The sequence below is a fragment of the Solanum stenotomum genome, chromosome 1 (genome assembly GCF_019186545.1).
Source record: "Solanum stenotomum isolate F172 chromosome 1, ASM1918654v1, whole genome shotgun sequence".
In the NCBI taxonomy this organism is placed as follows: domain Eukaryota; kingdom Viridiplantae; phylum Streptophyta; class Magnoliopsida; order Solanales; family Solanaceae; genus Solanum; species Solanum stenotomum.
The window spans coordinates 23,572,467-23,638,897 of NC_064282.1; the positions used below are offsets into that span (position 1 = coordinate 23,572,467).

Genomic DNA, 66,431 nt, shown 5'->3' on the forward strand with positions numbered 1-66,431 from the left:
TCATATCACATTTGATTTCTAATGTTAATGTTAGATTGTTAATAGTTTTTAAAAAAATATTATTATGTTTAAAAAATTAAAAATACCACAAATAAAAATTATGAATTTCAAATAGTGGTGATTGGGCTCGTGCAGAGCACGGACTTCTCTTTTTTTAGTATAAATACCAAAATATTTAAAATACATACTCTCTCTCTCTCCGTTCCTTTTTATATGTGGTTCTTATTATAAATAGATTGTCTTTAATACTTGTCATTTATAAAATCAATGCATAAATTACAATATTCTTCATATTATTACCCTTGATAGTTAATTTGTCTTGAAATAGATATTTGACCAACCTAGAAAAACTCACAGTGATTAATGTTCATTATAATACTCCATACATTGATTAATTACTCTGAGCATAAATCTTCTTCTAACGCAGCTTGCAGCCCTTCAAATGGTACTGTATAAATGAATTACGTATAAATATAAAAATATAAATAAAACAATGCAAGTACGAACCAAAATTTAAAAGAAACAACGAACCAATATTTGTATTTGGCTATTCTTCGATTTGCGGCTCGGTGTTTAAATAAAAAATCAAATGATTTGTTGAAATAGAACTAAAATTCATGTCGACAATCATATCTGCAACTATATTAAGATCAAGAATTTGTCGTCTAATTTCATTAATAGCATCAGATTCAACAGGAATATTTAGATCAATTTGAAGTTGTAACACCCCAAAAAAATTTTAAGTTAAGACTCGAACCAATTTTCATTTGTAAATAAGATTGTACCGAGTGATTCTTAATTGTTCGTATGTGTAAAGTTCAATTCTTTAGAGTGGAATGATTTTGGATATGAATTAAGGTCACTAGAAGTCCTAGCAAAAACTTGAGTTAAAAATTTCCTTAACGATTAAGTTTTGATATAAGATTTTACTTGGGTCAACTTAAAATGATCATATCTCTTAGAATATAAAGAGTTACGTGGCTCATAACCTATCAAATTAAAGGTATTTCAATCTTCTTTCCAACGCCACCAATTTTGCGTCAATATGAGTTCCAAGTAGAAAGTTATGACCATTTTAGTAACCTGATACAATGCAGTGACGAATTTGCCAACGTGAAAACACTAAGAAGGGTCGTTTTTATCTTTTTACCTCAAAGAGCATCCTAAACGAAATTTTTGACTAATTAAAGACACAAAACAATCAGATTTTCATCTCTTAATCCATCATTCTCTTCTATCTCAAACACTAAGGCAAAACCCTAAGGAAAAAAATCAAAGTAGAAGACTCCATTCAAGATTCTTTCAATCTTTTTTCAAGATTCTTCTTCAAGGTAAGTCCTTCTCCAAGAATTTCATTCTTTCTAGCTCAATTTTCTTTATACAATTATGAATCATTTATGAGAATCTTAATTCTTGGTCATAGAGTTTCAAGAAATCTGAAGAAAGGTTTTCTTGATTTTTCTTCTTCAAGCTAGGATTTCAAGGCTTCTAATCAAGTTCTTCTTCAAGATTCTTCAAGAACCTTGTTCTGGAGTTCTTCCAGGTATGTAAGACTATCATAGTGTTGAACTAGTTTGTCCTCACGCCCTACATCTACTTTCAATTTAGTAAAAGAGTAATCTAGGTTTCTATCCCTAGATTTGAGTATTCTTGAGATGAGTTGATTTTGAGTTCCTGATTCTATTTTTGAAATTCTATTCCTAATTATTGAATTGTTATATGTTATGCATTAAGATTCTTGGGTAGATTCGTTCATGTCTATATTTCAACATGAACCATATGAATTGAGTATTTTTGAGATGAGAAGTATCGTTGAGTTCTTGAGTCCTTGAGTTTTGAGTATTGTGCTTCTATATTGTTATTGAAATCCTTGAGTTGATTTGTTCATGTCTATAATTCAACATGAATCCTATTTTGAGTTATAAATCTTGAGAAGCTTTTTAAAGCCAACACTTGAGTTTTAAACTGAGTTTTTGAGGAAGTAAAGATGAGTTTTGAGAAAGAGTTTTTAAAACATGATTAGTATGACAGTCGAGTATGACATTAATGTTTAAGCAGTATGGTATCTAGATATGCCATCAATGTTTATGCAGTATGACTTCCCGAGTCATTAATATATTTTGAGAAAGAGTTTTCAAATATGAATTGAGTAAGAGTATAAGGGAATTAAGTATTCCCAAAGGTATCTGTTTTTACATTGAGAAAAGAAAATTTTTGATTTCTAGATGAGCTAATGAGTTCAGAGATACCTCTTTTAAGAGGATAGGTTGAGCAATTATCTCAAACCAAAGGAAGTATATTTTTTTAAACATTGAGCATGAGTATATATTATTAGGAGCAGTATTGAGCACCGATATGGGGATGAGTTCAGACAACTCACATTCCTCATAAACCATGTATGCCAACATGGATACAAGATCATATTTTTTAGATGAATCCTAAGTGTTTTCAGGCAAAGCTTAGTGAATCCACTTAGTTGAGGTGTTCTATACCCCGGCAAGGTATAGGACAGTTCTGGCAGTGTGGGCGATACGTTGTATCATCACGTAGCTCATAGTGATGGTTATCGGTTAGAGAATCTCCCAAATATAGTTAAAAGTATATTTTTATTATATCACTTAATATGTTGAGTTCAGAGATGAGCAAGTATTTTTGTAAAGTTTTAATGATTTCACTGATTTATTTCTTTACATTCATTTGAGTTTATACCTATATCTATTGCAGTCCTTTTATTCAACTATTTGTTATTCAACTATATTACATACTTGTACATTCAATGTACTGATGTCATTTGACTTGCATCTTTTAATGATGCAGATACAGGTTCTTAGGATCCTCAACAAAAGTCTGTTGAGATCACTTCATCCACTCATCAGCTTTCGAGTGAGGTCTCCTTGCTTCTGGAGGACTCCAATTTTATAAGTTGTTAGTAATAATTCCCTTAAGGAGTCATGGGTCTTGTCCCAACACTCATCTTTGTATAGTAGAGGCTTTATAGATAGACAGTTTTGGAGAGTCTTTCAATTTTCAAATGTTTCATTTAAACTTATGTTTCATACTCAGTATATTCAACGAAGTTTTGTGATTCAGTAAACTGTTTTTTTTTTAAACATTCATTTCAATTTGATGCTTATGTATGCTTGAGTTAGTCTTCCTCTTGTAGTCAGCCAAGATGAGGGTTCGATTGGGGGCCAGCAATGGCTCTCGAGTGTCAATCACGTCCAGGATGTAGGCTCGGGTCGTGACAGAAGTAATGGAATTTGAATATTTTGTGATGTTATCATGTTTGCTTTAAGATTTTATTTAAAAATCATTTTTACGCAAAATATATAGGAAAGTTGAGGTGGAAAAAATTTCATTTTTTCAAAGTTTAGATCAATTCGTATTGAAAAATTTTGGTTCCAAGAACAAACTCAAAATTTAAATAGTCATTCAAATGCATTTTAGATTTTGAAATCTAGCATTTTATCATTTATTGAAAAATTGACTTAAAAAAACATTTAAAATGGTAGAATTGTAAATTTACTTAGCTTCTTAATGCAAGTAAAATCTAAAAAAATGACATATATATAAAAAGGAATAGAGGGAGTCTTTTTACAAACACACTCTAATGTATGGGGTGTGTCTTCTCCACCCTCCAACACACTTCATCAGTTCATCTTTACACGCATAGCCTTCATCCCCACCATCCAACACTTCTACCTCCCCACCCCACCTCTCATAATTTTTATTTACCTACCAAACACAAGAAAATAAGTGAATTTCACTTTCTAATAAAAAAAAACTATAAAAATTACATAAATATGATGGTGTTAAGAGCTTATTACATTCTATTATTTTTCAAATTACAAAAAATCCCTTAAAATTATAGAATCTCGGATAAATAAAAAAACCTACGGATACATAGCTCACGAATGTATACAAGAGGGGGGGGGGGGGATTTATTCGAAAGAGAACATGGATGTATCCGAGAGGAAATTTTTGTATTTTTTTAAATGGTAGGAAATTTTAGAGATTATGTGTGAATTTAGACCATTTTTCCAAAATAATTTCCTTAAATGCACTAGTCTTGTCTTTGATAATGTTTTTCCAAATGTGACATCTAACTTTTTTTTATTCTGTTTCACCTGCCTGCCCATAATTCCTTTGTAGAATCTATCAATTTCTTCAGGAACAACTAAATGATGGCAAGCATTGGGCAAATAAAAAAAAAAAAAGTGACCAAAAGAATGAATTATTTAAAGTTGAATGTGACATCCTTAATACACAATTTTAAAAAATTCCAAAAACATACATGTATATTGTAATAATCTAGTGAGTACGTGAAAGCTTAAAAGAGAAAATACAAAGCCTCTATTGCTTCATTAGTAAACTGTTCAACACTACGATAGCATATTGCCAAGTGCAAAAAATTATGTTGCTAAAATAATATAACAAAAAAAAGGAGAGAAAAGATTAACGATTTTTCTGCTCCCCTCTCTCCATTCTGTTTGCTCCCGCGGAACTATAGCTCAAGGATATTCACAAGAAGACCACGAAGAAACATCGATATCCAAAATATGTTTCATGCAACTTTCTCCCTTCACCAAGGTTTTCATGATACTCTGAAGTGTTTTGATAACTCCTGATAGTATTGTATTTGCTGCATCCGCCCCAAAAAGAAAAGAAAAAAAAAAACAGAAACAGTATAATAAGACCAAATAGGATTTAGCATACAATCATAAATGCCTTAACTTGTAGTCTATAGAAGATTTCAGGTCACAGAATCAGATGTACCTCATTGGAGACAGATGGAGAAACTTTTTCCAAAGCGCGTTTGAAATGTGACTCCTTAATAATCGATGATGTGTCACCACAACCTGTAGCCATGGCTGTCAATTTATCTTCAAGTGCAACCATTGCAGCTTCATTCATCTAGCACATTTAAGCAATTACTAAAAGTCAATAAAGGAAACACACCTTTGATAAAAGTATCAACCATGAAAAAAAGTTATGAGACAAGTTCCATTCGCTTCATTCTATTTTATAACCTTTTTTTGGGGGGGTGGGTAGTAAAGGCAGGTAAAACAAGCATGTTAAAAGATGAACAAACCAGTGCTGCTAGGTCTGCTCCACTAAAATTTTTACAGGCATCATCTCTTCCAATGGTCATCAAGTCGACACTAGAATCTATAGGCTTCTTCCGGGCAAGAGCTTTTAAAATTAGTACACGCTCATCTGGACTAGGTAGAGGGACATATAGGAGTCTCCCTAACCTTCCAGGTCGAAGAATAGCTTGGTCCATGACTTCAGGCCTGCAAAAATGATAACAAGAATAAGCACCAAAATAAGATGTGAAAAACCAAAGGCACAATTACCCAGAAGAACGAAAAATACCTATTTGTGGCACCAATCACATAAACACCTTTTCTCTGATCAGCACCGTCTAGTTCTATTAGTAGCTGCAATTATTAGAGAAGTTTCACACTTGCAAAGGTTAAGAAGAATATAATGTCAATTTTTGTCAAGAACATACGCCCAATCATACAAACCTGATTCAAAAGCCTTTCAACGACCCAACCTCCTTCTTTACCACGCTTAGTTGTCAATGCATCCATCTGTAAAAATATGAAAGGATAAAAACAGATGTAACAGACAAGGAAAAAAGGTTGACAATCATGTGTTTTTCACAAAAGTTTTCTATTTTTCCGTTTTCTATTATTACTACCTCCGTCCACTTTACTTCTCTACTATACTAAAAATAGATGTCCACTTTTACTTTTCCGGTTTGGAAAACCAAGAGACAATTTACCCTTACTATTAAGTACGGATCATTTCCAATTCATTTCCCAATGACTGAGATGAGTTATAATAAGGGGTGATATAGTAAAAGTAACATTTTATTTATTGCGTCTTAAGGGGCGTGACAAGTCAAACATGGACACAAGTAGTTTTTTTTTGTGCAATTAAGCCATCACGACAAAACTTCGCACTCATATTTGAACACTGTACTAGTGTACTATGTATTAGATTTTGTGGCAAGCATCTTACAAGCGCACTAGAATTTTGAAAGTTTCTATTTTTGTATATTCTATTATTAATTTGGGTACTGAAGCAACACTGTAGAACATTCTCTCATATCTGAACACATTGTACTATGTGTTAAGACTTAATAGCAAGCATCTTACAGATGCATGTAGAATTTTGTAAAAAATAAAAATGAGTGAACACTTCTGCAGTACTTTTGAAGGTGGACGGACTCATAAAATGAGAAGATGACAGAACTAAGTGTGTTTAAGTTGGAAAGAGTGATAAGCACCTCATCGAAGAATAGAATGCATGGAGCACATGTCCTTGCACGGGTAAATAATGTCCGAATAGTTAGCTCACTTTCACCAACATACTTGTTCAAAATTTCAGGTCCCTGGTCGGAGGAGATAAGTAAATGAGAAAACATGACATGCCTCAGTCGTGCAAAACATTAGAAAAAGCAGTCATTTAAGAAAATAGAAATTTGCAAGAACCTTAATGTGTATAAAATTTGCTCCAGCTTCATTAGCAACAGCCTTGGCAATTAATGTTTTACCGCATCCCGGGGGACCATAAAGCAAGAATCCTGTTTCCAAGTCCACTCCAAAACCCTGAAATATGAAACAACTTTTAGAAGTTTTATACTAGGTGTACTCATAAGAAAAATTAACAAACAATTTGAGGTTAAGGCACTAAAAACCAGCACATAACTGGTCCTAACTTGGATTTTTGCAATCATCAACTGATAGCTCACTAAACTTGTAACACAGAGGATGCTTACTAAAGGAAATGCATGAATTTTACAACTAAAGGGCAAGCATTTATTTGTTAGTGAATCCTCCCAACCAGTGGCGAATCCAGGATTTTCATACAGGGTTTGAAAAATAAAAGTATAAACGTGTGAATAAGCCAACAAAACACAATTCCAAGAAGTAGTAGTATATAGTTTATAGGTACAAAAAGTTAATTCCGTTACATGAAACCTTTTAGACTGTTTGGATTTTTTTTCACGTTTGGATTTTTTTGGGTTTAAATCTACTCTTTTAGCACGTTTTATTTTTTAAAAAGAAAACGTTAAAGATTGGTCCTAAAATCAAATGAAGAGAAGCTAAAAAAAAGAAAATGTTCACAATGGGATTCAAACCCTAGACGCGAGGGTCAATTTAAAAAGAGATCTACCACTACACTACAGCTTGCTTCTTGTTCATGAGGGGGTTCAAAATTAATATATCTACATAAATACAGAAAATTCACTTTACATACAGTGTAATATTTTGCCGAGGGGGTTCGGGTGAACCCCCTCGAACTCATGTGGGTCCACCCCTGCTCCCAACGACTTTTGCAATCATCAACTGATAGCTTACTAAACTTAAAACACATAGGATGCTTGCTAAGGGAAATGCAAGAATTTTACGAAGTCCCATCCAAAGGGAAAGCATTTATTTGTTAGTGAACTCCCAACCTAGTAGCAGTGTTCCCGATGAACATAAGTCCCATCGGACATTTGCAACTACAGTTGTGACAAAGCTGGACGCATTGGTAGGACCAAGGACACAATCATATAGTTAAGAGAGAGTACAAGTGATCACACCAAAAAGAACACATGGTCCAGCACATTATGCTCAGGGGTGTCGAGAAGATGATGGAAGGCTCTTCACTACTTAAAAAAGATATGTAACAGTACAACTCTGGTATTCCATGCTGCAGAGAAGTTCTATAAGGATGGCAACTAAACTCCATGTTAACATTGATAATTTAAAGATCCTCTGCAATGGAATAGGCAGCCAGCTTAAACTTGGCCAAAGAAAAGGATAAATGCCCAAAGAAAGAAGATGGACAAAATAAACAAGTAAATAAATGCACCCAACATGAGATAAAGGGAAAGGAAAAAAGCATCACATAAGGAGGTCTTAAATGAAAATTATCAAGCCAATCAGCTGACAAACCAGTGCAGTATTTATATCTGAATGTTCAACATAATTTAAGAGAATTACTGACCATGTAATCTTTAGGATTCTTTATACGCCTGACAATGTAACGGTCAAAGTCATGTCTCAATGAATCAAGGCCTCCAACATCTTCCCACTTAACATTTGGGATTGCGGAGAAACCTTCTCTTCTAGATGAAGGTTGAATCAATTTAGCTGCTTCCTGCATATTATCAAATGAGTTTTAGCAGGCTACATGAAATAGCTTGTTTCAGATTTTACATAGAAGGTAATCCCATACCCAGAAAGAGAGTATCAGATACTAGGTTACTAAACAACTAAATATATATTAAGCATGCCAAACTTAATCCCCTTTTTTGATAAGGGTAGTGTTCGAGCCAGCTTCATGCACCTGATTAGTTCACTGGTTACCTGCTACTTCCACAAGAAAAGTTCTGGGGTACCTCCATACACAAAAGACTTCAAAAAATGGGAAGAAATCAACCAACTTTTTTGTGCCTTTGTTGAAACTTGAACCCTGGTCATGCGTGCTAGGTTTTATCCTTGATCGCCTTACCCATATACGTATCGTTAAATTCTCTTAACACACATAAGTTTCATATGATAATGCTCTTAAAGGATGATGTGGCCCCCTTTCTAGACTGCCAAACTTGATCTTGAATTTCTCAGTCTAAAAGGAGGATGCATCATCCTTTAAGAGCATTACCATGTGAAGATTATAAATATTAAGTGAATTAAAAACATGGGTAAAGCAATTTATTATCATATATTAAACTGTGAAAGTTGAAACCAACCACTACAATTATGAGACAGTAGAAAAGGTGGTTTTTGAAGATGCATGTAAATGAAAAACCATGGTGTTTATATGTAGTTTCAGTGACAGGATATAAAATGTCAAATGGCAATTACCTACAGCAATTTAGGATCACAAGTCACAACCTAAAAATATTTCTCATAAAGATAAATCAAGATTCTCTGCATCATACCTCAAAATCAGCCATAAAAATGCTCAGCTTTTCCATCTCTTCAGGTGACCATGGCTTTCTCCACCATTCTTCGGCATCTTCACCATCTGACAATTCTCTTGAAAGCTCAACCTTCCTCTCGTCTATTATCCTCTTCATTGCCAAGTTACCTGCCTTGTTAGTTAGAGCAGCCAAGTCTGCTCCGACAAATCCTGGGGTTGATCTAGCTATCTTAGTGAGATCAAATGCACCTTCAACTCTTAGGTTACGTGTAAGCACAGACAAAATTTGCACCCTTGCATTTTCATCTGGAATACCCAAGACGATTTCACGGTCGAATCGTCCAGGCCTCCTCAATGCTGGGTCAATAGCATCAGGTCTATTTGTCGCCCCAATTACTAGGACATAACCAGGTCCACCATTAGATCCGTCTGATTTTGCTTCATTATTTCTTTTATCAGTGGCTAGAGCAGTTCCCTTTGCATCATCAGGTTTTACAAGTCTATGTGACTCATCCATGCACGTCATTAGCTGTGTTACAATGCGCCGCTCCATTTCTCTCTGTAAATTTTCTCTTTTGGCAGCAATTGCATCAATCTCATCAATAAACACAATAGAAGGTGCTGTCCGGTATGCTTTTGAGAACAGTTCCCTTATGTTCTCTTCTGATGCACCTGAAATGGAGAACTACCCAATTAAAATGCCCTTAAATTGAAAGTAATAAGAAAACACACACCCACTCCTTAGAGCACTCAAGACTGTCATAATACTGAATGATGCCCCATAATTAATGCTAAAATAGCAGGCTTACGGATTTCCAAGAATATTCTCGCATATTCATTTTCTAAGGGGGAACACACCTCAAATATTACTAGCAACTCTATGCTACAAAATTGCTGCTAATAGAAAATTAGTAACGCAAAACGAAATCAAACATCAAACAGTTAGCTTCACCTGTAATTCCAGAAACCAATTATGTGATAAATTATGCTTGCAAAGATAGAATCATGACATGATCGAATAAGAAAGATCAAGAATCAGTCTCACCTGAAACTCCAGAGACCAACTCAGTAGCAGATAGTTTGTAGAATGGAACTCGAGTCTCATTGGCAATAGCATGAGCTAGTTTTGTTTTACCACAGCCTGGTGGCCCGTGTAAGAGTATCCCTGACATAGGCCTAACTCCAAGATGCTTAGTCAGCTGAGGATGGTACAATGGAACAATCACCTCCATTTTCAATTCCTCCAACACTCCATCCATTCCTCCTAAATCCTTAAACTTTGGCCCATCAACATTCCCTTCACTATCCCCAAACCTTTCCCCCTCTACTCCTCCTCCTCCTAAATCCTTCGTGGCTCCGTTTCTTCGTTGTCCTCCTCCTTTAGACATAACAAGTTTCTTCCTTTTTTCATCATTATTGTCATGAATGACCTCGTATTCAATTTTTTTGGACTTGGGAGTACCATTAACCTGTTGATTGTACGTATGTCGAAGCATAGACTTCATTAAATCAGGCTTTTCTTCCAATTTCTCTCCATAAATAGCATCGGAAGACGAAGAAGAGTAAGAATCATCACTATCGGAGGTACTTGCTAGAGTCGTCGAAGACGAACCGTCCCCTTCCTGCTTCTTTTTTTGACTACTCATTATATGCTTCTTCTCAAGGAGCTGCAATCGCTGCTCGCTGCCGTCTCTTTTTGGCTTCTTTTTCGGAGGCGTTACTTCTTCAGTTGAGTTAGGGTTTGAAGTCTGGAGCTGCAGAACATCTTGCACCCGTTTTGTAAACGGCTGTAACTTTTCGCGGGAATACTTGTGATAAGATGAACGGAGGTGGTCGACGAGATCTTCAACGGAGAGGTAATTGTTCTTACAGGACTCAATGTGGCCGCGAAGCTCTCGATCGAACGACGACGAAAGTGACCTCCGTCCACCGCCACGCCCTCCCCTTCCCATCTCTTCTGTGCCGGCGGCCGATGCTTAGTACTAAGGTTTAACAATTTTCTGTTTTCCTTAGCACTTCGACCAGAATTTATCACTTTTTCGAAAAATTAATTTACTTTATTTGAAAAAGAGAACACGGTCATGAAAATTTTAAACACTATAACTGAAAATTTTATACACAATTTAAAGTCAAAATCCTATTTTCACTTTTGCTAATATTACTCTCTTTTTTTTTCAAATGCTATCCCAAAACATATAATTTTATAAAAATAACTACACTTAAATTGTATTTCATGTGTTTTTTAGGAAAAATACATTTAAATATTCAAATACTATTTACAAAAAGTATAACGAAACCTAACTTCAACTTTAAAATTACAAATAAAGTGAAAAGAAAATATTTACAATAGTATATAATATTTCATTTATGAGATTAAATCTTGAAAGGGTATAAGAAATGTTTCCTATATTACCAAAAAATCGATTGAAACTAGTATTTGACACTATGTGACTAGTTATTTGAGATATTACTTTTCTAAAACAAATTTGATGTCTTTTAGTAAATTAAAGTATTTTTTCTAGTTTTTTAAAAATGAGGGTATAAATCATATTTTTTAAAAGTACATTCAAATTTTAAATATTTTCTTACAAAAAGTATTGTCAAATACAATTCAAAATAAAGAACTTGCTTTATTTACTTTTACTTGTTCACTTTTTCAACAACAATATACTAATTGAAATCCCGAGGCTTAGGGAGATAAAGTGTACGCAGACTTACCTCTAACTTGTGGAAGTAGAAAAACTCTTTTCGAAAGACCTTCACCCCAAGTGCATCAAGCCAAAGTAAAAAAAGATGAAAATAATGAAGAAAGACATCAATAAATAATAAAAGCATTGTAAAGTCTACAAGAAAGAAACAAGGCGAAATGGTCTGATGGACTCTTATACTTGTATAAATTTGTATTCTAGACCTTTCTACTTAATCTTTTGCCAACTGAACCCTTAAACTCAACTAAAATGAGTTTTTCAAACCCTCTGTCCACTGACCAAGCTTACGTGACATCTATTTTGATGACTCAATTATAGTGTGTGGTATCACAGTTAAAAAGGCGAGTGAGAGCAATGAATTTGCTATAAAAATAATTAAATAATAAAAAGATAAAAAAGGGAAAAACAAATTAAAGTTCCCAACCCCTCCCTTTTCTTCTCCCTTGGCCGGCGTTCTTAGAAAACAGTACAGATCTCGGCGTCCATTACGACGTCTTTTTCGTCTGCATCTTCGCTCATTCCATCCATTGAACCTCTGTTAATGATTAGGCGTTTTGGTGAGTTTTAGCGGTGTCAATGAAAGTTTCAGATGTTGAACAAGAAGGCTAATTTTGCTACGGTGGCTATGGGTCTTCCATGGTGGTTATGTGATGTGATTTTGCTTTGGTGGAGATTTTCTCCGATGGCTTGCTCCGCCCATTCTATCCATAGATTTCTTTTTTCTGGGTTTGATTGTGCATGGTCTTCTTCTTCGAGCCTAAAAAATCTACCATAAAATTCAACATTAAGAAAACGTTGTCCATTTAATTAGTTTTGAGATCTGAGTTTAACTTGTGGCTTTCTAAGCTTCATAGACATTTTTCAAAGAAGAAAAGAACTAGAGAAGGGATAATTTTTTGTTAGTTTATATAGTAAGTGTTAAGTAAGCTTATAGAAGTGGAATCCGTCAAATTTGTCTAGCTTAAGCATGTTAGGCTGAAACTATCATTGAAAAAAAATCTTGTTTTTTATGTTGTTTTTACTCTGCTGTAGGATAAATTTTTAGCTTGCCCAGATTATTTTTTCAATTGAAGTTCAAGGAACAAAGAAATTGATTCTAAAAAATAATAGCTATGTTTCACTGTCTCATTTGAGAGATTAGTTTTTGGTTTCCATTTTCTCTCTCTGCGTTTGGTGGTTGTGGGTTGATGGAGGTGGATGAAAAGTGAGAGAAATAATTATTTTATTTTATTTTTTAAATTTAAAATTTATTATTTTTATCTTTTACTTGAGTGACATTTTTAGTCAATAATTAAAAAATAGGCCAAAGTCATCTGTAGCCACTCAAAGTTGTCCTCATTATTCATTTAGACACCTCAACTACACCTAGTACCTATTGAACACCTCTACCACCCCAGATTTGAACCATCTAAGCATTTTTTGCCTATATGGCAAATTGTTTGTGATTCACGCAAATTAGGCGCGTGAATTGTTTTTTCTCCCATTTTTTACCCTGCATTTAAGACATCCAACGTTAACTTGGATATTTTAACATTAAAATCTTCTTCTTCCCCCAAATACATTTTAGAACCCTAATCCCCAATTCTCTCTTCTTCCTCTAAATATCCAATGTTTCTCTCTTCTAAATCAGTTGTGTTTTATCAAATGTCACAAAGTTCAGTGAATATCGAGGAAGTCGATGTATGTAAGTGTGGTTATTATTGTCGACTAAAAACTTCGAGGACTCAATTGAACCCAGGTCATCGATTTTTTGGATGCAAAGCATCAAATGTTTGTAGTTATTTGAACAAAGACTACTGTTATTGTATTATTTGAAAAATCAACATTTTTGTATATTTATTACTGTTATGTGGTTTGTAGGAAAATGGTGGATGTGGCTATTTTAAATGGATTGATCCGTCACTTGAAAATGTTGATGAATCATCCTTAATGAATAGATTCATAGATGGTCATAATCCGATTGATCGACTAAAGAGAAAAGTGAAAGAGCTTGAAGAAGAAAGGGATTCTTTGAAATTTCAATTGAATGAAAATGAAGAGAAGATGATGGTATTGAACAAGAAGCTCAAGGAAGTTAAACTCCAAAGGGATTGGGAAAATGTCAAATTTAACCGAGTTGTGATTGTTTTTCTTTGTCTGCTAACTATAAAATGGTTCTTTAATATTGTGTAGTTCAAAATTGTAGTACTTAATTGTTTAGTTTTGCAGTAGTTAGGAGGCTATTTCACGTAATTAGTGTTGTACTTAATTGGTCTGTTAAGTTCATATTTTATATCAAATTGGAAGTTTGAATGTGAATTGATCAGTGTCTCTTTTGTAACTTCTAGTGTGAATTGATCAGTTTCTCTTTTATAACTTGCCTCTGTTTTATAACTTGCCTATAACTTGCCTCTGTTTGTTAACTTGCCCTGTGTTCTAACTTGCCCTGTGTTCTGAAATTAGTTCTGGGATCGACTTGCCCTGTGTAGTTGTTGTTCAAAAACTGAGCTAATAACACAAATGCATGGCTGGAAAATACATAACACAAAGTCATGGTTGAAAAATACATAACACAAATGCATTGAGAGGTAATAAAAAACCATTGTCTTGCATGGTTCAAAAATACATAGTCTTGCTAACACAAAGGCATGGTTCAAAAATACATCACACGAGTGTTCAAAATAAACTAAAGAGTAGCTTGTTGAAGACCCTTTTAACATGGGCCAAAATCATAACAACTTTTCAAATGAACTACTTTTAGTTTTTCCTGTTTGCTTTCATTTGTTGCAACTGTGAGGTGCTGACTGCATCTTTTCCCTTCCATTTTAGGCCACGAGGTTTAAAGCCAATGTCTATATTGGTTGGAGAAGCACTCTTCAATTTTGTTGGCCCATGTAGAATCTTCTCACTTGATGTACCAGGCTGTAATATAAGAAAGAAAGTGTAAGATAAGGTAAGATCATAATATAGCTATCAGAATATACACCAAAACAGAGTAAACATACATTAAATACTTGGGCTCCAGTTGTAGGATTAGAGTAAACACCAAAACCAGTTGCAGGCCTTCTGTTACCTCCAGTAGCAGCAGCAAATGAGGCAGAATTGTACGGTCTTTTGTGACCTGATAAAGGTGGCAGTTGACTAGAAGAACTATCACTTTCAGTAACAATTGGGGTCCCTCTTACATTAGCTTTTTTTCTTCCCAATCCTCTTCCAGTCCCAACTTGAACCCTATTTTGAGGACGTCTTGGCACAGATTCTGTGTCAGCACAAATAGAACTTGGTTGACTTGATTGTGTAGTTGCATATGTGGTTCTGAAAGTAGAATGCGATGGACCTCCCATTGTAGACTATATAGCATAAATAAGGATATATGAATAACTTGTAGATCAATCAGAAAATGTAAATGAATTATTAAATCTAATCTTACTGTTGTTTGAGTAGTTCTTGGCACAGCAGTGGTATCAGCACAAACAGAACTTTGTTGACTTGATTGTGTTCTAACCTATTGAACAAAAATAAGGAGATATGAATAACTTATACAATGAAAATTAATGCAAATGAATATGTAAATCAAATCTTACTCCTGTTTGAGAATAACTTTGTTGGCTTGAATTTCCTTGACTTGTAGGTTGAGAAGTGCTCCCCCTCGTATACTATGTCACCACAAAATAAAATATATGATTATAATATATATAAACTTTTAAGCAATTTACAAATGTGAATATGAAGTATTACTTACTCTTGCACACACAGCTTTGTTATGACCAGTTTTCTTGCATATGGTACATGTCATCTTTACTCCTTTTCTTGAAAGTTTCCCCCATTTTTTTGGCTCATCCTTACTCTTTCTTCTCTTCTTGCCAGGTCTGCCTGGCATTTTTCTTGGTTTTGGAGGCTCTATTGATGGATTTGTAGTTTCAGGCCACATCCTCATATTGGGAATAGGTTGGATAAAATGGATGTAAGCCTTGAGAAATGTTTCCTTCTTATACCAGTGCTCTACATGTTGATCAGGATCTTGATTCAAGTAATAATAAGCACAAATAGCATGAGGGCAAGGAATACCTCTCAACATCCACAACCTACAGTCACAATGTTTCTTCTCCAAGTCAACAACAAATGAATATTCCCCCTCACTAATCTCAAAACCATTCAACCCATTCCATTGAACATTACAATTATTTGAATACTCCTTGTTTCTTTCTAGTATTGCCCTTGCCATAGGTGCAATGTCTGATATCCATGTTTCAGCAAATTTGATCATGTCTATATGTCTGTTCATCATTTTATGCCTAATATCCTCTAACATGGTAATAATTGATTTATGTCTAGCAGCTAAGATCCAAGAATTGAAAGTCTCACACATGTTATTTTCTACAACATCACACTTGGAGTGAGTTTGGAAAAAGGCCCTAGACCAATTTCTGGGATCATAATGTAGCAAGTCCTCTGTTATTTCCTTCTTACCTAGCTTGGACATTGCATGAACTTCTTCTCCAAACTTGACTTCAAAGGAGGCCTTTGAGCATCTCCAAAACTGTTTCCTTCTTTCTTCTCCTTTCCAGTTCACATGCCAGTTACTCCATATATGTCTAGCACACATCCTTTTCTCAGCATTTGGTAACAACTCTGACAAGACAGGAATAAGTCCCTAACAAAAAATATGTACAAAATAAGTAATTGAAGAAGTAAAGATCAAATTAAAACTAAAATATAAAAAATTGTATAATCAATACCTTTTGCATATCTGACATTACAGTCAAACCTTCACCAGTTCCCAAGTTTAGATCAGCAATTAAATACCTTATGAACCAGCTCCAACTATGTTTTGTTTCTGTATCCACAACTGCCCAGGCAATGGGATACATTTGATTGTTCCCATTCTTTCCAACAGCAACTAATAGCTCACCTTTACAAGCTCCCTTAAGAAAACAACCATCAAATCCAATTATATTCCTACACCCCTCCAACCATCCTTGCTTAAATGCATGAAAGCACACATAAAAATACACAAAAAGGTTCTTTCCTGGTTCAGTTTCCTTATCAATTTTTACCCAACAAGAGCTTCCAGGATTGGTTTGTTTGATCATATCTGCATAGTCACATAATCTGGCAAATTCGACTTTCCAATCACCCATGTTTTCCTTCATAATCCTCTGTTTAGCCCTGTAACAAAGAGTCTTACCAACATAAAGACCCAATGTCTTTCTAACCAAATCTTGAATTTCCCAAATCCTTATGTATGGTTGAGATACAATTCTGTCCTTAAACTTTCTAGCAATTAACTTTGAATTACACAACTTGTTCCTGTTTAATGGAATACACTTGTGAACAGGATGATAGTTCTTCACAATGAAATCACCTGAGTCCCTGTGAATGGAAGCATATAACAACCACTTACAGTTAGCATTTTTGCACTTCACCCTCACTCTATGTTTTTCATTAGGTCTTAACTTTATCTGCCTCCTGTACTCTACAACATAATCTGCCACTGCTTTCCTGAACTGATTTGCACCCTCAAAGACCATTCCAAGCTCAAATATTGAAACTTTACAATCTTCATCATACCTAACTTTTTTGCTTCTCCTTCTAGTAGGTATATCTACTCCCCTAACAGCATCCACATCTAGTTGTTCATCACTATCATCACTCCAACAGTCTGAGCTATCAATATAATCCTCATCTCCACCTAATTTTCCTGCATATTTGTCAGTTTTATTTTTTCCAATATCCTCAAAGCCTCTATCTATACCACCAGCCTCTCCAACTGGTATTTCTTCAAATTCAGTAGCCTTTTTTCTCTGTTTTTTGTTTCTTCTTTCTTGTCTAAAAGCTCTCAACTGCTCATCAATATCTGAACCATCTTCTGAAGGTATATCTAGATCTGAATCACTACTCAAGAAATCAGATTCACCTTCTCCACCTAGGTTATCATCCACACCATCTCTACCTAGGTTATCATCCACACCCTCTTCACCAATGTTAACATCAACACCCTCACCACCAAGGTTAACAACCTCACCTTCTCCACTTAGGTCAATAGCCTCACCTTCTCCACCTAAGTTAACAGCCTCACCCTCTTCACCAAGGTCAACATCAACACCTTCACCACCAACATTAGTTAGATAGCCTCTAGGTCCCTCAGTGTCAAGTAAGGGTTCATCTAATACATGACAGACAAATACTTCAAAAGTGGCCTCATGTTTTAAGTCTTTAATTAGGTGTAGGAGATGTTGGTCAGTTGTAATTAGGACCCATTTTTTATTCAATAAATCCTTCACATAAAAGCCTCCAACAGTTTCATACCCTAATTCTTTAGTATAATACAGTAGTTCCAAAATGGAAAAGTGGTCCTTAATAATATACCTGAGTGCAGACACACAGTTTCCAACATAAGTAGGGACAGATATCTCGGATAAGATTCCACCGTGGTAAATCTTTGTAAATATAAGGCTCTCCTCGATGGTCAATTGTTAGCCCTACAAAATATCAAACAAACCCTAGCTTAAGATAACGGAATATACTCATATAACCCATACAACAACTAAAAAACTAAGTTTTAAAGCATATTTTCTGGGTAATAGTAAAGAAGGGACAGAATATTCGCAAAAATCACAAACCCTATATTTTTACAAAACCCTAGCTTTTTGGAATTCATTTAACAAAGCATGTAAAAATCATTAACAATCCTAACTTACACAAGGAAATCTTCAAGATTGTAACACGAACAAGACGAATCCAACTTCAATCTGGAGAGCTTCAATTTGGAAAAAATCGCGAAGAGAGCGAGAGAAGTGTTCTGTCAATTTTAACGATTTATGAATCTTCCCCAATTAAGACATTTACAAATACACGTCGGATACACGTGCTAGTTGTTAAATGGTTATTCTATACACGTCGGATACACGTGGGAGCTTAAATACACGCGCCTTGGCCGTTTATGAAAAGTGATAAAAAAATGCTTGGATGGTTCAAATCTGGGGTGGTAGAGGTGTTCAATAGGTACTAGGTGTAGTTGAGGTGTTTAAATGAATAATGAGGACAACTTTGAGTGGCTACAGATGACTTTGGCCTAAAAAATAGTTTGAAATAATTCTGACGTGGCATTAACATATATGATGTGGATATGACATGCCATTTATGTTAGGGAGAGTGAGCTACACAGGGATTCAAAAGTCTCATTTTAATTAAGTTTAAGGGTTTAGTAGGCAACTGATTAAGTAGAAGGGTCTAAAATACAAACTCATACAAGTACAATGGTCTATTGGATCATTTTGCCAAGAAACAATAACAACTAACTAGTGTGATAATCGTAACACAATAAACAACATATGACAAAAATTACAAGGGTATGCCTAGTACTACAACATGCACTAAAAGGTCAAAAACTTTGCAAAGCAAGACAACACCTTATACCCCTACTAACTTTCTATCTTAATACACGACCTTCGGTCTTTCCTATCCAGAATCATATCCTCGGTCCAGAACCACCTCTTCCCAAATACTCTTTTGATAATAATTTTCGTTCTTACTTGTCTTTTAAATATTTCAATTATTAGAATTAGTGTGTTAAAATAATCATATCAATTATTTTTAAAAAATAAATATGTCAATTTCAAATATAACACGTAAAACTGAGGAGGAAAATTACTTTTTTATTTCATGTCTAAATGTCCAATTAAAGTAACCAGTTTTAACCTTTCACTAAAGATTTTTTTGTTTACAAACGTAAATTATGGTATAGTGATGGAACAACTTTATTTTTAATCAGAGATTTCATATTCAAACCTTAACTATGAAAAATTCTATTAGTAGCACCATTTTCAAATAAGTTTTATCGTGCGTGATTCAGATTAGATTTAATTGGAGCTCTATATGGATACCGAACAGAAAAATAAAAAGCATAGATCCTACCCACTCAAGTTCAGCTTTTGAAATCGAGTCCTGGCGCCATTTCAACTCCTCCTTCCATCACAAACCACAAGAGAAAAATCAATTTCCCCAAAACCCTAACGATTTGAACCAAAATTGCAAAACTGGAATGAAAAATTTCTTCAAAAGCTTCTGAATAAACATTGGAAAAGGACCCAAAACCCTAGGCTGAACGAGTCTTCTTCTCTTGAAGAAACAGTCATGGAGAATAAGAAAGTGGTGGTATGTCCGGAGAACGAAGAGTTAGCAGCGTACATGTGGAACAAAAAACAAGAAATGGCTCAAAGCCCTGATGGGATTTCGGAGAATATCTCGATGACTCTCCAAAAAGCATATACCAATCTCTGCAAGTCCAAGACCCCGATTAAGACTCTAAAAGAGTTTTCTAATATCAAGTGAGTAAATTCTTAAAACCCCATTTTCCCCACTTGAGTCACTAAAAGAGTGAAGCTTGGAATTGGGATTATTATTTGACTTTCCTTTCAATTCTAGGGGTGTTGGAAAATGGTTGTTGAGGCTAATGAAAGGGTATTTTGAAGCTGATGATCGTGATGCTTCGTCGTCTGAGGAGAGTGATGACTCCACTGAGAAAGGTAAATCTTGAAGTTAGTTTTTGTACTCTGCCTATTATCATGTATGATCATTGCACTACTTAGAGGAAAAAAAGGTGGAGTCTTTGTAGCGATGATGGAGTGTATAAAGGAGGATCCTTTATAATGCTATTGGAGTGTATTCTTGAGAAAATTAGCTTATGCTCCTTTTGTCTTTTTCAAATGCATTTGGGTGTTTAACCGATTTATTGATTCATGTGAGTTTTCTCAATAAACTGATTGACTATGGAATCTGCATATGAACTCGACAATTTTAGTTAACGGCCAAATTAGCTTACATTTGTACGTGTGGTAATTTGACCCATTGTATATTGGACCTACTGATTGACTGTTCTTGTGGTTTTCAGAAATAAAACATCAATAATTGTGTAGGACATAACAATGCAAGACTTATTTTTTTTTGGTCGAATAAACTGTTATATTGATATCATCAAATGTCTCATCCAGTTCTACAAATGTTGTGACAAATACACCATAAAAAACACTTAACAATGCAAGACTTTGTGTATGTGGAATTGAGTTTTCTTAGTTAATTACTTTATTTATCTGATCTTTTTTGTATTTTGATGGAGGATATGATTTTGGATCAATTGGAAGTTACTCAATTCTTTTCCATATCTCTAGGGAAGAAAAATAAGGGAACAAAGCGTTACATGCCTCAGAAGAATTCCGTGGCATATGCCTTACTGATCACGCTGTACAGGTGAATAACTTAATTTAATGCATTCTGCATTGCTTTGTTTTAATAAATTGCCTTTTCAGCAATGAAAAATTCATGATTCTAGGAGTACAACAAACGGTGAAAAATATATGCATAAGCAGGAGCTTATTGATGCTACTGAAGCTAGTGGCCTTTCTCGTGCACCTGTTGGGTACGCCTGCTGCTGCTTAACTTAATTTCTTCCTATTTAGTTCAGCATATAATTTAGTATGTACTAAGTGAATTTTGTGCTCTTTCTCCATGCTATATGCAATGCATTAGACCCGAGAAAGGGAAAGGAAAACCCGGACAATTTAGCTCACCAAGGGACTGGTACAGTGGATGGAGCTGCATGGCGAAATTAGTAAGCAAAGCCCTTGTTGCTAAGTCAAGCTGCCCTGCAAAGTATGCTTACCATGTCTTGATTATGCTCTTTTCTGGAACTCTGGTTGACTGCTTTTCTTAGATTTTATATATAAATTGCCATTTCATTTCCTGCAAGGTAGTTTATGTGCATGCTAGAAAATTGCAGCTTGGTTTAAGATTTGAAAGTTATGGCTAATTTTAAAAGGGGCCTATGGGTTACCTCCATCAGTTTGGATCTGTTGCACCTAATCCCTGTGAATTTTAAAGTATCCTTTAAATTAATTTCATTAATATGTGGACAAAGAGGCCTGTATGCAAGAAACATACCAAAATGTAGATAACATACACGAAGATATGATCTTCTATGAGCAACACTCAATCTTCTATACAACAAAGGACCTCATGGGTGCATCAAAACGAAATAAGAGATGGAAGGCTACTACTCAAATGTGCACAGTCCGTCTCTACATCTTCAAAAGTGCTCCTATTTCATTCTTTCCAATCAATCCACAGAAGTGCTAGTGGAGTAACACACCAAGTCCTACGCTTTTCCTCATTCGGCCACAATTCCAGCTGAATATTACATCTTTCACAGTGCCTGGTATCGCCCAAATAGTTGCAAACCAGTTAAGAACCTCTCATCATAACCTCTAAGCAACCCTGACAACGTAGAAAGAGATGGTTGACATCTTCACCTGGTCCTGTGAAACTAAAGCACCAACTCACATAAGTGGCCTTCCTCTTCCACAGATTCTCAACCGTCAAGATCACTCTTGTAGTTGCTAGCCAAGTGAAAAAAAACCCTTTCTCGAAATCTTAGTAGTCCAACCGCTTTATATGGAATTCAACTACCTCCTTATTCAAAAGATTCTCATAATGATTTAACTGAAAAAAACTCCTTTATTCATGACATCCCACCTCCATACATTGTGTCTACCTTGTGAAGTTTTTCTTTATTAAGCAAATCGATCACGCTTTAGAACTTAGTCACCTCTCAATCTTGAAAATTCCTACTAAACCTCAAATCTCAAAAGCTACATCTTGTAGCCTCCAGACGTTGAACTTCATCTCCTTTTGGCATTAAATTCTGTAGACTTTGTATTTTTTTTTATGAGCTACATACATCAAACGACATATCAGATGCATGGATCTGGGGGGAGGGCGAGCACGATTTATTTACTGGTAGTTCTTTTTATAAGAGTTTGCTTGTGAAAGGAGTGTTCTTTCCTTCATGACTCCATTTGGATCCCTAGAGCTCTGAAAAAGATGTGTTTCTTTGTATGATTGGCAACTTGGTGGCAAGGAGTGTGATCTTAACAGCAGGAAATCTGGGAAAGAGGATTATCACCTAATATTAGTTGGTGCTTTATGTGCAAAAGTCCGGGCAAATATGTAGATCATTTTATGCAAAGTGACTTATCGATTATGGAGGGTGGCTGTTAACTTGTTTGGGTTGCAATGTGTGATGCTGGGCACAGTGAAGTAGGCTTTGCAAAGTTGGACTCATATGAGGGGGAAGAGAAGCCCAAGGGCATGGAGTGTGCCCCCCTAATCATGTGGGTTATTTGGAAAGAGAGAGCATCTTTGAAGGGGTGAGGCAAGTTTTTGTAAAAGAGTAAAGTAGTTTCTGTCTCTAGTTTCTTTTTGGTGTACTTAGATCCCTATTTGTATAGAGGATTGAGCCTTTTTTTTTGAGAATCGTATTTTGGGGTAGATTCTCTTCTTTTGGTATATGGCTTGTATACAAGGTTCCCACGATTGTTAACAAAATTATTTATCTTATAAAAAAAAATCAAACACATGAGAGGTGTACGTAAGAGCTTTTCTTGGCTATAGGGGTGAGGGGTAAATAGGGTTCCTAATGAATTAATTGCACCCATTCATAAAATGAGATGTATCGAGATCTACCCTACTAACAGTGTAGATGTATAAAGGCACTACTTTGCAGCCATATTACATGAACCATCATCTTATAAACAGTCATATTGTGCTTTAGTTGCTATGCAAGTGTGTATCCTTGCATGCTCAATCAATTTATTTTCCTGATCTTTTTACTTGGTAATAAACCAGGCATCCTTTGTCAACAAGTGCAGATATATGCTGACAGAAGAAGGCAAAGAGATTGCACAGGAGTGTCTTTTGAGGTCAGGAATTGCTGATTCCAAAGAAATATCGGCATCTTTAACTGGATTTTCAAATTTGAATAAAAGGGACAAGCCAGATAAGGCGACATCTAGCAAATCATCAAATATGGAAGTTCGACATACTACTTCAGTGATAGAAAGGGGAGTGCCATTATCTCAATCATCTGACAATGTGAGAGAAAGGGCAGTGCCATTATCTCAATCGACTGGCAAAAAGAAAATGAATGTCATTCCATCTGAATCTCTTGACAGGGTACTATTTCTGTTTTAAATGTGCAACTTTGGATTTATTGCTTTCATCAGTCTTCAAGATAAACATAAATATGTAAATATCAAAGCGCTCTATTTAATGCTTGCTAGTTGCCAAATTTGGTTCATGTTCTATGCGGTTTTTATGGTCTAAGGTGATGGCTGCAGCATCATTGCCACTACCATATTAGATTAGACTAAGTAAAGCAATTCCTGTATCCTGCTATTATTAAGTCTGTTTTTGGCTATTGTTTGCTGCAGAGGCAGTAAAAGTTGTTTTCTAAGCATTGACCATCCAGATATCCCCTTTTTTTCCACTCAAAAATTATGTTTGAATGCGTTAAAGAATTCAATCCGTATTATATTTTCACCACTTAGTAAGTCCTTCCACCTGTTCAAGTCTTGGACTTGTTGATGTTTTTAGTACTATGTTTTCTCATAGAAACTGGAAAAGGACTGAATAAATATTTGTTTCTGTGATCTTAGAAAGATTCACCCAAATTACTGTAGCATCTTTATATTAAGCGTACCTCCAAGCAGATCTAAAGGTCCAATATTTGATAACAGTCCTTATCCTTGATTATCTCTTTGGGAGGGTAAAAAGAAAAGGCTGTGTATCTATATGCATCCAGTCAGTGATATGACATCTCTAGCCTATTCTATTATACACAATATTTGCTTTCAGCAACTTTTTCTTTTATTTCCATTGAAAGATGTTCCTTGAGTTCTACTTTACGATGCTTCAAAGTTGTTTCATTTTCTTCTTTTAAGATTCTTTTTGAAGTAATGCTGGTGTTTGTTGAACTTATTCAATTATCAATATGTGCTTTGTCTTTTGTTCTGTGCATCTGATGTTGATTAGGTTCTTGTAGTTTATTCAAATGGGATTTTCCAAGGAACAAGTAATTCAGGCTTACTCTGAAGTGTTAGAAACATCACAGAACAAAGATGTATTGTTACTCTGGCCATCTGTTCTGTGTCGTCTTCGAGAAGATCAAGTTTATGGTTTGTTTTTTGACTCCCTTTAGATAAGTTCATGTTGATTATATTGTTGATACTAAGATTTAAGAATTCATAGTTTGGATTGTTAGAGGTGCTGAATAAAACCATTATAATTAATTGTCCTTTCTCATGACTTTGGTGCCTCTCAATTCCCAGGTCAAGTTGGCAGTACTAGAGTTGAAGATAGACTATTTGAGTCTACTTGCAATGGAACAGTAAATAGTGCAAATCCTTCTTGTCGTGCTGATTTTGCACATTGTTCGAATGCTTTGAGAGGTTGTTCATCCACTGTAAGTGCAGAGTGATACTATCTTTTATCTGAGTTTAATGACACATTAAGATGTATCACTGAAGACTAAAAACATGCATAGAAAAATGAGGTTGTTTTCTGTTTTTAATTTGTTTGTTCAATTGTGTGTTCAGGTTGTTGATGAGCAAATACCATGTCTGGAAATTAGATCCAATCCCTTGGCAGCGCCGCCATTGGCCAATGGAGAGAAATTTAAAGATGTTTATGAAGTAGTTTTGATATTAGATGATCGGGAGCAGTTTACTTCTCGAGGGTAAGTAAGCTTCAGTTTGTTCATTTTTGACAACAATTTTTCAGTTTGTTCATTTTCGACAGCAATTTTAGTTTACCGTCAGTATTATTATGACACTTGAGACCTGAGGATGTGACCTAGTGGTCAATTAAGTGTGTGCAAACCTCGGAGACCAAGGTTTAAATCCCAGCAGATGCTCGGTGAAATAGTTGAAGTATGCGCAAAAGGCCCAGAAGTGACCACCATATATAAAAACCCAGTATTATTGTGATGGTTTACCACTTACCTAAGCACTATACAATTTATTTCTTTTTCTCATGTGTGCTTAGACCAGAAATGTGGTGATATAAAGTTCACTAAGCCATATTCAGGTTATCTGCTGAAGCCTTGTGTCACTTATCCTATTAGTTTAAAAATCTAATATATCGGCATTCAACCGTATACCTGGTGCTCTGGAGATGGCAATCTTTATGGATTAAATTTCGGATCCGCTCCAATGTTACCAATTTCAAAATAAAATAAAAAGTAATTCTGATCCAGCTCCAAGTTTCTTCCAGCTTTTCTGCAATGGTGCACTTTGACATGCCAGATATTTGACTCTCCCTATCACTAAATTCTGTAAACAGATTATACCTTAGTAAAGCTGTTTTTTTTAACTTGCTGCTAATTTGAAAGGTGATCTAGCAGCATCGCTACCTTGCTGTGCTAATATGGAAGTAGAAAAAAAAACCCTGATTTTTTCCTGATCAAGTTCTGTTTATTCTGAATATTAAAAGGGTTTCTGTATAACTATATAACAATTTATTTGCTCAGAGAAAGCAAAGATTGATTTGTCTTCAGATTATTGGTTATTTCATATATATCCTTGAAACTTTGCTGATTAAGGGAGTAACCATTCAGATACAGTAATGTCTAGAGCGTGCTGTTTTCATCTGCTATTGTTAAGTAAAAATAGAGACATGAGAATGATATCATTAAAGTTGCAGTCATTCAGCTCTCCTTTTTATTTCCCAAATGCAACCCCTCCCCTATGCCTGTGCCCGCAAAACAAAGAGAAGAACAAATCCAGGATGACCAGAAAATTAGCAAATGCAGTAAAAAGACATCCTTGCTGTGAAGATCTTTAACTTTTGTCTTGTACTTGTCTATTTTTGAAGGGATGTTTAATTGGCTATTTTTTTATTTTCTTGTGGACTCATTGAAATTTGTGCCGTTATTCAGGTCACGATCCAGGAAGATAGTTGACAACATCAGCACACAGTTTAAAATTAAAATAGATGTAAGCTTTTGCAATCTTTCCTCTTTAAGTTTCTCTTTTCTTTTGCTTTCTTCTATTAACTGAGACAGGAGCAATTATATGAGATAAGTAATTGTAAAACACTTTATTTTGGTCAGCTTTCAATTATTTGAAAATTCTCACCATGTGTTCCATGCTTATTTTTGTAAGTTGTAGATGCTTTTTTCTTATAAGTAATTAAAGATCTTATAAATCTTTGCACTAAGCCCTTTCTCAAAATAATCTTTGCACTTAGCCAGTGAATAAGGCATAACTACAGTTTTTTGCATCCTCTGTGGTGTCTAGCATTGCATCTAGTTCAAGTGCAACACCAGATTGAATCAAAAGCTACCAAGAAAACATCTCTCTTAAGGCTGTAAATATTTCTTTCTGCTATGTCTTTCAAGCAGATAGTTCACCAAATGGCCAGAGGTTAGTATTCCAAGTATTTAAGAGATTTCTTTCCATCCTTGCAAGAACTCAATAATGGATTTTGGCATGCACCGACCCATGTCAACTATTACCAAAAATATGTTCCACAACTGGCTAGTGACCCGAAGAGGTGGCAAAACTTCTTCTAAATGCTCTTCACACAATGGCCATCTGCTGCAAACTGAAATCCCCTCTTTTGCAGGTTTGCTTGGGTGAGACAAGCCTCCCAAGCAACGATCCAGGAAAAACAAGAGACCTTCAAAGGTGCCTTGTTTCTCCATATCTTTTTCCAAGGTCATAAAACCCTGTCTATGCTGGAAATTAACATGCCGTAATAACTTCTTGCTGAAAAGAGACCCTTAGGATGTCTTTTCCAACCGATGGAGTTTGTTTGTTTTGATCTAAGGTTATATTACTCAACATCTGGAGCAAAAAGCATAGTCCTTCCACTTTCCAATCACTATTATGCCTTCTGAGAAAGAGATTCCACCCTTGTGTTGAAGTAAATACTGCAATTTGCTGAAGATATCCTTGAAGAGGTCTTTAGAGGAGCTGACCCAACGTGTCTCTAATTTGTTCCGATATCCTCAGATATGTTTCTGTAGTCCGGTACCATGAGGTGCTGTAGAGATTTTGGTGCTCCAGGGGATCCAAGTGTGATTTTTTTCCACCAAAACACTCCTCCAATGTGCATTTACCTCCTTGTTGAATCTCCAATGCTATTTCATCAACATGCTTCTGTTATGATTCTTTAGTTTCTTATTACCAGTCCTCCTTTACTTTTGTGTCGGGTGACTCATTTCCAATTCACAAGACAAAAATAATAAGTTTGGTTATTTCCTTGCCAAAAGAAGTCTCATCTCAATTTGTCCAATCGTTTCAAAACAGAGGAAGGAGCCAGGAAGGGAGACATTGTGTAGGTAGGAAGTGCGCTGAACACACTGTTGATCAAAGAGATTCTGCCCCCTAATCAAATATACTGCTGCTTTCAGCTTGCGAACTTCTTATCCATCATCCCAATCACTTCATTCCATATTGTCACTAATTTATATTTGTCTCCAAGAGGTAAGCCGTAAGCCCAAATACTTCGTGGGAAGAATTCTGACATTGCGGCATTGGCTAGTTGACTGATATTTGGCTTTATATACTGGAAAGAGAGAACTTTCGTGAAGTTAATGTGAAACTCCAAGACAGCTTCAAAAAAGGTAGAATCATCCCCAAAATCAAATCGGATGTTTCTCTGTATCACAGATGGTCAAAGTATTGTCTGCATATAAAATGTTAGTGATTTGGAGATTTCAATGGCCTCTACGGTCCGCTCAAAACCTAAGATCTAATCTGCTTGTACTGCACTAACATCTTGCTAAGACCCTCCATGACATGAATAAAGAGAAAAGAAGAAATAGGATCACCTTATGGTAGTGATAGATGCTAGTACTCTATAATTGGAGACAGGACTGCTGGCAATTTCTTCATTTCTTTCTTTCTTTACTGTTCTTATATTTCTAGCAGTTTCAAATTTTCAATTTATCAAAATATAAATAAGGCAAAGGGTTTCTAGCAATTTCATCTATGTTGGAATCAGATACTTCATTAGTACTTTTAAAGGATACTTGCACAATTTGTAAACAATGGGTCGTCACACTCATCTGATATTGAAAAGGAAAAAGGTACTTTCAAAGGGTATTAACACTGTAATTGCGATACTTACTGTCTCAACAAGGCCTAGGGTCTCATAGTATCTGCTGGTGGCCGTGCTTAATGTTGAAACCCTAATAAGCATACAAGATAGTTTTTAAAACTATTGGCTCCCTATATATTCCACAGCAGCTGATAGATGTAAGATTAATTTTGGCACTTCCATAGGTTAGGCGCTTGCCTGTTGGTGATGCAATCTGGATAGCTCGTAACAAAGTTATTGGCACTGAATACGTTCTTGACTTTATTGTGGAGAGGAAGAACGTTGAAGATTTGCAAAGTTCAATCAGGGATAACCGATATAGAGATCAGAAGCTGCGTCTTTTGGTATTTTCTCATCTTCTTTTCCTTTGGGGCTGATTAAGTACATCTGATATGCTGTGGGTTATATTTACTTGTGTATTTTTGAATCGTCTTTTTGTAACTTCCATCTTTTAATTATTTTTCATTGTACTGAGCCTTCCACAGCCATGATACATTGACATAAGATTAGTGATAATGCAGTTTGCTCTGTTAGAAATGTACCTTTTATGCCTATGACTCTAAGCCCTGATGATCTGGATGAGTGTGTACGTCGTTGTCCAAAAGCAAAACTGTAGTTTAATTTCTTGGCATTCAAATATTGCACACATCCTTTAAGACTGGCGTGATTTACTGTTAAAGAAATTGTACGACTTATCAACAACAAAGGAAAACTATAAAGGGATTAAACTGTTATTTAATCTCTTGTAATGATGGTAAATGGGAAATTGAGTAACTAGTTTTATCACAGTGAGTGAGTACAGGCACTTGTATGCATACTTTTTAAATTTCTTGACTGTCTTATCTGTACTTTCATTTCGTTATGGGACTAACTTTTGCTCAGTGAGCTAGAATCTTGATATTCGATAGTATTCAAAATGATCCTTTTGAGATCAGATCATTTTTGTTAATATTGTTAAATTCTAGTAAATAAAAAGATGCAGTGATGGGTTGAACACAGTCAATCTTGTACTCGTTATAGTATTAGACAGACTTGCAGCTTAGTTTGAATTATGTTTTAACGTACATCAACTGTGAATATCAGTTGCTGGTACGGAATGTTAAAAGAGGAGAAGACATCCTTTTGAATACTAATTATAATTTTCAACTACTGGATTTGGCTTAAGTGTGTAGGGATTATCTAGTTCAGAGACAAATTTTGCAGAGTGTGTTATATACTTAATTCCCCTGTCCCAATTTATGTGGCACCATTTGACTTGACACAAAGTTTAAGAAAGAAAGGAAGACTTTTAGATTTTTGTGGTCTCAAACAAACCTTAGCCGTTTGTGTGATTAAATATTTCATTAAGGGTAAAGGAGGAATTTTAAAGTTAAGTTGTTTCTAATTATAGAAATGTGATATTCTTTTTGGGATGGAGGAAGTAGTATTATTTCTTGTACGATGTATAATTTAACATGTGTTTTTGAAAAAGGGATTGTTTAAAACAAGAGGAATATTTGGTCATTTTAGTTGGTTTAATCCATGTACTACATCCCCTTGTTAGTTTTCCACCTCCCATCCCTCATAAAATAATGCATAGGATCCCACATAAATTATGCAAATAGTATTTATGTTAGCAATAATAATGTATAAGTAGTGCTGAATTTTATGCATATAAAAAAATGTAACCAAACATGGCATAGCTTATGCTGAAATGTAGGTATTATCACTCTTTACAATTGAAACCAAAAGAGGACCTAGTGTCTGTGAACTTAATGAGCTGGGTTTTGCTTGTGTTTACAATTTTTTTCTTGTGACAAAGGTTGTCCACACCTTTCACTTAGAGTGGGAGTGGTTCGTAGTTTCTTCTCTTAGGGGTCGTTTGGTGTGAAGTATAAACACATATAGCCCTGGGATAAATATGTAGTGACTCTTAGGGCCCGTTTGGCGGTATCATGATATGGAATCATGAGATGAAATTGAAGGTTTGTTTGGACATGCGATATAAAATTTTTGTGTTGTATATTTTCTCATAAACATAAAAATCTCATAAGTTGTAAAACTATTAAAACAGCCCCAACTGTTTATTCAATCTTATCAAATAAACAAAAAATTATAAAATCGCATAATAAATTATTACAAAGTTATTTGTTCTCCACTTAAGTAATTGTTTCATCTAACTTTAATTTAATAAAAAAAAAATTGAACATAAATTGTAGTGTACTAGTCTTAATATAATCCTCCCACATAGTACATACAATTTCCTCACGTTGAACTTGCATTTCTCGATCATGTGACCGAGAAGACAAACCAACATTGTTACTTTGAACCATTTGTTGGTCAATATCCTCTGCAACTATATCTTCATGTTCATAGATCATAAATATTTCATCACTACTTTGGTATTCTCGCAAATAATTATGTAACACTGCACAAGCTATGACAATTTTCACTTGTGTATCAATATCATAATGGTTCATGCCTTGTTTCAATATTCTAAATCTATTTTTCCAAGCTCCAAAAGTCCTTTCAATCACATTGCGCAGAGATGAATGCTTATAATTAAATAGTTCTTTGGCATTTTGAGGCTCTCTTTCACTTCCTCAGTAATCTTGCAAATGATAGCGTAGTCCTTTGTATAAAGCTAAAAATCCTTTTGTGTTTCGGAAACCAGCATCAACAACATAATATTTATCTACCAAAAAACATTTTATAAAGAATTACTAAAAGCATGTATGATGTAAATGAGACCGCTTTGTGTAAATAAATAATATTTATTCTAAGGATGTAATTTAAAGTTACCATGTGGCGGAAATGAAAATTGTGACGTTGGTTCAACAAGTGCATTCTCAAGTACTTTACTATCATGTGCAGTACCTTCCCAACCAGCAGCAACAAAGGTAAATCGCATATCAAAATCACAAGCACATAAGACATTTTGTGATGTTCTTCCTTTGCGATTACGATATGCTTGTTGCACCGCTTTAGGAACCTCCCCTTCTATATATGTTCCATCAATCACACCAGCACAATCCTACCAAATAAAAAATACATCAATATTAGTTTAGTGAACATAAAATAAATTGGAAGCATTATAGAATGCACTTCATAAAAAAAATGTTTGTAATAGTAATAAAAATAGTGCTTCCAAGACAATGCAAAGTCATAAAATAAATATTATCTCTTTAAACAAAGTTGATAGGAAATATGTAACTAAATACTAATAACTTACACATAAAATATAAATGTTCACTTATTAAGGCCATAAAATAAATTTATTAATGTGATTGAAATTTTACCTTAAACCAAGGCCAAAATCGAGTATTATTTCGAATTTTGAAATGTACACTAGTCATATTTTTTGGTTGTATAAATGTTGGTGTCATCTTGCTAATTGCCTCGGCAACTATTTTAACATGCCGGTTAATTGTTTCAAGTGAATGTTGAAAAGTTTCACAATCGTGTGGTGTGAGTTAAAGTGACTATATGTTGGTGAGAATAATAAATTTTATGTCGGTGAGAATAATAAATTTTAAAAAGTAATGATGTGATTATAAATTTCATTTACATATGAAACAAATGGTTAGTAAATATAAATGTGGGGTTGTTTTAACAAAATATAAATTCATGGATCAATTATTGTATTAAAATATCTCAAATCATGATATAGAATCACCATATAATTCCATATTATGATTTTTGGAGAATATGGTATCACCTCTCATGATATGGAATCATGAGATGGAATCAGCGTAAAATCACATGTCCAAACGCTGATTCCATCTCACGATACCATATCGTGATATGGTATCGCATGGCCAAACGCCTACTTAATTTTGTGTTTGGTTGGAAAGTTTGGGATAACTTATCCCGGGATTAATAAATAGTACCGGGATAAGTTATCCCTCCCAAGGGGTGGTATAATAATCTCATCATAATTTGTCATGGGATAAACTTGTTAAATGACAAAACTACCCTTGAAACTCCCACTTACTGGCAGCTGATCAAGATTCACGTTTTGCAAAGTCAAACTGCTGATTCTAGTGCAATGTCCACTAATTAAAGCCTAAAACAGAAGGAATTTCCATGGATGTGCAGTTTACACCTAACATCATCAATTATCTACGATAACTTCGGCAGATTTAAGAGCAATTACATGTTGGGGTCTTATATGTTGCATTCGAAGCCAAATAATTGTTGTGTTGGAGAAACTTCGAGGTTGATCAACTTCTGCGCTTTTTATGTGTTTTAAGTAAATTTGTAGCTGCATTTTAAGTCAATTTACTATTGTGTACAGATAAAATTATTGCTGTACTGTTTGTTATTTTTTGAGGCCAAACTCTGCTACATTTTTTTATTATTGGCTACTAAATTTTGAGCTCTAAGTTGCTTCATATTTTATACATATTTTTATAGTAAATGTGATAAGTAAAAGAGTTTTCTGATCACATCATATGTTTTCTTTAGCGTGGAGTATTGACACCTCCAAAATTGACACATAATTGAACACAAAGAAAATTCATGGGAATTAATACATAAAAATAGTTCAGCTAAATAAGGTAGAAGTTTGTTTTTAAGAATAAATAACTAAAACTCTACCAAAAAAATATATACAAAAAGCTAAATAAGAGGGTATTTTTGTAATCAAACCACTTATTTTAGGAAGTATGCAATGGTTTATTATTTTTTATACAACAAACCAAACAATCAACAAAAAATAATGTCAGGATAACTAATCCCAGTATAACTAATCACAACCTAACTTATCCCAGCATAACTTGTATTCAAACCAAACGACCCCTTAGTTACTGATGCCTATAAATAACTAAGGGTGAATGTTTGATTCGATTTCCCTTTTCGGGGAGTGGACTTGTATCATAGTTTCCATGGGCAATAAATAATAAAGACGAAAGAAGAATGACTATATGGGCTTAACATCTCTACTTAGAAATGTCATGATCCTTTGGAAGAAGTTTATTGTCACAACTCACAAGCTCCATTGTGATTCCCTTAATTATTTCTCTTTTTACATTCTTAATGTCCTTTTTCCATAATTCTTAAGTGGGTTTTCTGTTGATTTATGCCAGAGGTGTGGACTCAAGAAGCTGATATATGTCATTGAAGGAGATCCTAATACTTGTGCTGCTGCCGAAAGCATCAAAACAGCGTAAGTTTTAAGTTTCTTTTCTTCTTCTGGTTTCTTTATATGCAGTTGGATCCAGCAAAGACATCTTAGCTTTTCGTTTTTTACTTGATGTTTTTAAATTTTTACTTCTGATTACCCATGATTGCATTAGTTGTTTCACAACCGAGATCTTGGAGGGCTTTGATGTGCTAAGAACAAGTGGTTTGGGAGAGACTCTGAGAAAGTATGGATATCTTACTCAAGGAATCAATCAGTACTACAGATGCATGGATAATGAGCGGTCTAATTCCAGGCTTTGCCCCAAGTTTAAAGAATTTATTAGGAAGTGTGAAGATCTTGATAAAATGACAGTTAGCGATGTGTTTGCCATCCAACTAATGCAGGTACGTATTTTCACTACAAAGTTGGCATAAATTTAAGCTTCCTTATTAATAAAATACTTGTGAGTTTAAAAATCTTCGGTTGTTAGGATTTGCTGCTTGATAATAATCATGAATTTTATGTACTACTAGGTTACTGTTTCCATGTAAAAACACCTCCACCAAGTTTGGGAAATGGTATGCTGTATTAGCCACGAATTCACTCAATTAGCTCTATTTTAATGGAGTTATTTTAATGCGTGCAGGTCCCACAGGTGACAGAGGAAGCTGCTATTGCTGTTCTTGACGTGTATCCAACACTTTCATCTCTTGCTCGTGCTTACTCTCTGCTTGTGAGTTTGCTGTTAAAGCTTCTTGTTTGCCCCCCTGTATTTGAACAAAGAAAGATAAGAATATCCTTCGTTCCAGAATGTAGGGCAAACTCCCACATTTATGAAAAGTGGGGAAACTGATTAAAAGTGAGGGAACAGAACACTAGACTACTTCATGACTTCATCTATTTAGAGTTTGCCAACCTCACATGATTGCACTAATTCATGCAAAAGGCTTGTTGCCCAGAGATGCTTGGACATCCCTCAAGATAATTCATTCTAAAGAGATTGTAGCATTGCACTCTTAAAGTAAATGCATCACTTGTTGGCAAGTTATACAGGGAGTACGTCATAAGGTCATTAGGACTTAGGAAAGCTATATACCTGTATTTCAGTTTTGGTGCCAAATACATCATAAAATGGATGAAATTTAAATGAAAAATCATTATAGGTGATGTGACTTTTCATGGGAACATGGCTTACTACTGCCACTTTAGGTGTATTCTCTTCCTTGTATTATAGTGCTAATAAAAGCTATCTGTGGGGGAGAGAACAAAAGGATTGCAGTGTTTGCTAGAGGAAATACGAAAATCAAAGCTTACTTCCAAGCCAACTAAACCGAGCTAATTTACTTTTCTGTGCAAGAGACATTTATGAATTTCGGAGTTAGTTTGGAGTAGCAACCAATTGGGCAGTAATATTGCATTGAGAAGCCCTTAAAGTCCCTGGATATCTGTGAAATTTATCCGTCAATTGTTAACAAATTCTTTGGAGGCTATGCACCATAGTATTCCTCTCACTATGTTGTGTATTAAAAACACCTGGATCTCTGGATCTGTATTCATTCTCTTTGCAAATTCTCCGCCCAGTAGTTCTCATGGAGATCATCCAAGAACTGTTTCTTATTTTTTTGGCGATTCCAATGTTTGTTTTTTCAGGACGGTGATGTTCGTGCACAAGAGGAAATGCTCAAGGAGCAGAGCAACAACTTAGTGAGTTCAGCTGCTAGTAAAAACATTTTTCAACTGGTTTGGAGCAGCTGATTTCTGTCATTCAATATAATTGATAATGCAGTACAGAATTTCTAATATTCTGTGTATATATACGAAAAAGCCTCATCTTCTAGCCAACCTTGGTTAGATTTGTCATTCAAGCTAGCTATTTGTGTGATTTGCTGGAGGATCACTACTTTATTAGTGCAGATAAATCAAAGAAGCCCTTAATATCAAGGTTTTTCTTGTTCTTACTGCATCTGGTTCTGTCTTTGTTCTTTTTTTTTTTTTTTTTGTTGAAGAATTAGAGTGAATTCAAGAATGATTTTTTTTTATTATTTCCCCACAAAGTTTGGTTGTGTGATCAAGTACTTACAATGTATTTCTTTTTTAAATTTCAAGTATTCATGGTACTTACAATGTACACAACTTTGGTGAACTTTAAATACTCTCTTTTTCCAACCTACTATTAACTCAAGACCTTTCTTTACCAAATGGTTTTTTTTCATAACTAAATGTTAGCTTCAAAACCATGTGAAGGAATATGAGCATCCAATGCAAAACTTTCCTTAAAGTTCTGAACAGAGTGACCCAGACTAAAATAAGCATGGATAAATTTCAATCTAAAAAAATAATTTTTTATATATATATAGAGTAAAATATAAAAATAAAATAAAATTTATAACTGCGCGAAACATGAATAATTTCTCCAACAGATAAATAAGTGAATTAAAGTATAAAAAAAAAGGTTATGGTTCCTATGGGCACGTAATGAAAAGCACTAAAGAAGAATAAAGGAGTTATCTTCAGCATCTTCTTTTTGTTTATTGCTCAACTTTAACTCTTTTTTTCCCTTTATCTTTTTGGACAAAATTGAAAATTATTTAATCTTATATGCAACTATCATTAGAAAACACACCATGGTATGTCATATTAAGCTTTGGAAAGCAGCGTCGGAGCCACAATTTTTACTAAGGGGTTCGAAAGTATGAAGAAATAAACACACAAAGAAACAGAAGAGGATTCAATACCTACTATATATATCTTAAAAATAATTTTAAACATGTATAGATAGAGAAATTTTCCGCCAAAGGGATTAGGATGAACCCCTCGGTCCTACCTACCTCCGTCCTAGTTGGAAAGATCATTTAACTAATTTAAGTGCAGTGTTGAACAGCAATTAATTGTTTTAGTTTCCATGTTTGGAATTCCATTTTACATATAGATATAGTAAAGAAAAAAGAGTGAAAATTGAAATGTAGTTCATTACATAAAAATAATGAAAAGAAAGTTACATTAAAGTGTCCAAGAGAGGATGGCTTCTAACCAACTTTGTCTGAATTATACAACTGACAATTGTTTTGCTGCTTTCATATCTTTAGTCAAGATTCAGGATGTTTCCCCTTCTTAAAGCTATCAATACTTTATTCCTCACAAAAATAAAACTAAGGTACATAAATTTAACTTAATTGTTCATTATTAGTTGGTGTAAATTTTCTGTGATGAAAAGAAGTTGATGTTGTCTTGAAGTTGCTCAAAGTTCTTTTATGAACCAGGTAAAGCCTCCATAGCTATCATGAGCTTTCAAGAATCTCTACTCCGTTAACGAGTGAATTGAATTTGTTTTTATCTTAATATTGCATAGTGTAATTTTATTGAATAACTAAGTTTGAACTGTGCTGCAATTGCAGGCGTTCTCCGGAAAATTTTCATTTATCATAAGAGTTGTTGAGCCAGTATTGTGGTGATGGGAAAAGAAATGGGAGTTGAAAAGCTTCTGGTTTTGTTTTTGGTACTAATCTCAATCAGATATTCAGAGCAATTACAATCATCTCAAGTGCAAACACTATTGAGAATTCAACATCTTTTGAACTATCCAACAGCTTTGAGTAGTTGGAATAATGAGACAGATTTCTGTAAGATTGAGCCAAGTTCAACTGTTACTGTTGTGTGCTACGACGAAAACATAACTCAGTTGCATATAATAGGGAGAAAAGGGACTTCCCCATTACCTAGAAAGTTCTCCATTCGTTCATTTCTCAACGCGCTTGCCAAGCTTCCTAGCTTGAAAGTCCTTAGATTAGTTTCTCTTGGTTTATGGGGGCCGTTGCCTGACAAACTTTCAAGACTTTCAGCTCTCGAGATACTTGACTTGAGTTCAAATTACTTCCACAGTGGCTTACCTGAAACAGTTTCATCCTTAACGGACCTCCAAACTTTAGTGTTAGATGGAAATAGGTTGACTGGCGGAATTCCAGATGGCCTTGGTTCACTTTCAGTTTTGGCAGTTTTGAGTTTGAAGAGCAATTCATTAGATGGACCTTTGCCAGATACACTGCGTGATTTGAATAATCTTCGTGTACTTTCACTTTCGAAGAATAATTTTAGTGGTGATGTCCCTGATCTTAGCAGTTTACAAAATCTTCAAGTTTTAGAGTTAGAGGACAACTCTTTTGGTCCAAAGTTTCCTCAAACTGGAAGTAAAATTGAAAGCATTGCTCTAAGGAATAACAAATTCACTGCAAACATACCAGAGAAAGTTCAGTCCTATTATCAGCTTGAACATTTTGATATTTCTTCCAACAACTTTATGGGGCCATTTCCTCCGTCGTTGCTATCTTTGTCATCCATCACATATCTGAATGTTGCAGGAAACAAGTTAACAGGAATGCTCTTTGAAGATAATCCATGTAACACAGCATTAGATTTTGTTGATCTGTCTGCTAATCTGTTGACAGGATCATTACCTAGTTGCCTTCTGTCTAGTTCTAGGAACCGGATTGTGCATTTTTCCAATAACTGCTTAGCAACCGGAGATGGTACTCAACATCCATTTTCATTTTGCCGGAATGAGGCTTTGGCTGTTGGTGTCTTACCTCAGCATCAAAGACAAAAACATGCTTCTAAAGTGATTCTTGCCTTGATCATATGTGGTAGCATCACCGGTGGAGTCATACTCGTATGCCTGACCATCTTGATTGTCAAATCTTTTCTTGCAAAGAAGGCTTCTGCCCAAAATACCCCAACCAGATTTATTTCAGAAGATGCACCATCTTCATATACCTCCAAGTTATTCACAGATCCAAGTAAGGTTCCTCTCAATAACCAAATTACTGTTTAAAATAGAAGCTTAGGGCAAATATATCTGCTCTCTGCGCCCTAGATGCCTGAAGGCGAGGGCTTTCCTTCAATTCCCAAGTGCCAAGTATACTAACTTGATACCTTTGTATTTCTTGTATAAGGATACATTACTCAAGCAATGAAGTTAGGAGCACTTAGTCTTCCATCTTATAGAATATTCTCTCTAGAAGAACTTGAGGCGGCAACGAACAACTTTGATACAACAACTTTTATGGGTGAAATTCCTAATGGCCAGGTATGGTATATGAACTCTATTATTCTTTCCTGCTATAGCATTGAGGTCTTTGGGTGTTATACTTATGGCCATATTAGTAATGTAGCTCACGTGGCAGATGTGGACAAGTCATTCCCAAGAAAGGGAGTTTCAAGTATTTGGGTAATAATCCATGGAAATGGAGAGATTGATGATGATGTTACACATCGTATTGAAATGAGGTGTAGTGTCTTGTGTGATAATAATGTGCCACCATGTTTTAAAGGCGCGTTTTATACAGTGGTGGTCAGACCAATCATGTTGTATAGGGCAGAGTGTTGGCCGTTCAAGAACTCGCATGTCAAGAAGATGAGAGTAGCGGAAATGAGAATGGTGAGATGAATGTGTGGACACGCTAGGAGAGATATGATAAGGAATGAAGCTATTCGGTACAACGTGGGAGTGGCCAAGATGAGGGAGGCAATACTGAGATGGCTCGGGCAAGTGAAGAGAAGATGCACAGATGTTCCATTGAGGAGGTGCGAGAGGTTGGCTATAGTGGTATTAAGAGAGGTAGAGGTATGCCAAAGAAATTTTGGGGAGAGGTGATTAGACATGACATGACTTACGTGTAGCTCACCGAGGACATGACCCTAGATAGGAAGATATGGAGGTCGAGGATTAGGGTAGAAGGTTAGTAGGTCAAGAGTGTTGTATGGTTTCCCTTTTTAGTATTGTTATTACTACCCTTCTATGATCCTATTCTTCGATATTAGTTTTACTGGTTTTTTCCTTTGCTTCAGTTATCGTATTATTTTGTTGTTGTTGCTACTAATATTTTCTTCATTGTTTTCAGCATGAATTCTTCGACTATGTTTGCTTTACACTCTTGTTTTCTATATGTTTTACTTGAGCTGAGTATCTTTCAAAACAACCTCTTTACCTTCACAAGGAAGGGGTAAGGCAGCGTACACCCCACCCCACTCTCCCCAGATCCCACTTGGGATTATACAGAGTATGTATCAGTATGGGTGTTATATTAGAGAGGTGGTGTGGACTTGTAGTAGTAATGCCATCTGTTTGTTCTCTATCATTTTGGCACAAAAGGATGAGTTTGACTCTTGAAGAGTAAACCTATTAATTTTACCAGCTGTTCTCGAGGACTAAGGCTCACAAACGTTTTCTGTTTTGGATTCAGATGTACAGAGGGCAGATGAGAGATGGTTCCTACGTTACGATTAGATGCCAGATAATGAAAAGAAGCAACACTAGGCAAAATTTTATGCATCACATAGAGTTGATATCCAAGCTCAGACATCAGCATTTGGTCAGTGCTCTTGGACACTGCTTTCAGTTTTACTCAGATGATTCAAGTGTCAGTAGAATTTTTCTCGTCTTTGAGTACGTACCTAATGGGACCCTAAGGAGATGGATTTCTGGTAATTACTTGACAAGCAGATATATACCCTTTCCCTATTGTTGGATGTAAATGTGCTTCAGTAATTTGATGTTCTCTGTTACTTATTTGCAGATAAACATGCTAGACGGAAACTAACCTGGACACAACGTATAGCAGCTGCTACAGGGGTAGCAAAGGGCCTACAGTTCTTGCATAATGGAATTATCCCTGGCCTCTTTTCGAATAATTTGAAGATAACCGATATTTTACTGGATCAGAACCTTGTCGCCAAAATTAGCAGCTACAATCTGCCTGTTCTGTCGGAGAATATCGGAAAGGTGTGACTACCAACTTTCCAAAGTTCATCATTCTTCTACTCACACTAACAAAAGCAGTACATATATATGCCACAATACTAACTTATGCATATTTGCAGGAATACTGTCAAACTTTTCCAGTTGATTATAACCAAAGGTGTGTACAAATAACTGTCTAATCAGAGCAGCATAGTATAAATCAATTCTATGACATTTTATAACTTATTTACATGCATTTTCACTCAAATTAAGAAAATATTGTATTATTTAGTGATTCTGAAGCGTGGACATACTTTAATTCTTACCTACACTGATTTATAGGGAAAAATATGAAGAGAAGTTGGATGTATATGACTTCGGAGTTATACTGCTGGAAATCATTACAGGGAGACCGATAAAAACTAAAAATGGCATCCTACTCCTACGAAATCAGGTACCATATACACACTTATCATCTGCCTCTTTTTCATTACCTTCATATAGCTCTGTGAAATACGAAGTGAATAAGCTCAGAGAGTGTACATGGCAAATGAAAAAACTTCAGATGGAGCTGTGAACATTTGAATACTGCAATAAGATGCACATCCAGAAAACTACAGACGTTAAGATGTACACATCATTCGTTTCTTCTAGATGCAAAAACTGTAAAGTTATCTATCAAAACTCAAATAAGAAGAATGTTATGTAGTTATTGGTGCCTATTCATGATTCTGAGGTATTATTAATGCAAATTATATTTACTTATCTTTAGAGTTCTGGCTCTTTAATTTCTTCTTGTTATTTGATGTACTAGTTGCAAGTAAGCATGACGGGAAATGGAGTGAATGTGGTTGATGTAGCAATAAGAAGAAGTTCATGTTCAAGTGAATCATTGAGGACGATGGTAGAGATGTGCTGCAGGTGTTTGTATGAGGATCCGGTGGACAGGCCATCGATGGAGGATTTGCTATGGAATTTGCAGTTTGCAGCTCAAGTTCAGGATGACTATCATAGTAGTGATGCCTCTCCAATTTCACCTATACAACTTTCAGGCCAACTTGTCATTCAGTAGAGACCATGTCAATTACTAGTAACTAAACATCTTTAACTATTTTTGGACTCGAGTAGCACATTGAATTACAAAGTAGCTTGGCATTTGGTGAATAGATGTTTAGTTAAAGTATGAAAAAAGGAATATTTGATTTTGAATGTTGTTTTGCAGTCATAGGTTTATCCTACATTTGTCCACTATTTTTCTCTCTACTTGTTCAATTTTGGGTGATTCAAATTCCAATGTGTCCCCTGGATATGTAGGGTACTCCCTCCGGTCTATTTTACATGTCATGTTTGTTTTTTTTGTATGCTATCTTGGGCCATCTATTTTTAGTAAAAACGACAAGCAAAGTGGACCAGAGGCAGTAGTGATTGTCTGTTGAATGAACTCAATATTTTATTTGATACATGATATATTCATTCAATCTATATCATATCATATTTATACTATTCTAAATAAATGTAAAACTGGGAAGAGCATAAAGTTGTAAAGTTGAATTACCAAAATATCCATAAAGTGAGATATTAATAGAGGCATGAAGAAGATGCAAAAATTACAAAAAGGGGTAAAAAAGGAGCTCTGGAAAATAGACAAATTCCAAAAATAAGTTGGGTTATTTACATGGGAAAGATTAGCCCAACTAAACAGGGTAGCCAAACATCTGCCTTTCGGAGTACCAATAGGAGTTGAAACACCATCAAAACAACTGTGGTTTCTTTCAAGTCAAAACACCAAAAAATACATGCAGGTACCATATTCCAGATTTTCTTGACAGCTTTCTCAACTTTCTTGAGACACCATCATAAAAGTCTTTGACTTTGCAAGGCATAGCACATTGCTGTCTAGATAATGTTAAAGACGTGTACCAAATATCTGCTGCAACTGGACAGTGAATGAAGAGGTGAGGGGTAGATTCTAAACTGGATTGACACATGTGGTATCTATTGACTACCTGGATTTTTCTACTGCTGAGGTTGTCTTGAGTCAAGCATGCTCCTTTTAAGATTGTCCAGCTGAAGCACATCACTTTTGTAGGGAGTCAATTTCTCCAAATCAGCTTCCAAGGCCATAAATCAATCATCTTACTGGAGCACATAGGTGCATAGGCTGACTTGACTGATTATGACCCTTCTCTTGAGCTACCCCACTTTGCCCGTCTGCATTGTGATTGTTCACTGTAAAGTTCTGCAAAGAGTTCAGGAGGGTCATTAAGTCCTCAACTTCCCAATCTTGAAGATGTCTACTCAAAAGAGGGCTCTGGGTGTTGTTCTCTCTATTCTATGCAATACTGGAGTTTTGATTGGCTGCAATAAGGAAACTATATGGGAAGGTTTGCTTTAGAGGTGAGTTCCCTACCCATTTATCTTCCAAAACTTGATGGTTGCCCCATTTCCCACTTCTAAAGCTGTATTGGATGAAAAATCCTGCCATATATGGCTCAAATACTCTTCCTTTGCCATGAGGTATTGTGACTGAATTGGATGTCCAGTTAGAGTGACTTCCATATTTTGCTGTGATGACATCTTTCCATAGCCTGGGATCTTCCAAATTATATCTCCAGTGCCATTTCATTAACATGCTTCTATTGTGGGCTGCCAGATCCTTCACTCCTAGTCCACCCAATGGTTTTGGAAGTGTGACTTTAGGTCATTTCACTAGATGGAATTTGTGGCAAGACTGTTACCACTCCCATAAGAAGGTACTCCCGAGTCTGTCTAACTGATTTTGGATTTTGGCTGCTATAGGGAAGAGTGACATGAAATAGGTTGGTATGCTGTTCAGGACCCCATTGATAAGGATAAACCTGCCTCTTAAGGATAGATATTGTCTTTGCCAAGAGGCTAGCCTCTTTTCAAACTTTTGTATCACACTATTACAGATCTCAACTAGCATATTCAGTTCTGATACGTCATTCATATGGTAGATGATACTTTTTGACATATTGATGTGAAGACCAGACATAGCCTCAAATAGCATAAGTGTGAGGTTTAGGTATAGGACTGATGATTTCTCCGCTGCACAGAATATAAGAGTGTCATCAGCAAAAAGTGAGAAACAGAGACAATTGTACCAACATTCACAGTAAAGCCATCAACCCATTGTAGTTGTTTTGCCTTTACCAGCATCAAGCTAAGCCCTTCCATTGCCAAAATAAATAGGAAAGAGGAGAGGGGGCCTCCCTGCCTGATCCCTCTACTTGGAGAGAAAAATCCAACTGGACTTCTGTTGATTAGGGTGGAGTTTTTGACATTTTTTTCCCTCATCTAAACACTACTCCTATAGTATTTTTTTACTACTTCTCTTCTTGAATTAACCACTCAAGAAGAAGAAGAATACACTGAGATGCTCATAACCGACAACGATGACAGTATGGAACTCATGAAAACAACAATTATTGCCAATTCCAACAGAGATTCCCAAAGAAGTTATACAAATTTACAAAAAAATCTTTATAGGCAACAATTATTAGTATGATAATTTATAATTAGTTGCTTATAGGTTTAGCTCTTACGGAACCCTTCCTAGAAGATGGTTGTGTAGATTAGGTGTTCTTCTTTAGGTGCTTGTATTTGTGTGTGAAATTTGAAATTTCTATTAAAAAACTTAAAAGCTTTGGCCTTGAATTTATTTAAGAATTGTCTTTACATAGTTGCTACATAGATTAATTTTTATTTTGAAAAAAAAATAGTCATTGCTAGCTATAGCCTATAAGTACTACAATTTTTTTTTATATTTAATAGACTATCAAACTACAAGTCTTTTCTTTTTATAAGTACTAAAAATTATATTTTAATAAAATATTTTAATACAAGTCTTTTCTATTTATGTTTTATAGATTCTTACTTAATTACTTTATAATTTTTTAAGTTTATTAAAAATTAATCGTTAGCCATTGCCAGCTCTAAAAAGCTAGCCGTTTAAGTTTGGAGTTCATTAAATCTGTGTCGATTTACTAAATTTATGTATTCTTGTATCACACTATCGTCTTTTATAATTTTGGGAAAAAGGACAAATATACCCCCGAACTTTCAAAAATGGTATGTCAATACCCTTCGTCATACTTTTCGGACATCAAAGCCCTTGCCGTCCAATAATCGGTGCACATTTGCCCCTCCCACTAACGGAACGCTCATTGTGTACACGTGGCGTAATCCTACATCATGACCCGGATTGACTAATTTTTTAACCCAAAATTCAAATATCCACCCAATGACCCGTTTAACCCACCCGATACACTCATTACTCACACTAATACTAACCTATCTAAAAATCTCTTTTTGTGATACCCGCCGCCGTCGTGAANCAATTTATGTAATATCTATTGTCAGAACACATCATAAAATTTGATCTTCTCCTTTACTTTTGCTTCAAGCATCTGATTTTTGATACCCATTAATCCAGACTAGCACCGTAGAAAGCCTACTATATTTAGTGTTTCGTACCGAAGAGGACTCCATTACTAGGACACAGACCCGAGACTTATTTTAAAGAGTGAAGGAACCTTTCACATTCCACCACACCCCCTCCCTTCCATGGTCTCTTCAATCTTTTCTAGATTACAACATTTTACGCTCAAAGCCATGTTCTCTATAGCTGAACTTGACAGTGGCATGCATTGACCTCATTTTCTTAAATACAAGCCGAAGAATAAAGGTACCACAACGTTTAAAGCAACAAAATGTTACCTTACTACATCATGTGTGCTCTGCTGGAAGGATCCCAGAACAACAAGCACTACTGCAAAAGCATTGAGAGCCTATAGAGTTTACTGTAGTGTCCCCATAACTGAAAGCGAGCTCTTCATTTTCCAAAATGACCCTGGAAGACAAAAAGCAAACTCTGGGTAGCAGAGCTCCAGAACTTCGCACTATCAATGTAGAAAGGTTACCACCATCACAGGAATGGTTTATGAAGCGGGCAATATTGCCAATTCTGGTAGCATCAATGTTGATCCTCATACACGCATTTCCAGATGGAAGGTGCTCCTTCACAACCAGGAGTGCAGGCGAAAAGTGGCCACTCTTTGAAAGTTTGTCATATAGCCTCTGGCGATTTCTTGCTTCCTCAGTGGTCAAAAGTTCTCCTTCGGAAAGAAAAAAGAAAATCACAACCCAAAAAAGGAACCAGTTTGTCAAAAAGAAGCATTATAAGTACACATCAGCACAAAAAGAGCAAGAACGTAGATAATTTTGTCCACGTTGACAATTTTCAAGTCTTGAGAAGTTTGAGAAAATTCATATATATACTGTGTTTACTGTTTAGTGAAATGCCAAGAGAACTTCACCAATTTCAACAATTATTGTGGACACCACTCTCAAGAGAACAGTCAATTTAGCTTTATTTTTTTGATAAAGGTAACATTTGTATATTAATCATCAGCTCAAAGCTGGTATCCAAAAATTTACATCATATCCTCCCTCCACACATGTGTGTTGGGAATAAACAAAAGATAAAGAAAAGAAAAGAAGAAAAAAAAGAGAACTATCCCTAGATCCTCCTTTCACCTTTATAAGGACCCTAGAATGTCTACAATAGCCACAGGGTCATCTATATACTCTGAACTACACCAATAGCAAAAAGTGATAATGCGGTTCATTTTAATCTTGTGCAGAGGGCTTTTTAAGATGAAAAATAGTTGAAAATGCTTCATTTAGTTTTATTGTATCATAAAAGTCAAAAAAAAAATCCTATAACTTTTCAATAAAAAATAATAAATAAATTTATGTAATAACAAGGGGAAAATATTTTTAATTTCAAAGTAATTGAATATTTGCATTTTAGGACTAAAACATGGTTAATGCACTTTAAGCAATGTCAATACTAATATATGATTTGCTTATTTTACACTATTATTTATTATTCAATATATAATTAAACAAATAAAAAAATATAATTATAATTAACAAAAGAAATGTACATTTAAAATATTTATTTTTGGAGGACCAAAGACTTCACCTTTTCAATTATAGAGAAAAATAATTAGTTCAAAGGAAGAGAAGTTACAATATTTTAAGTAATATCATGAATTTTGAGTGAATAAAAGTTAGAAGCTTAATCCATTTGGCTAATCCATATTTTACCCATATTTACCCATATTTTTATGGGTTGAATATGGGTATCAACATATTTTACCCATGTAAAAAGTCACTCACCCAACCCATTAAAATATGGGCGGGTTGGGCGGATTACCAAAATATGGGCTCATTTTGCCGGCACTACCGTCGAACTTTGACAAAAGGCTCATCAATCCCATCCGTTAAAAGTTTGGCTTATCTATGTCATTTTCGTTAGGGAAAAGGCTCATCCATGCCATTATTTGTTAACTGAAATGGCATAAATGAGTCAAACTTTTAACGGATGGCATCAAAGTTTGATGGCATATTTTAGTCTCAAAGTATGATGGCATATTTTAGTCTCAAAGTATTAACCCCTACTGTCCGTACAGTACTTCACTGAAATTTTGAACTGCATTCTTAATTCACATTGATTAACCATCTAATCTTTTCACAGAACCAAAAGAATGAGGCCTTATCTGCTGACTTTAACCTTCAATGCTTCAGAGTGAGAAGGCCTTTCAGAAGAAAGTTCCAGGTTTATACANTTTTACCCATAGTTTAACCATATTTTTATGGGTTGAATATGGGTATCAACTCATATTTTACCCATGTAAAAAGTCACTCACCCAACCCATTAAAATATGGGCGGGTTTGGCAGATTACCAAAATATGGGCTCATTTTGCCGGCACTACCGTCGAACTCTGAGAAAAGGCTCATCAATCCCATCCGTTAAAAGTTTGGCTCATCTATGCCATTTCGTTAGAGAAAAGGCTCATCCATGCCATTATTTATTAACTGAAATGGCATAAATGAGTCAAACTTTTAACGGATGGCATAGATGAGCCTTTTCTCAAAGTTTGATGGCATATTTTAGTCTCAAAGTATTAACCCCTACTGTCCGTACAGTACTTCACTGAAATTTTGAACTGCATTCTTAATTCACATTGATTAACCATCTAATCTTTTCACAGAACCAAAAGAATGAGGCCTTATCTGCTGACTTTAACCTTCAACGCTTCAGAGTGAGAAGGCCTTTCAGAAGAAAGTTCCAGGTTTATACACACTTCAACCTCCGTTAAGTGCAAACAAATGAGGCCTTAAACACCGTGCCCAATAAATGTACATCACATAAATGGGATGGAGGAGTATATTCCCTTCAAGGAAAAAACCACATTTAGTTTCCTCAGTTAAGCACCTTAAGCAACATATGGCCAGAAGCATGAGAATATTTGATTTTTATTGGTGTCACCTTTTTTACTTTATTCCCCTGTTTCTTTATATCACGAAGTCTTGCTTGTTTCTTGGCCAAATGCTGGTCAATATAAGTTAAAATCAATTATGCATCAAGTCCAAATAGTCAGAGTTGTCTACATGAATCCTTTGTGTTCACACCGCTCGTTTTGACTCCATTTCGTTCCAATACGGATAATTTGATTTCTCCTGCTTCATTTTGTTCTGTGTGAATCAGGTGTCTAAAACTAAAGGTTCTCAAAATGTCACACTTATCCCTCTATTGAAATACAACTCTAAGAAGAAGACTCCTACCAAACACCAAAACTAGTGTAATAACAACTGAATCTCAATAACCAATCCAAAAAAAAAAAAAGAACCTTAATAGCAACTAGTCCCTGCGTAGATCATTTGTCATTATCATATTAACAAATACCAATGGTTTCATCGGTATATCTAGTATCTCACCAACTCTTTCAGTGATGCTTTTTATTGGTCAGTAATTTTCCCTAAGATCAGAATCAATCTCAAACCTCATGTTGGTTAAACTTTCTTCCGGGGAGACAACAGGATTGAAATAGGTCTACCCATTTGAGCATTAAATGACAACCTTTATCGAGTCGTCAATGTTCCCATCCACATAATAAGCAATTGAAGAAGCATATTAGCAGTATCCACAATCTAAAACATAGTAATAATTGATATAAATAGGGGTTCATATGAGCTCATTGTTGAACATATTCCTATTGAACAACAACATAAAATTTTTACCTGTATACTCGCATATGAATTTCCCTTTTGGAATGAATTCAGCAGCACACAAGCTCCAGCCTTTTCTCCTATCCTTCACAACCTTCAGCTTCACTGAAATTCCTTTCTGAGTTAACCTATTACCGCACTCCAACCCGCAACCGCAACTTGGCCCGCATTCTCGGGTCGGCAAATCAGAAAAATCCATACATGCGCAATTAGAACTGGAGTCCAAGTCGCAACTCTCACAATCGCACCCATAAGCACCCTCCACCCGGACTATAAACGGGTCCGACCTAACCCGACCCGTTCCACCTCCCCAGGGGATGGATGGAGAGGTGGGTAAGGTCTGAACAGGGGAATAGATGAAATTGGCGTAAAGTTCGGAGTCGACGGAGTTGAAGAAAGGAATAGGGTAATTCTCCAAGTTTCTAGAAGCATCGGAGATTCGACTGGAAGTAATAGTCTTGGAAACTACATGTAACACCTTGCAGGTTGCTGAAACGGAGGCTAGACAGGCAGGCTCTAAGTATGGAAAAACGAGATGGGCCAACCGGCAGAATAATCCGGCGCCGTCGTCTTTTTCCAATTCGCCGGTTCTCTGCTGTTTGTCCATTGTTGCCACTCAATTTTTTTTTGATGATTCATGTATGTCATAATTTAACAGATTTATAGTTCAATAAATATTAGTAACAATTTACTATGTTTATTAAATTTGATGAAAACAATAGAAAAACTATTTAATCATAAACACTAAAAAAAAATCATTAATTTTTAAAATATGCAACACAAAAAAGTATATTATATTCTAAAATAATTTGCGGAAGCTATCAAAATTATACCTCTTGATGTGAATTTTTGCTTATTTCCTTTTATCATAGTACCCTTAAATTCAATGTATGGAGTTCGGTAAATAATAATATAACTTAAAAAGACTCCAAGTATTCATGGAGAAAATATTACCAATTCCTTTTACACTAAAATGGTTCATTAAACTATTTTTTTTTATCGGAATTAGTCCTTCAACTATTTAAAAACTTGTTAAATTTAGTCTCTTAACTATACATATCGATTTTAGTCTCTTAACTATCATTTAGCGGTTTTAGTCATGTAAGTATTTAAAAACTTATCAAGTTTGGTCAATAGACAAAGAACAAATCTGACAAGTTTTTAAATACTAAAATGACTAAAATCGATAAGTGTATAGTTAATGGACCAAACCTGATAAGTTTTGAATACTTAAAAAATTAAAACTGGTAAGTGTATAATTAAGAGACCATGTTATATATTTTATGCTTATGTACTTCTTTTAGTTATTGCCGCTTCTATTGAGTTGAGCCTTCATGCATGATCACCTCATATGATCTATAGTAAAAAATAAAAATAAATAAATAAATAAATAAATATATATATATATATATATTAGACGTTGAAAATCAACAAAGAAACACTTTTGCTATAAAACCAATTATTTGAGATATTGTTGCTGCTATAAGAGATAAAAATACAATTTTTTTGTACTATTCTATAAATTTAAACAACTTTCCCTATACTTTGTATTACACAATTTGCTGTACTAGTGTAGTTTCTCTTTTCATCTTTTGCTCAGTTTTTGGTGATTTGAAAATTGTCTTCCAACTTTCTTGTATTTGCATTCACATACTACAAAATAGAAAAGAAAAATTTAGCAAATTCTAAGATGTGTAACAAAAAATGTACATTTGTAACACTCACCTCAATAGTCAATGAATTTCTTGTTGCATGAACTCGCACGTATCCAAATTCAGCCTTTCTTACCAAACTCCATTTATCAGCCTGTGTATATCATTAGTAACGTTGAGTTACTTTAATTTTATAACTTTACTGTTATAGTGAATAAAGTACGGTTGTTATTTTAAACGAGTCGAGCTGTACTTAATTAATTACCTGAGAAGGGAATTGGTCCAAGCTAAAGCCAGCCATTCCAATAACAGCATGAACAGGTGCACTATAATTGGTATTATCATAAGTATCAATTCCACTTGCATCTTTAGTAGGCAATGCTTTACATTCCTTTTGATATACTGCACAAGTCCTCTCATAATTGTGAACATGTCCAAATAATGCTAGATCAACCTGGCACGTTTTTCCATGCAACGAATTAATTGACGATCTGATAAAAATGATAATCATTTTTGAAATTTCTCGATATATAGTGTAGCTTCATATTATCGAGGATATGACTCTAGATAGGAAGGAGTAAAGGTCACGTATTAGGGTAGAAGGTTTGTAGAGGTACAGTGTGTTGTCTTGCGTTCCATAAGTTTAGGCTTATCAGTGCATGTTGTAGCACAAGTTGTACCCTTGTAGTTCTTGTTATATGGTGTTTATATATTGTATTCAGTATTTCGATTATGACACTACTTTGTTGTTGTTATTATATTTTTCTTGTAGACTTTATACTATTTTTCTTATTATTTATGTTTTCCTCATTATTTTCTTCTTCTTTTACTTGATTTGATGCACTTGAGTCGAGGGTCTTTTGGAAACAGTCATTCTACCTCAACGAGGTAGTGATAAGGTCTATGTACACTCTATGTAGCCTCCCCAACCCCACTGAATGGGATTTTACTAGGTATATATATTATTGTTGTTGTACACGTGATCTGGCTTGATCGACCCAATCATGATAATGTATATAACTCTCCAATCCATATAAAGTAATTAGAGCTTACCTTGTTTGCCAATAGTAATGGCTCAACAGCTTTGACAAAATCATCATCAACATTTTGAAGAATTCCACCAGTGACAGAAGAATACATGGGTCGATGCCTATGAAGAAATCAAACATATGATTATTATTATTATTATTAAAAAAGAAGGGAAAAATAAATAGTACTATGTAATTAACTTTTATTATTTCAAAATTGTTGTAACATTTTCTCATCTAGTCCTTCCACTATTTCACTTATATAGTCGATCTCTACTTGTCTGTAATTGACGCAATAACAAACATGTTAATTTAGTAGAAATAAAAGGTGTATGATTTACTTACCCCGTAAAAATTAACCAAGGTGTTCTTGTTCGATCAACTGAAGCCATGTCATTCTTCATCCATTCATACTGTTTGATCAAATTAATATAGATACGTGAACTCAATAATTTTTATCCAGACTATGTATACGTACTAAGAAATCGACTTATATACCTGCTCTGAGTTTTGAGACCAATCATGTTCAGTTGAAATAACAGTGAAGTGAACACTTCCTTGTTCAATAGAGTACCATGGCTTATCTTTAGCTTGTGTTGGCATTTGAAAATAAGTTTCATAAGGCACACCACATTCTCCACCTGAATCTGGTGTTGCATATACTGATCCTGTACCTATATAATCCCTGAATATATATTTTTTTTCACATTAAAAAAAATTCAAAATTATACGCCCTTTTAACTTTGTGATTTAGGACGTATATATAAAACCTCATTATCTAACAAAAAGTGTATATTTACCTTTTTCGTTAACAGACTGAATTAAAAACTTGAGGTGATTCTCAAGTTATACCTAATAGGTATTTATATTCAGTGATCATACGTGAAATTAATTTCAATACGTAATAGAATATACCTTTCATGATTTCCGATAGCGGTCATGTATGAAACACGAGAGGCAATTGGAGTGATTAGATGAAGAAAATAATCCCATTCTACTAGAAATCCAGTGGCATAACTTATATCACCAATGTGGAATACAGAATCAACATTCCCAGATGATACTTCATCAACCATAGCTTTCACCACTGATAATGATCCTGGCTAAATACACATATAATATATATGCACAATAATTAATTAATTTGAATCAAAATTGTAAGTGTTAAATGATATATGTGTGACCGGTATGGAGGAAAATATTTTTTGAAAAATATTTTTTGAATTTTATCATGTTTAGTTGACATTGGAAATTATTTTTCATAATGAAGTTATTATATTGCTTCAATATAAGGAAAATGACTTCTTTACCAAAAGTAGAGAAACGTTTTTTAAACTCTCTTTCAACCTCACCATCTGACTTGTGACCCAACCCCAACCACAAACCGACATGGGACCTGACCTTGAATCGACATGGGACCAAATCTCCAACTCGAGACTCAACCAAGTTAAACAGGGTTGGCTCTCAAGATTTGGGAGTGGGGTTGGGTCAATGTCGTATCCCGAGTCAGGCCAGGGTCGGGAGATGGGTCTGGGTTCGAGGTTATAATATTTGCCTAGATTATACTCCCTCCATCCCATAATAACTTATCACTTTTCATTTTACACGGTACTCAAGAAATCATAAATAAAATGATCAATTTGACCAATTTACCCTTTATCCATATTGATGGATATCAAAATAATTTATGATGACATATGGCATACAAAAGTCACAAGTACTCCAAAGTGGATGAAAGTAAGAGTACAAAGGAGTAATTAAGTATTTAATGAACTTTTTGAAAAGATAAATTCTAGGAACTTTAATTTTGTTTAAGCCTCCAAAGAGAAATTATGAGAACATTAAGCATGATGATAATATTAATTACAGGGGTAAAATGGAGAAAATTTAATTAATTTTATCTTGATTTAATAAGTGATCAAATAATTTGGGACAAGTATTTTTAGAAAGGTGATTAGTTAATATGGGACAGAGGGAATACTTAAATGTCTTAGAGACAATATTTTCTCATTACAAACCAAAAACAAAAAAATAAGTAAGAAAATCTCTTTTTTTTTTAGAAAAATATTTTCCTTCATACCCAACACACTCATAATTAATTAAGGACTTAATAGAATATTAATTAAACATTTAATTATAATTACCTGAATATAATGTTCTGCAGAAGGATCTCTAGGAGTTTTTCCCATATCACCATATGCCAAAAATCTAACCTCATCTGTTCCACCAGCTGGTGGTGTTTTGAAGGTAATTTTCTCACTCCAACCACTTGAATCACTATATTGGTTGAGTAATTAGAAAAAAAAACATATCGTCATTATAAAAACATAGAATCATTTAAACTTTCAGATAAGATAATAACGTGACTTAATAATATGTAACATATTGTCTAATGGTATATACCTTCCATATGTGTAGGAGTTTGTGGTTGAAGGATTAAGGCCAGTCATTATTGCTGTATGAATGAAGCCAGGGTCATGCCATCCAAAATCCTTGGCTGGACTTTTTAAGATAGAACCTAATTAAAAGATTAACAAAATGGTTATGATCTTAATTAATTTTGATTATTAAAATGATTATATTATAATTAAGTATGGTTTTATTAAAACTTACTGCACATGTCCTTTTGGGTAAAGGTAGAAACTTGTGATGTTTGAGATTTTCCATCTCCATATTGTAGTTGTTGAGGTGCTTTATCACCACTAACCCATGTTACTCTCATCTAAATATAGGGCCAAAAACAATTAATGGTCAATATGGTATAATTAACACAAAACTCAAACTCCATTTATGAAATTATATGTTGTTATATGTTATTAACACGAACCAAGGAATTAAAATAAGAAAAATAAACTATTCTAGTTGGACTATTCTAAATGGTACTTCATCTGTTTCTTTTTACTTGTTAAATTTTGACTTGACACGCCTATTAAGAAAACAATAATTGGTATAATGAGTTTACTATTTTACTGAATAAATTGATAGGATCTCAAATATATTAACTCGCTACAAATTTCAAAGACATTAACTCAATGTTAATAAATTGAGGGTATAACGGGGGGAGGGGAATTGTCCTTCCTTGATTTGTCATAAATGACAAGTAAAACAGGAAAATCAAATTAAGAAATATTTAACAAATAAATAGAGACGGATCGGAGGGAGTACTAATAGTTAATTAACTCAATTAATTATGCTCGATCTAAGGAAGAAAAATTTACAAATAAGAGTTCCCTATAGTTACATTATTTATTCTTCAAACATATATGCTCCTTTCATTTCAATTTACATGAACCTATTTAACTAAACATACAATCTAAACAAGAAATGAAAAGATTTTTCGAACTTCTGACTTTAAACATGTCATTATAATGTAACGTAACATGTAAGTGAATAGTAACATTTTGTAACTATTGCAATTAATATTATATTCCATAACATTTATACGACTAATAAGGAAATAGTGTCACGTAAACAGATGTACTTACAGAAGTTGCAGTGGAGTCAATGCTAGAGAGATGTCCATATAAAGGTTGTTTAGGATTAGTGAAGGTCAAATTATTGTTTGATCTTTTGAGGATACAAGGAGTTGCAAATCCACCAGCAAACAACACAAACTCAATATCTGTCCTAAAATTAACAACATGAAATGAGAGTGAGGCACTACATGTTCTCACTTCACAACTTCCCTTTACATGTTTCTTGCATTCTTTCTTCTTGCAATTTAGGTAGCCTGGATCTTTGCTTAAATATTGCGCCTGCATGCATGCATTCATAATAATAATCAATATCATCTGGACTAGGAGGGTAAGATGTACGCAGATCTTATCATATATACTATTACCGATTAAAACAATATAATGTCTAGGAAATTAATGCTGATATTAAAACAATATAATGTCAAGGAAATGCAGATATTACGAGAGCTTCATCTACTTTCTTCGATTAAAACCACGTTATGTTTAATTAGCTTGCGCATATTAAATTATTTTATCGAGTTTTTATTATCTTCAATTTATATTGGATGGTCATGTTTAAGATCACAAGTACTTAAAGAGTACTTTTGCTAGCTATGTGCCAAAAGATTTTTCTTATAAATAATTTCACGTTCAGTCAAACGTCATCATATAAATATAAACTGAAATGAATGGGGTAGTAGCTGTCATGGCGGAACCAGAACTCTAGTTAAGAGAGTTCAAAATCTGAAGAAGTAGACACACAAACTAGATGAAGGGAGTTCAACATCTACTATAAATACATAAAAAATATATTTTAACCATATATAAATAGTATAAGTAAAAAAAAAATTGTTAAAGGAGATTTGAATGAACCCCTGATTACAAGGTGGCTCCGTCCCTGAGTATCTAATATTAGATATTCTCAAATGGATGTTGTCATGGTAACGTAATGTTTCATGAATCACAAATCTAAGACATTTATTCTACACACACAAAAAAAAAAGGTCTACCAAATCAATCATGAAAAAAAAGAAGTCAATTTGAACATGATAATATAGCTAGACGGTGCCAAATAAAAAATCGGCACAAAAGTGTTGAATGCTGAAAGCAAACAGTTGGAAAGCTTTGAAGTTTCAACCAATCAATATGAAAAAATAAAATGTGGGGTCTAACTATGATCTGTATTTATTTTTCGAATGTAGTGATGCAATAAAAATTTATTTTGTAGATCATTTATAAAAAAATAATAATTTAATTTTACACTTTTTTACTAGAAATGCTTATTTTAACACATAAGAAATCTTTATTATTAAACATAAAAAAAAATTTAAAAATTATTTTCTTCTATTTATTTTTATAAATTTCATAAACAACTAAGAGATTTTAATTCCTCGTAATATAATGTGAATGAAGTTACCATAAAGTTAGTTAAGGAGGCAGTATTGCATGACTTATTTCAATGTGGTACGCTTTTGGTGGATATATATATATATAGGCGTGACCACTTCACACTACTATTATTTAATACTACTACAATTAATAGGTATATTCCCACATCTTTATCTCCTTTTTATTTCTTGTCAATAATATGAGTAGGGATGACAGTGAGATGTGACGAATTAATTAGGCACAGCTAGCAAATTACGGTAGGATTCATTGAAATAGAATAAAATCTTATTAAATTAATACTCGGTTAATTAATAACTTCTTTAAGATAATATTTTTTTCTAATTTTGATTTGGGCCAATATAAAAATCACTCATTTCGATAAGATAATAAGATAATGTATTTTTTCAGAAGATCCCTGTATAAATATATGGTCCTATTAATATTAGAAATTAATAATTTTTTAAAAGTATAAATATATCTAAGACAATTTAGTGAAATATGACTCTATTGTGTTTTATTTTTTGTTAAAATTTAAATCTAGTTGAAACTCATTTCTAACTTTTCTTATTACATCCAAAACTTTTGGTGTTGTCTTTTCGAACTGCACCATAAAATTATGGAGAGTTCTAAATGCAATAAGTGTTTCCTTACGCGTAACTAATTTCAAAGGTATTGTATCATCTTCAACTTTATCATCAACATTATTTGTTTCAATGGTATCCACAATCTAATTCTTCTAATGAGCTTTGAACCTTTGAACATGTATCATTTTCACTCATCCAACAGGTTGTTAACATTTATTTTATTGCGGTAATCGAGATAATTAATCATGACATCAAGTTCATGAATGATGTTTTCACAAGTGGCCTGACTTCATTTAAAATCTATGAGATAATTAATTTCTTACTGTAAAATTATTATATGATATTATTTCTGTCCACTTTTAATTGTCATGGTTTTCTTTTTTAGAGTCAAACTATAAGAACTTTGACTAACATTTTACGATGTATTTTTTCATCATATTGATATGCAAAAAATTGCAATTTATAGTATTTTTTGTATAGTTTTTGAATATCTATTTTTTTGTTTAAAATATTGAAATATTATAATCTAATTTAACTTTAAAAATTAATCAAATTAACTTTTGAAAACCGCAACATGATAATTAAAAGTGAACGAAAGGAGTATAAGAAGTCGGTGGTCTAGAAAATAGGTAGATACGAGTGTACATATTACATGGGAAGAAACAGTTAGAATTAAATAGTGGGGCATCAATAGTGATGTGAATGAAGTGTACAAAGTAGACCAGAGGCATTTACTCGGATAATAAATATTTTTCGATTTTCAATTTTAAGTGAAGTAAAAAGGTGGAAACTTTGGGTGATAGATTTTTTTTAAAAAAAAGAGGTGAATGAAATTCAAATTATATAAAGTTAGTTGAGGAAGTGGCATTGCATGACTTATTTCAAATTTTTCAATATAGTAGTTTATATCATGATTAGGTTATTTATACTAATTGTGTTAGCAAATGATATAATATCTTATCTTCAAGATTTCAAAATTCACATGTTATCGAAGATTGACGCTTCATTTAAAGATATATAATGAATGTGATCAGAGATATATATAATAAGATTATAATCCATCCAAATTTTGACTAATTATTAACCTGAAACTCTACATTAATATTCATCACTTTTTCTTTTAATCTTTTTCTCCAATTCTGATAATCTTTTTTCTAGTCTCTTAATATATTTTCAATAATTATTTCTTATTATTATTCAAATAAGGTACCACTTGAAAGTTGAAAAATAATTTTATTAATTATGTTACTTTTTTTTTGTTAGAATATATGTGACGTACCAAGTTACTTGTGCCCACACACATACTCACACTTGCGTGCATTTTTTTTTATAAGAATATATAGCCATGACTTTTAGTTTTCTGTTATACTATAACACTTTTTTAATTAGCTTAAGAGTTATTTATTTTATTAAAATAATCATCGAAGTACGATAAATTCTATATTATATATGTAACTTCGGATGTGACAATTTTCTTGTGATATTAACTGTGTACTCATTCTATTTTTGAAGGATTCATTTTTTAAAATTAGAAAAAATTATAAATAACTGCATACACGATTTATCGTCGAGATTAAAGAAAACTAACCTTGACTGGATAATGGCAAAGGAGTGGAAGTTCAGAGAAATCACCAGTCTGTTGATATTGTAAGGCATTAAAGGGGCAACTTGAGGTGCTGAAATATGAGATATTATAATAAAAACCTAAAGTTAATAAATATTTAAATGAATAAAAAATAATATAATATTATTGTATCATTTCTTCCATTATTCACATGCTTCCTATGTTCTTTTTTTTCTTCTTTTTATTAATAATTGAAAATAGCAAAATAATTAGTATACTTTCTATTCCACTTGGTTAAGTATACTTTAAGAAAAAGTTATGTCTTTTTCCACCATGTATTCATCATTTTTTTATATATATTTCTAATTTGTAGATAATGGTTTAATAATGACCCACCAATAAAGGAAAAGACAAAAGGTTTTTAACCTCAAATAATCAAATTCCATTGTACTTTAAAGATATTTTTGGAAAACAAATCATGATAAATAGAGGATAAATAAGAGAAAATGTTTCCATAACAAAAATAAGAAGAAAAAAAAGACATTCTATTGAATAATTTTTCTCTCAGGAGTTGATGTTTTGTGTACCACTATTTTCTATCGTTAAAACATCATATTCTTTTCATTTTTCAGTTTAAATTCTATTTATTGATCATATAAAAAATATTTACACAATCATTTTACTTAGTTATTACCTACTAACAAAAAAAAAAACTATGTCATTACCAGAGAGACAAATGTGGCATATCGATAAAACTTACGTATAAAAAACTCACGAAAATTAACACAAATAGTAAAACTCATAATCAATAAAATTTACATATAAAAAATTCATGAAAATTGAAATAAATAGTAAAACTCATTATCGATAAATTTTACATATAAAAAATTTATGAAAATTGAAATATATAGTAAAACTCATAATCAATAAAATGTATATATAAAAATTTCATGAAAATTTAAACACATAATAAAACTCATAATCGATAAAATTTACATATAAAAAATTTATGAAAATTGAAATAAATAGTAAAACTCATAATCAATAAAATTTATATATAAAAATTCAAGAAAATTGAAATAAATAGTAAAACTCATAATCGATAACATTTACATGTAAAAATTCACAAAAATCAAAACAAATAGTAAAAACTGAATAATATTCACATGTAAAAAAAAATCACAAAAATTGAAATAAATAGTCAAACTTAAATTCTGAATCAACTTCTAGTCATTATATTATATATAAACTGTCAGCGTATATAAATTAAACTTACTCAGAATACGAAGGTGAGATCATGCCAACCCAATCTCCTTTTGAAGGAACCAAAACTCCAGAAACATGAACAGTAACAAAAGATTCATCAGAAAGGCTTGAATTTGAGGCAGTAGTTATACTTAAATACGGGTTCGGGTCGGGGCATTTGGATAAAATTCTTCGGTTCAGTATTCGGAATTCGGATATGGCAGTATGGTTAATAAATTCAGAAGTTGAATTTATAACTATATTTGATAAAGAATAATTTGAAGAAGAAAAAGAATGAGAAGTGAAGAAAATTATGAAAAATAGAATTGATGATAAAATTTTGAAATAATTGGAGAAAGAAGAAGCCATGGGAGAGAATATTGATGAGGGGCTTATTAAATGAAAATGAAAAGGATGGATATTTATAGGTGTCATGTTGTTTTTTCTAAAAATAAAAAAATAAAAAAATAAAAAAAGTTTCCTTTTTTATGAGTTTGAGACTTTTGAGTTATGTGTTTTGATATTGTATAGGAGTACATGATAAGATAAATAGTGTGATTAATCATATTTTAAGAAAGTCAATTGGAAAAAATGCTTATTTTAGATATTTGGAAAAACAAATTGCTATTCTTTAGAATTATTTTTTCAAAAGTAAATACTTATGATAAAAGTCCTTTTGAAAAAATAAATTTTAAAAGTTTGATCAAGCATGTTATTAGTTGACATATAGCAAATAGATTATTTTTCATAGCAAGTCAGTTTAGAAATTTAAGATAAAAATAGTAGTCATTTTCAGTTATACAATTATATTAAAAGATTAATTATTTTTAATAGTATTTAATTCTCAAGAAACATCTAATAAATAGGAATGACTTAATAAACTATATCTTAAGTGTGTTCGATATGGAGAAAAATAATTTTCAAGAAAATAATCTTTTAAACATCAATGGTCTTTTGCTTCTTCTATTTTTTGTATACGGTATATAAGCAATAAATCTAATGTTAAAAATATTCGTACATATCTAACACAAAATTATAAGAATTGGTGGATGTGGGGGTGAGGTGGGAGAAAACAATGTCACTTATTTTTCCTACTTTTATTAAGTCATTTAAAGAGTTTGTTTTTCTAAAGAGAATATTTTTAAAATTTTTAACCAATCGAACATAAAAAATAGAAACACAATTTTTGAAAAATACTTTCTTTCATTCGTATCTAACAAAACCCTATGTTTATAGTTTTTTATTAATAGACATAAAATAAACTAAAATAACAGTTAATTATGAAATGAAAAAACTATATATAATCGCCTGAAAAGTAGAATAAGAATATGTTATATCAAGTTAAATTATATTGATTTTTATTAAAAAAATTTAAAAAATCATAGTCCATGTATACTATATTTAATATTATTTTTTTCAGTTCTTGAAACTAGAATTAGCTTACATCATAGATCAAGCCTACCTATATACGTGTGAAAGCATGATGTGAAACTTGAATACTCCTTTGGTATTTTAGTGCAAATTAACTAAATCACCTTTGACCAATAAATTTTGGTATTTTAGTATAAATATTCCCTCCGTACATTTTTATTTATTCAGTTCCTCAAAAACTAATGATTAATATGATTTTTTTTTTATCATAATACTTATATTAATTAATGTATATAGTCTTTATGTCTTGAAAATGGCTTTGGGAATAAATAATTAATGTAAAAGATAAAATAGAAAAAAAAATCTTATTATGTTCATAATGACATGTAAAAAAAAATTAAAAAATGAAAGATATTTTTAAAATATTGAACAATTAAAAAGTGAACGGAGCGAGTATTTTATTATGATAATATGACCTAGACTTTTTCTAAAAAGAAGTAGTAGTCGTAGTAGGCATTCAATAAAATCAGATAACAATAATTATATATTTCATCTGTATCAATAATTAATATTCTTTATTATCTGCATCAAAAACATTAAAGTTTATCGCCTTTATTTAAAGCAAATCCGTTTGGATTTTCTCGTGTTTGATTGTTTAATTAAGTAAATAATTTCTTGATATTGATCTTAATAGCAAATGAATCTATGGTGGAGAAAAATATTTTATGACTAATGAATGAAAAGGAAAACAATTAAATTGCGTTAATGATCAATTAAATAGGAAATTTTAAGGAAACAAATTGTAAAACAAAAAAGATAAAGTGTCATGTTAATAATTTTTATCAATTATTTTTAAAAATAAAACTAAACAAGTTAAAATAACTAAAGAGGTATAAGAAAAAATTAAACACAATTATGGAAATACCTAAATTATGAGGATATTACATCAAATTAATTATAAATAATGAATATCATTCTTCAAATGCAAAAAAAAAAAGAAAAAAAAGTGAAGTATATGAAACATTTCTCTAAATATGCCATTGCATATCACATAAAAATAGTGAGACAATATATTAAACTTTAATATTCTTTAAAATGCAAAAATAAAAGTGGTGTACATGAAGCTAACATTAGAGTTTTTAAGTTTTTTTCCACAAACATGTGTGGAAACACATAAAATCAACGTTTGGTTTTATGAAGGTTCGTTTCCACCCAATTTTAGGTATTCACGTTGGGTCTTAATGCAAGTATTTTCTAATAAAAGTCGATTTTATATTTAAGATATGAACTTGAAATTTTTTATTGATAATAAAGAATTATTAATCACTCTGTCACAATTTTTTTTGATAAACATGGAAGGTACTATAAAGATCGAGTTAATATTAAAAAAAATATATGAATGAAACAAAAAATAGAATTTAAAGGTAGAAAAATAATTTATTTCCAGTTTGTCAAGTTGGAGAGAGCTGTGGAGGTATCAATTAATCAAGATAGGCCTAATACATTAATTTTATTTGAATATGACCTAATTTTAGAGATGAATAATCTTTTACTCATAGTCCACTTAATTTTAGAAGTTCAATGAATAATTACAGTTACGTAGGTATGTTTAATTGAATTTAATATCAGGTGCTTAAAAAGAAAACAAGTTAATTAAGAACTTCTTGAGAGATTATCATATGGGTAACCACAACAAGAATAGCTTGCTTACAATAAATTTTAAAGTAATCGAAAATAAACGATAATCATAAATAAAACATGATGGAACATAAATTTTATTGATAAACATTTATGAGTATAATTTTATTATTTTTTTATTCTTCAAATAAAATGTCAGGCGACGATTTTGATAAAGGCAATATTTGATGTCTATCTCTTTATAAATATTCTAAAAAATTATGAAATTTCAAGATGTATGTTCAAGAAAATATAAGTTTTTTTTATATAGGTATAAGGTAGGCTTCGGGATAAAGTAAAATAAAATTAAGTTGTCTACCTATCTGATTCAAATACGGAAGCTATTTAATTTAAAGATTATTTATTTGAAATTACTCCGAGGATAAGGAATCGTTTGATTCTTGGAATAAGTCTGGATATCTCATAATTATGTTTCGAATAATACTTTCTTCAAATAAAATATAAATTTAATATCAATCTTAACCAAATTATGAAATTATTTAATCCGCAAATCAAACGTAATCGCAACTATGGGCGATATAACATAAGGAGATTGTATTAGTATACCTCGTTGGTTATACTGATGATAGTTTTTATTCCCTTTCGGCTGATAATAACTAAAATAACAATTTTTGTCTCTTTTTAATTTCTTCTTTTAGTAGGGAAATTATATAATTAATAAATATGTAGTATGTTTTTTTTTAACTTTTCGAAATTAAATCAACAAGGAACAGCTAACTATATTAATATAGAAATAATCGAACATTTTATTTTACTATGTCACTTTTCTCTAAGTAATACGTAGACTTAATTAATTTTGTAAAGTACACGAATTATATTACTCCAATTAGTTGAAAGTTTTCTCCTATTTTCAAATTCCAAAAACTATTTTAAAGTAAGAGTAATTTTTTTAATTATATTTATTTCAAATTTTATGGATATTAGTGAGATTTGTTGCCTCTCTGTATTTACTCCTTTCATTTAATTTATAGGACGGTATTTGATTGAGCATAAAATTTAATTGAATTTTTTTTAGCTATTGATCACATTGATTTGGGGTATTACATAATTTAGTGTCAAACATTTTAATGTAGTATAGTCATGTGAAAACAATTGATATTTTCTATTAAAACTTATCATGAACAACTTGATATTGCACACAACTCAACTATTTCACGAGTATGTACTATCTTTCACCTATACATATATTACGTCATCATAACTTTATTTTTCCTAAACTAGATAGATAAATGAAAAGAAAATCATCTCTCCTCTTTTTTCCTCTGTCGAGATTTCAATCCAGATTTTTTAAAAGAAATTATCTCACTTTATAATATATATACAGTAATTTAGTATATATGTTTTGTCCTTTTGTCTCGTGTCATCAATCGATAAAACAATTACTTATTTCTTTTATCATATTTCTAGCACTTCAAGGACATTAATTTAAGGGTCGTTTTTATTATACTTTACAATAGTCAAAAGCATTTTTTACCCTTTTTCCAATTTTCTTATATTCAAGGGATTCCACCAGCTTCACATTAGCTATTAATCACATTGATTTAAGGTTATAGTATTACATTAATTAGGTTAAACTCAAACATTGTACAGTTGTGGGAAAACAATCTTGTTATTTTCTCCATGATTAGATGTCATGAGCTGTGTAACAAAATTCCAGTCCAATTCTATTATGATTTGACTAATTGGTTCAACATTTAGTGCTTCATCCATTAATACTTCTAAAATATTTTAGATACACGGGACGAACAATTCTACGCTCTCCGTTTACTTTTACGTGTTCATAGTAAATTTTGCGTACTCTTTAAAAAAAAAAAGTGGTTTCACTTGATTAAAAAAAAAAAAAAGACTTTCAAAATTTATAATTTAATATACTTGTTGATTATTTGTATAATTATAAATCATTTTATCAAGGATAAAAGAAAAAATTATAGAGTCCTATTATTTCTAATTATATAAATGTCAACTCCTTTGAAAATAGACTAAAAAAGGAAAGCATGTCACGTAAATTAAAACAGATTGCATATCTTACTATGATACCCATGGATCTGGCTCCTCTCCATTTCTATTGTCTCCATTTTCCCCAAGTTCTAGCCTTGATTAATGACATATGACATAAGCTAGATTTAATGGCTAAGATTTAATTAATTAAAATATATCCCTAACCATGATTTAGATAATAAATATATTACTATATCAATTAAAAATAGTCTTATTATTTCTCCCATTTTCTCACTACAAGGACAATGGATTTATAGCAACAAAATTTAAGTTATGAATTTGAAAATCGTAGCTATTATTTAGTAATTGCCACAAAAATTTGAATTTTGTGGCTATATAAAAATTTGTCAAATTTCTTAGCCACAAAAATCAAATTGACAAAGCTAAATCCTAATTTTTGTTATAATTACTAACAATCGTAGCAATAATACCTAAATAGCTATAATTTTTCTGCTATGGTGAAATTTTATAGCTAATTATAAGTTTTTGCCACGCGTTAAAATTAACTCTAGCAATAGTAATCTTTTAGCTACAATATATATTTTAAAACAAATATTGTAGCTAAATAAATAATCTTGCTTCAAGTAATAAAAGATGGTAAAATTACTAAAGTACACTACATATGTTTACCTATTATCAATTAATCCCTTCTCTTTCATAAAAATTCAAAAATCCCTACTTTTTCCCCAATTCCTATTTTCCGGATACTTTATTGTGAAAGAAATCAAACTCATCTTCCTCACCCCCAAAATCTCGCCTATAATCTCTCCCCCTACCAAATCAGTTACCGCTTTCAAAGCAATTTGATTTCCAAACGATTCAACAGTGTCAAAGTTCAAAATAGGTATTCTTCTTCTTCTTCATTTTTCTTTCAAAATCAATTTTTTGTTTCAATCGATTTTGGATTATTTGTCACAATGGATCATCCGTCTTTTAATATTGGGATTTCCCAATTAATAACACCTAACAATGAACAAATTTTTGAATATGAACACGGAAACTTGAATGAACAGAGGTCTAAAAGCTTGCATGCAACGGCATTAATGGCGAATCGAACTTCTTCCAAGAGAAAATCGAAAACGAAAGTGGGATCATCATCTAAAGCAAAGGATGCAAAAACTAAAAAGAAAAGGGGTAGAAAGGTTGCCCCTCCCATTTTACGACCAACACTACCCATGGTATGTTTATCTTTTGCTTTTAATTTTACACATTGTTGAAAAATAAACGTATCTAGTGTATATTGTAATTTGTAGAAACACTAATTGTTTGGGTTTGAGTTTTACTCTTAAATTTGTAGATGAAAGATATGGTTGTTGAAATAAAGTATCTGTTACTTGTGATTCATATATCTGTTTATCAATTGCTGATATCTTATTGTTGATTTTAAGGTTTCATTGTTGAAATAAAGCATCTGTTACTTGTTGATATTAAGGTTTCATGGTTGAAATAAAGTATCTTTTACTTGTGATTCATATATGTAGATGATAGAAAAATAAGTATTTGTTTTACATTTGTAGATGAAAGACTAGTTTAAGGCAAGTTTTGTGTGCTGCGATTTGTATTTAAGATAGGCAAGTTTTGTATTTAAGATAGGCAAGTTTTGTAATCTGTAGAAACACTGATTGTTTGGGTTTGAGTTTTACTTTTAAATTTGTAGATGAAAGATATGGTTGTTGAAATAAAGTATCTATTACTTGTGATTCATATATCTGTTTATCAATTGCTGATATCATATTGTTGATTTTAAGGTTTCATTGTTGAAATAAAGTATCTTTTACTTGTGATTCATATATGTAGATGATAGAAAAAAAAGTATTTGTTTTACATTTGTAGATGAAAGACTAGTTTAAGGCAAGTTTTGTGTGCTGCGATTTGTATTTAAGATAGGCAAGTTTTGTAATCTGTAGAAACACTGATTGTTTGGGTATGGATTTTACTTTTAAATTTGTAGATGAAAGA

The 66,431-nt window shown here is 33.1% G+C and overlaps 5 protein-coding genes and 1 long non-coding RNA gene across 8 annotated transcripts; 2 read left to right on the top strand and 4 right to left on the bottom strand.

Moving 5' to 3' along the window:
- Positions 1 to 4,221: 4,221 nt before the first annotated feature.
- LOC125872124 (cell division control protein 48 homolog C) lies at positions 4,222 to 10,877 on the bottom strand. Its single transcript, XM_049552806.1, has 10 exons — positions 9,971 to 10,877; positions 8,945 to 9,597; positions 8,008 to 8,160; positions 6,504 to 6,620; positions 6,299 to 6,403; positions 5,532 to 5,597; positions 5,377 to 5,441; positions 5,093 to 5,294; positions 4,777 to 4,914; positions 4,222 to 4,642 (listed from the first exon to the last, which is right to left on the bottom strand). Exons 1-10 carry the CDS (start codon positions 10,875 to 10,877, stop codon positions 4,595 to 4,597), a joined length of 2,454 nt encoding a protein of 817 aa, XP_049408763.1. The 3' UTR covers positions 4,222 to 4,594.
- An 8,691-nt stretch (positions 10,878 to 19,568) lies between these two features.
- LOC125853581 (crossover junction endonuclease MUS81) lies at positions 19,569 to 35,673 on the top strand. The gene is made up of 15 exons (XM_049533296.1): positions 19,569 to 19,942; positions 20,040 to 20,140; positions 20,783 to 20,861; positions 20,944 to 21,030; positions 21,141 to 21,263; positions 23,318 to 23,621; positions 24,490 to 24,622; positions 24,776 to 24,909; positions 25,043 to 25,182; positions 26,383 to 26,440; positions 28,736 to 28,894; positions 33,617 to 33,696; positions 33,827 to 34,058; positions 34,301 to 34,387; positions 35,305 to 35,673. The coding sequence occupies exons 1-15, from the start codon at positions 19,749 to 19,751 to the stop codon at positions 35,407 to 35,409; spliced, it is 2,016 nt and encodes a 671-aa protein (XP_049389253.1). The 5' UTR covers positions 19,569 to 19,748; the 3' UTR covers positions 35,410 to 35,673.
- Positions 35,674 to 37,060: 1,387 nt separating this feature from the next.
- Positions 37,061 to 41,237, bottom strand: LOC125849972 (uncharacterized). 2 transcript variants are annotated; one of them, XR_007444734.1, is made up of 6 exons: positions 40,882 to 41,237; positions 40,249 to 40,403; positions 37,890 to 37,996; positions 37,542 to 37,757; positions 37,371 to 37,469; positions 37,061 to 37,272 (listed from the first exon to the last, which is right to left on the bottom strand). It is a non-coding gene; the product is annotated as an uncharacterized LOC125849972 (long non-coding RNA). The 2 variants fall into 2 exon arrangements; XR_007444733.1 differs by having other exon boundaries at positions 37,542 to 37,762.
- On the top strand, positions 37,106 to 41,625 carry LOC125849961 (probable inactive leucine-rich repeat receptor-like protein kinase At3g03770). The gene is made up of 7 exons (XM_049529905.1): positions 37,106 to 38,444; positions 38,601 to 38,734; positions 39,891 to 40,131; positions 40,224 to 40,429; positions 40,528 to 40,565; positions 40,730 to 40,841; positions 41,202 to 41,625. Exons 1-7 carry the CDS (start codon positions 37,106 to 37,108, stop codon positions 41,457 to 41,459), a joined length of 2,328 nt encoding a protein of 775 aa, XP_049385862.1. The 3' UTR covers positions 41,460 to 41,625.
- Positions 41,626 to 41,918: 293 nt separating this feature from the next.
- Positions 41,919 to 49,097, bottom strand: LOC125844084 (histone-lysine N-methyltransferase SUVR3). Of its 2 annotated transcripts, XR_007444109.1 has the most exons (4): positions 48,501 to 49,097; positions 45,128 to 45,525; positions 42,394 to 43,456; positions 41,919 to 42,323 (listed from the first exon to the last, which is right to left on the bottom strand). XR_007444109.1 is itself a non-coding variant. In XM_049523329.1 (3 exons), the coding sequence occupies exons 1-2, from the start codon at positions 49,093 to 49,095 to the stop codon at positions 45,137 to 45,139; spliced, it is 984 nt and encodes a 327-aa protein (XP_049379286.1). In that variant the 5' UTR covers positions 49,096 to 49,097; the 3' UTR covers positions 41,919 to 43,456; positions 45,128 to 45,136. The 2 variants fall into 2 exon arrangements, 1 of the variants encoding a protein (XP_049379286.1); XM_049523329.1 differs by having other exon boundaries at positions 41,919 to 43,456.
- Positions 49,098 to 49,967: 870 nt separating this feature from the next.
- LOC125844037 (nucleotide pyrophosphatase/phosphodiesterase-like) lies at positions 49,968 to 59,790 on the bottom strand. The gene is made up of 13 exons (XM_049523271.1): positions 59,437 to 59,790; positions 58,185 to 58,272; positions 54,654 to 54,923; positions 53,782 to 53,890; positions 53,572 to 53,686; positions 53,313 to 53,445; positions 52,084 to 52,271; positions 51,667 to 51,853; positions 51,514 to 51,581; positions 51,194 to 51,290; positions 50,406 to 50,594; positions 50,214 to 50,294; positions 49,968 to 50,141 (listed from the first exon to the last, which is right to left on the bottom strand). Exons 1-13 carry the CDS (start codon positions 59,772 to 59,774, stop codon positions 50,085 to 50,087), a joined length of 1,920 nt encoding a protein of 639 aa, XP_049379228.1. The 5' UTR covers positions 59,775 to 59,790; the 3' UTR covers positions 49,968 to 50,084.
- Between the last annotated feature and the right edge of the window lie 6,641 nt (positions 59,791 to 66,431).

What these genes read in the sequence shown, in the direction of transcription:
- LOC125872124 (XM_049552806.1), bottom strand. Translation starts at nt 10,877, where the DNA reads ATGGGAAGGGGAGGGCGTGGCGGTGGACGGAGGTCACTTTCGTCGTCG. An exon ending in GCATTCTATTCTTCGATGAG is followed by an intron (nt 5,598 to 6,298) that starts GTGCTTATCACT and finishes ATATTTTTACAG; the next exon opens with ATGGATGCATTGACAACTAA. An exon ending in GTGATTGGTGCCACAAATAG is followed by an intron (nt 5,295 to 5,376) that starts GTATTTTTCGTT and finishes TCATTTTTGCAG; the next exon opens with GCCTGAAGTCATGGACCAAG.
- LOC125853581 (XM_049533296.1), top strand. Translation starts at nt 19,749, where the DNA reads ATGGAGAATAAGAAAGTGGTGGTATGTCCGGAGAACGAAGAGTTAGCA. An exon ending in AGTTTAAAATTAAAATAGAT is followed by an intron (nt 26,441 to 28,735) that starts GTAAGCTTTTGC and finishes GCACTTCCATAG; the next exon opens with GTTAGGCGCTTGCCTGTTGG. An exon ending in CTCGTGCTTACTCTCTGCTT is followed by an intron (nt 34,388 to 35,304) that starts GTGAGTTTGCTG and finishes TTGTTTTTTCAG; the next exon opens with GACGGTGATGTTCGTGCACA.
- LOC125849961 (XM_049529905.1), top strand. Translation starts at nt 37,106, where the DNA reads ATGGGAAAAGAAATGGGAGTTGAAAAGCTTCTGGTTTTGTTTTTGGTA. An exon ending in CAAGTTATTCACAGATCCAA is followed by an intron (nt 38,445 to 38,600) that starts GTAAGGTTCCTC and finishes TTCTTGTATAAG; the next exon opens with GATACATTACTCAAGCAATG. An exon ending in CCAGTTGATTATAACCAAAG is followed by an intron (nt 40,566 to 40,729) that starts GTGTGTACAAAT and finishes ACTGATTTATAG; the next exon opens with GGAAAAATATGAAGAGAAGT.
- LOC125844084 (XM_049523329.1), bottom strand. Translation starts at nt 49,095, where the DNA reads ATGGACAAACAGCAGAGAACCGGCGAATTGGAAAAAGACGACGGCGCC. An exon ending in ATTCATATGCGAGTATACAG is followed by an intron (nt 45,526 to 48,500) that starts GTAAAAATTTTA and finishes TTCTTTCCGAAG; the next exon opens with GAGAACTTTTGACCACTGAG.
- LOC125844037 (XM_049523271.1), bottom strand. Translation starts at nt 59,774, where the DNA reads ATGGCTTCTTCTTTCTCCAATTATTTCAAAATTTTATCATCAATTCTA. An exon ending in GCTATCGGAAATCATGAAAG is followed by an intron (nt 51,854 to 52,083) that starts GTATATTCTATT and finishes ATATATATTCAG; the next exon opens with GGATTATATAGGTACAGGAT. An exon ending in GGTCTCAAAACTCAGAGCAG is followed by an intron (nt 51,582 to 51,666) that starts GTATATAAGTCG and finishes TTGATCAAACAG; the next exon opens with TATGAATGGATGAAGAATGA.